The sequence below is a fragment of the Schistocerca serialis genome, chromosome 2 (assembly GCF_023864345.2).
Source record: "Schistocerca serialis cubense isolate TAMUIC-IGC-003099 chromosome 2, iqSchSeri2.2, whole genome shotgun sequence".
NCBI classification, from domain to species: Eukaryota; Metazoa; Arthropoda; class Insecta; order Orthoptera; family Acrididae; genus Schistocerca; species Schistocerca serialis.
This window is the reverse complement of record NC_064639.1, coordinates 679,106,460-679,167,407: the sequence shown is the minus strand read 5'-3', so window position 1 is coordinate 679,167,407 and position 60,948 is coordinate 679,106,460. Positions and strand designations below refer to the sequence as shown.

Below are 60,948 nucleotides of genomic sequence, written 5' to 3'. Positions count from 1 at the left end.
TGAACATATGACATGTTCTGTTATACACTATACTTGATTTCTGCGCTGTGCATAATGCTCCGGTTTCGTATTTCACCATATCCGAGACCTGTTAAAAGTTTTATCAGTGCTTCTTTGTTTTGTGCATGTGTTAAATGCACTTTTGCATGTATTAGAGAGTAAAACAGCGTAATTTTTTAATGTGCAGTGATACCTGAGACATCCATTCTGCGAGTCCGGCCCCCTTATTTGACAGCTGCATGGTGTTGTTATATTGATTGCTCCGGCTTGTGCGGTGTAGGCTATGATTTGTAGAATATTTTCATGTCCCGTTTCGTTCCGTAACGTCCAGTTTGGCTCGACTTTAAGTACGCAATACAATAGGGATTGAAAAAGCAGTGACTTGACCATGGAATGACGATTTTAGATCGATATTATTTATATTCTCAGTTGTAGGATCAAATTTATATTAAAAAGAGAAAAAGAAGCAATATCTCTGAACTCCGTAGTAGCTATAGATAAACATAAACATAGGATGTCCCATCTTTGCTGAATATTTGCATCAGAGATTTTAATGTCATGCCATGTTGGTTAAAAATGGCTTCTGTCAGAGGCTTCACGAAAAATATTCCCTTTATACGTCAGCAATTTGTCGCTCTCTTGGGAAATACGAGTCTGTCTGTTAAGTTTATATGTGTGGTGGTTTTGTGTTGTTACTTTTTCTCTTTTTCGGAAGAAGCTGTTCGTGTACTAAGTGTGACACCAGGCTACCTCCTGCCACCTGTGTTCTGGATATGGACAGCATTTACGTATTGTTTCCTTGAACTTCATTTCTGGGAAGTGTGTGTTGATATTATCACAGTAGGGTTGTGTGGAAAACTAATTGAACCGTTATGGGGTGCGTTTGAGATGATGACATTTTTTGCAATTACAAATATTGGTGTTGCCTTGTTAAGTGCTCTGTTTTATTTAATACTTTATATGTGTACATTTAATCCAGACCTGTTGTTTACCGTCCATATACATGGTTTGGCTGGTTATATTGCTGGTGTGTCAGTAGCCGTAAAGCAAATAATGCCTGATCACATTATTCTTAAGACACCTCTAGGAAAACTAACGAACAGGAACGTTCCTCTCAGTGTTTTATTCATGTCACTAGTGTTGTGGTTAATTGGACTACTGGAAGGCACATATCCGACTATGTTTATGTCTGGTTTGCTAGTAAGCTGGACATACCTAAGGTTTTACCAGTATCACACTAATGGAACGAGAGGAGATATTGCTGACAATTTCACCTTTGCAAGGTAAGCATCTGTGGCGTATCTATTATTTTGATTCTGCAGATACTGTAATGACTTGTTTAACTTGATGGAAAACATAAAAAAGTTAACATAACTAGGTGGCTATAGTTGTAGCCTGAATATCGTTAACATGCAGTGAGCTTATTTGTAAACAAACTGATTTAACTGAGACATCTAGATAGAAGTCTTGGCACCACTCACTTCATGCCAGAGACTAGCACTGATGTGGTTTTTTCCTGAACTAGATGTACACAAATTTTTATTTCTTCCATGAGAAGTGTCATTCTACAAATTGTGAGATAGGGCATTTTGGTCTTTATTTGGGCCATGCATCCAGTCAGTGAATAATTTGCCTGTTGTTAAGTGGAAATTTTAAAACTCTGTTAAAAAATATAACTGGTGGTGGGAAATTTTTCTTGTGGATCATATGTGGAAATTTGTGTGTGGTTCTACGTGACACCATGTATGATGCTATTAAGTGTTCGATATCACTTTGCCAAGTTATAAGCAAACTGTCACTTTTCATCCAACCTTTACCTTGGAATAAACCATAGATCAATCTGTCACACCCACCTTCATTCCAAAAATTAATACAGAGAAGCAAAAGAAATGTAGCTAGTACTCTGTTCTCTTACTGTCTTTGCACGTATGATGTCAAAAACCATACCATCATTATGTACACGACAAAGATGCCCAATATCAGTAGGGTCAGTTGATCTGTGATTGGGCCTTTTGCTTGAAAAGTAAATTGCATTGAGGAGACACATTCCATGTCAAGTCAACCAAGCCATCTCACCTATCATCTTAGAGTTGAATGTAACTTTAAATATTTGTTCTTCCTACAGAGACAAGTAAACAAGTCATATTCTAACATTTCATCTCTCTTGATTTTCATTTTATGTGATTAAATGCATTAGGGCTTGTACTTGGATACATGAAAGAGATATTCTTTTACAATAAAAAAATTCAAGAACATATGAAATGAGAAGTGAAGAATTAAAACTGTAGGTTAAAGAATTGTATTTGAGAGATGATACAAGTTGGAAAGCACCTGGGAATTAAGGGACCAAAGACGCAACTCGCACACACTCAGGCAGCTGAAGCCAGACTGTGAGCAGCAGTGCATGATGGGAAAGGCAAGTGGGTGTTGGGGGGTAAGGAGGTGGCTGGGGCAGGGAGGGGGAGAGATAGCAGGGTCGAGGTTGGGGTCCATAAAGTGCCGCTTGAGGGAGCATACAGGGATGAGGTGGAGAGAGGGTAGAGCAGCTAGTTGCAGTTGGGAGGTCACAGTGGGAAGGGGGAGGGAAGGTGGGGCGGGGGGGGGGGGGGGAGGAATGTGTGGTAGCAGAATAGGAGAGATGTAAAAAGACTGAAGGTGTGTTGGTGGAATAGCGGGCTGTGTAGTGCTGGAATAGAACTGGGAAGGGGTAGATGGTTAATGACAGTGAATAATGAAGGTTAAGGCCAGAAGGGTTATGCAAGAGGAAAGAAAAGTCATTATTTTTGTGAGATGCTCTCCCTCTCCTCCCCCCCCCCCCCTCCCCACCACCTACTCGTCATTTATTATCAGGAACTTCTTATGACACCATCTTGCTCCTTATTCCTGGAATTCACAGGTGTGGTTTTTTTCTCAAGTTTGAGTAGCCACCCTGGAACTGGACCCTAGAACTTTTTCACTGGCCTATTTTCCTCTCTGTTTTCCTATGTCCTTGATTTTGTTCTTCCATTGATTACTAACATTCTGAGGTGTACAAGGCCTCTGGTATGACTAGTGTATTAATTTGGCATTGATGGAGATGTTTCTTTTGTTGCTGTGGTTCCATGTGAGTCTGTATGCTTTCTTCATTGGATGATAAGTTCAGTCCTGTTTTCTATGTAATCTCTCTCGGGTATTTAAAACTTTCTGCTTGTAGAATTGGAGACAAGCGCAACGAAAAGACTGTTACACATCGAGCTTTCAGCCAGAACCTTCTTCAGAAAAGAAAACACACATGCATTCACACAAGGAGGCATGCCTAACTTGCACATGACTTCTATTTCCGGGTACTGTGGCAAGAATGCAACTCTCATGTTGAATGAAAGCAGCAATCCCGGGTGGCAAAGCGAAAGGGGGTATGGGTGGAGGCAGAGAAGAGTGCTGTCTGGTGGAGTGTGCAGGGCTAGATGACAGCCAGGTGTAGTGTTGGGAATCTGTGAGGGATGGGAACCGAAAAGGAGAGGAGCAAAGAAGGCGAAAAAATCAGTGGGTGCATTGGCAGAGAGTGGCACACAATGAGGATGAGGGACATGAATTGGGAGGAGATGGCAGGACATAGGGGACAGGAAGTGGTGGGTGGAGGGTGTGGGCACAGTAGGTTACTATAGGTTGAGGCCAGGATAGTTTTAGGGGTGGAAGGTGTGATTTACAACTCCCATCAGCACATTTCAGAAAAGCTGGTGGTGGAGGGGAGGATCCAGATGGCCTGGGTTGTGAAGCAGCTATTGGAAGCTAGCATGATATGTTCAGCGGCATGTTGTGCCACAGGGTACTCCACTTTGCTCTTGGTAACAGTTTGTCAGTGGCTAGTTATGATGGTGGACTGCTTGTTGGCAGGCATAACAGTGTAAAAGGATGAGCAGTGATTGCAGCAGAGCTGGTATAGTATAAGGCTGCTTTCACAGGTGCCCTGTCTCTGCTGGATAGGATATGTCTGTTACAGGACTAGAACAGGAAGATCTTGGTGGATTGGGCAGGTCTGCACCTGAATCATCCATAAGGATATGCTCCTTGTTGCAAGAGGTTGGGATTGGAAGTGGCATAGGGCTGGACCAGGATATTGTGGACCTTGTGTGGGTGATGTAGCGCCTCGTAGACAACTGCCATTCCTTCCACACCAAAAAATTGGTTCCACATAGCCTGGCCACCAGGGGACGGTGTGTCTGAAGTGACGAGAACTCTCTTGTCCAGTATGCTGAGGGTCTCACAAAGGTCTTGACAGATTGGTACTATCCCACAGACACAGTTCACAAACAGATTTCCTGTGCCATATCCTTGCATGACCCCCAAGAACCAGCTACGTGGGACTACTCCCTTTATGACCCACTGCTGCCTCAGGCAGGATCAGTTTAACCACATCCTTTGTGAGGGCTTTGCCTATCATCCTACTCAGATAAAATGGACATCCTACCCAAGATTCTTCCTACCCTCTTAAAATGATGTTCTGTCACCCACCCAACCTCCACAACATCCTTGCACATCCCTACACCACTCCCAGTTCCAACCCCCTTGCAAAAGGGATCATGTCCCTGTGGAAGACCCAGATGCAGGACCTACCCAATCTACCCATCCGGCACTTCCTATTCCAGTCCTGCCACATGCTTGGTCAACCCCATCAGAGGCAGCCATGTCAAACACCAGCTCGATTGCAATCATTGCATAACCTTTTATATTGGTGTGGATACCAAACAACTAAGTGTTGATATTTTTTCTGATTTTAAGGTGAAATGTGTTACAGAGTCCAGTATTGATCTGTATAGTACATGTTCAGTTTCGAAGAGTTTGAGATATTTTTCTGGAATTATTATAGCTGGTTTGCTCTTGTACATTATATAGTTTTCCAATTAACAGTTGTTCTCGTTATTATGTTTCCTGAATTGCTAGTATTTTGATATTGTATTTATCCCTGGTATTTATCAGTTGTTTAAATTTACCTAGTTTCTGTAATGTGTTCCTGTTGAGCATTCCCATGTAAAATATACTCTTAGTCTTGAGAGTTTTTGAGAAGCTCTGATTTTTCTCTTCATGACATTTTGGATCCCCCTAAATCTGATGATCAGGTGAGTTACCCAGTCTTATTGACTGGGGCCCAGAGTAGTGGATTTTTTTCCATTTTTCTGTATTGTAACTTAGTGCAATGCCTTGTGATTATTCAGTGTCACAGAAAACTGAAGTTCATGTCAACTACTAACAAAGTAAGATCCATTTTTGTCACACCTCTAATAAAGAGATGTAATCTGATTATCTCTGTAGCCATCATACATTTGAGCTTGCTGTGTTGTGTTTGGAAATACCTATTCATTGTTCATCTCTCTTGAGTACTAATAAATGTACCAGTACATAAGATTTCCTACTCTAACTACCTCATTGCAAATCTATCCACATGTCACAACCTGAAGTAGGGGAATGTACCCATGGATATTAAGGGGATTTGTTGGATCATCATGTAACACCTTTCATACAGAACATAGAAGAGAATCAAATTTTAATGTGATAATATCCAGTATAAGATGGCATAATTGGAAGAATTTCCAGGAACAAACTGTTTTTCTCAACATCAGGGTGTTAATAAAGCTAAAGGAAGGTACTCCTGGTGACTGACAGGCAGGCCTTGACTGCACTGATACCGTACATAAACACTTTTACAATAAAAAAATACAAAATAATATATTGATCAACATTAATTTAGCACAGATAATATGCAGCTTTAACAAAAGAGGTCGAGACAAAAAGGAAAGAAGAAAAGATATAACCACAAACAAAACAGAATAAAATACTATAACTTAAAAATCAATTCAAAAATTACATAAAAACAAAAAACAAAAAAAGAAACAAAAAATGAAACCCTATCCAACAAAGTTTGACACTGTGCACAGAAATAAAATTAGGCCCTACCACACCTGTCAACACAATTTTAAAAAAATCCTTAAACCCAACATCACAACCAATGTTATCCTCCAATCCAAAAGCCAATGAATCCATTTCCTGTCAACAAAGCAAACGGAAAACAAAATCTTAAAGGAAAAAAAACACACAATAAAATTAAAATAAAAAACTTAATATAATGCTTTGAGAGATGAAATAGTGAAGGCAGCAGAGGATCAAGTAGGTAAAAAGACGAGGGCTGGTAGAAGTCCTTGGGTAACAGAAGAGATATTGAATGTAATTGATCAAAGGAGAAAATATAAAAATGCAGTAAATGAAGCAGGCAAAAAGGAATACAAACGTCTCAAAAATGAGATTGACAGGAGGAGCAAACTGGCTAAGGAGGGATGGCTAGAGGACAAATGTAAGGATGTAGAGGCATACATCTACATCTACATTTATACTCCGCAAGCCACCCAACAGTGTGTGGCAGAGGGCACTTTACGTGCCACGGTCATTACCTCCCTTTCCTGTTCCAGTCGCGTATGGTTCGCGGGAAGAACGACTGAACCGCGATGCAGAGCGCCTCTCTTGCAGAGTCTGCCACTTGAGTTTGTTAAACATCTCCGTAATGCTATCACGGTTACCAAATAACCCTGTGACGAAACATGCCTCTCTTCTTTGGATCTTCTCTATCTCCTCCGTCAACCCGATCTGGTACGGATCCCACACTGATGAGCAATACTCAAGTATAGGTCGAACGAGTGTTTTGTATAAGCCACCTCCTTTGTTGATGGACTACATTTTCTAAGGACTCTCCCAATGAATCTCAACCTGGTACCCGCCTTACCAACAATTAATTTTATATGATCATTCCACTTCAAATCGTTCCGCATGCATACTCCCAGGTATTTTACAGAAGTAACTGCTACCAGTGTTTGTTCCGCTATCATATAATCATACAATAAAGGATCCTTCTTTCTATGTATTCGCAATACATTACATTTGTCTATGTTAAGGGTCAGTTGCCACTCCCTGCACCAAGTGCCTATCCGCTGCAGATTTTCCTGCATTTCGCTACAATTTTCTAATGCTGCAACTTCTCTGTATACTACAGCATCATCCGCGAAAAGCCGCATGGAACTTCCGACACTATCTACTAGGTGATTTATATATATTGTGAAAAGCAATGATCCCATAACACTCCCCTGTGGCACGCCAGAGGTTACTTTAACATCTGTAGATATCTCTCCATTGATAACAACGTGCTGTGTTCTGTTTGCTAAAAACTCTTCAATCCAGCCACACAGCTGGTCTGATATTCCGTAGGCTCTTACTTTGTTTATCAGGCGACAGCGCGGAACTGTATCGAACGCCTTCCGGAAGTCAAGAAAAATAGCATCTACCTGGGAGCCTGTATCTAATATTTTCTGGGTCTCATGAACAAATAAAGCGAGTTGGGTCTCACACGATCGCTGTTTCTGGAATCCATGTTGATTCCTACATAGTAGATTCTGGGTTTCCAAAAACGACATGATACTCGAGCAAAAAACATGTTCCAAAATTCTACAACAGATCGACGTCAGAGATATAGGTCTATAGTTTTGCGCATCTGCTCGATGACCCTTCTTGAAGACTGGGACTACCTGTGCTCTTTTCCAATCATTTGGAACCTTCCGTTCCTCTAGAGACTTGCGGTACATGGCTGTTAGAAGGGGGGCAAGTTCTTTCGCGTACTCTGTGTAGAATCGAATTGGTATCCTGTCAGGTCCAGTGGACTTTCATCTGTTGAGTGATTCCAGTTGCTTTTCTATTCCTTGGACACTTATTTCGATGTCAGCCATTTTTTCGTTTGTGCGAGGATTTAGAGAAGGAACTGCAGTGCGGTCTTCCTCTGTGAAACAGCTTTGGAAAAAGGTGTTTAGTATTTCAGCTTTACATACATCACTAGGGGTGAGATAGATACTGCCTACAGGAAAATTAAGAGAACTACTTGTATGAAGATTGAGAGCTCAGATGGAAAACCAGTTATAAGCAAAGAAGGGGAAGCAGAAAGGTGGAAGGAGTACATAGAGGGTCTATACAAGGGCATGTACTGGAAAGCAATATTATGGAAATGAAAGAGGACATAGATGAAGATGAAATAGGGGATATGATACGGCGTGACGAGTTTGACAGAGCACTGAAAGACCTGAATCGAAACAAGGCCCCGGGAGTAGACAACATTCCATTACAACTACTGAGAGCCTTGGGATAGCCAGCCCTGACAAAACTCTACCATCAGGTGAGCAAGATGTATGAGACAGACAAAATACCCTCAGCCTTCGAGAAGAATATAATAATTCCAAACCCAAAGCAAGCAGGTGTTGACAGGTGTGAAAATTACCGAACTACCAATTCAATAAGTTGCAACTGCAAAATACTAACACGAATTCTTTACAGATGAATGGAAAAGCTGGTACAAGCTGACCTTGGGGAAGATCAGTTTGGATTCCATAGAAATGTTGGAACATGAGAGGCAATACTGACCCTACGTCTTATCTTAGAAGATAGATTAAGGAAAGGCAAACCTACCTTTCTAGCATTTGTAGAGTTAGAGAAAGCTTTTGTCAATGTTGACTGGAATACTCTCCTTCAAATTCCGAAGCTGGCCGGCGTAAAATACAGGGAGCGAAAGTCTATTTACAATTTGTACAGAAACCAGATGGCAGTTATAAGAGTCGAGGGGCATGAAAGGGAAGCATTGGTTGGGAAGGGAGTGAGGCAGGGTTGTAGCCTATACCCGGTGTTATTCAAGCAGTTAAGGAAACAAAAGAAAAATTAATTAAAATCCATGGAGAAGAAATTAAAACTTTGAAGTTTGCCGATGAAGTTGTAATTCTGTCAGAAATGGCAAAGAACCTGGAAGAACAGTTAAACAGAATGGACAGTCTCTTGAGACTAGGATATGAGATCAGCATCAACAAAAGCAAAATGAGGATAATGTAATATAGTCTAATTAAATCAGGTGATGCTGAGGGAATTAGATTAGGAAATGACACACTTAAAGTAGTAGATGTGTTTTTCTGTGTGGGGAGCAAAATAACTGATGCTGGTTGAAGTAGAGAGGATATAAAATGTAGCCTGGCAATGGTGAGGAAAGAATTTCTGAAGAAGAGAAATTTGTTAACATCGAGTACAGATTTAAGTGCCAGGAAGTCTTTTCTGAAAGTATTTGTATGGAGTGTAGCCATGTATGGAAGTGAAACATGGATGATAAATAGTTGAAACAAGAAGAGAATAGAAGCTTTTGAAATGTGGTGCTACAGAAGAATGCTGAAGATTAGGTGGATAGATCATGTAACTAATGAGGAGGTACTGAACTGGGGAGAAGAGGGAATTTATGGCACAACTTGACTAGAAGAAGGGATCGATTGATAGGACATGTTCTGAGGCATCAAGGGATCACCTATTTAGTATTGGAGGGCAGCGTAGAGGGTAAAAATTGTAGAGGGAGACCAAGAGCTAAATACACTAAGCAGATTCAGAAGGATGTAGGTTGTAGTAGGTACTTCGAGATGAAGAAGCTTGCACAGCGTAGGGTAGCATGGAAAGCTGCAACAAACCAGTTTCTGGACTGAAGACCACAATAACAACAGCAATATAAAAATTACAGAAATAAGGCAAACTAATAATCTAAACCACCCCCTACCATTCAACTAATACCCTCAGCCTATGCGTTGTCCCTATTAATTTAAATACATAACCTTTTGGATGAATGAGTAACAAATAGGGACACACTTCCACCAGCAATACTCATAAAGAAGTGTTGGGAGAATGTGAGTGTGCCCCCCCCCCCCCCCCCCCCAAAAAAAAAAAACCACAGTGTTCGCGGCTCTCCCAGTACATTTCCATCATATTCTTGCAAGCCCTCTTCTCATAATTCTTGAACTCAACCCTATGATTAGCAGCTAAATGATAAAATGACTGTAATCTCTCCTTCCCAACCTCTCAAATGAAACAAGCCCATCTGACACTAGTGTACACCCCCCCCCCCCTCCCCACTCACCCCTTCTCCTCAGAGATGTGTTGGTTAACACACTGGATTCACATTCAGGAGAGTGACAGTTGAAATCCTTGTCCAACCATCCAGATTTAGATTTTGTGTGACTTCCTTAGTCTCTTAAGTCACATAGTGTTTGGTCTGGACTTTTTGCTGGCCACTCATGAGGTCTGTATCTTTCCAACCATTATCTTATCCAATCACACATGAATATTATTTTCAAAGTGACGTGGTGTGCCATCTTGCATAAAAGTAATGTCTTCGATGTTATTCAATGCAGGTACTGTGGGCCACATATAATTTTCAAGCAGCTGTGTTTAGCACTCTGCCTTCATTGTGTCACACAGGATAAATGGCATGATAACATTTGTGGCAGTCATTCCACACCACCCAGTCACTTTTGTGTGTGATGGCATCTTCTCCACCGTAATACCAGGATCCTGTTCTGCTCAATAATGGCAACTCTGTCAATTGATGAAACATCCCATGTGGGATATGGTCTTGTCACTCCAGATGATTTAGTTAAACAGGTGAGGCCAATCTTCATGACAACTCAGTATTAAATCAATGAGGTTTTCATGTTTGATAATTCAATTCTGTATGCAAGATCTGACATACCACATACTTTGTGAGTCCACTTTCACTTGCTGCCTGACGTGTTAATTTTGAAGAGCTGTGGATACAAATACTTCCTGCACATTTGCCACTTTATCATCAGACTGAGACATGGATGGATGACCAGTTTTTATTGCACCTTTTACTGAGCCTACGGTCATTACGTTTCTGTGACAATTCTTTGTTATATCTGGATAAATTGTAGCATTGACGCCATTCACAGTACACCACCATCTCTGCACCACGACAACAGAATTGCACACTTCATAATATGCAGCAGTCTATGCCCTCTGTTGAACAGTCAGGCGAACAAGGAACATTTTTAATTGCTATGTGCAGCTCCTTTCATGGCCACCAGCTGATGTATGCCTGCACAGTGACTGCAGAAATCCAAACCTTATGTAATAACCTTTATGTACACACTATTTCCATGTACACACTATTTCAGTTACAATATCAAAACTCTACAGGTGTTTTATAATTTGTAATTATGCCCCAAACACCAAGTGTGTAAAGCAGCTTGTGTGTGTGTGTGTGTGTGTGTGTGTGTGTGTGTGTGTGTGTGTGTGTGTGGACGCCCAGCATTTTCTCCAAAAGTCTTTGATCAATTTAACTGAAATTGTGTACAAACAGCACACCCAATGAGTATCATCGCTGTGGGGAATAGAAGCTCCTAGCTCTAACGGGAGCAGAGATATAGGCAAAAAATTGATTTTCGTGCCCTGATGTGGAGGCCCTGCTGTGCAGGAATAGTATTGGCTTACCTTATCGACCTGTTTACCTGGGCAGCCTACACATTAGAGGCAGAAAACTGTTTTCAAGTACCTGATGCATAGACTGCTCTGAATGACATGCATATTGAGAGAATAGTATCAACGTGGTTTATTGACCTTTTGCAGGGCACAGCTGGTAGAAGTTTGAGATGGAGAGAGTAGGGGATGGGCAGAGAGAGGTACAGGAGGAAATGGATAGGGAGAAAGGACAGTGGGGGGGGGGGGGGGGGGAGAACACATATAGGGAAGGACAGGAGGGTCAGAGGGAGGGGGAAGAGGAGATGAATAAAGAGAGGTGGGAGGATGAAGGAGGGGGGGGGGAGAGAGAGAGAGAGAGAGAGAGAGAGAGAAAGAGAGAGAGAGATGAAGAGGTGGACACAGAGAGGGGACTGGAGCAACTCTGAAAACTACCTCTGAACATCCCCCATTACAAAACAGCTGCCTGGGCAACTATACTTAACAGACTCCCCACAAACAGTCTGCTCACTCCATCCTGTTTCATGCACTACAAAAGAAATGGATGATTTGTAACAAAAATGAAAAGTTAATGTAATAATGGATGGAATTGAAAGTCTCGACTTCTCATATCACGTGTCACTTTGAAGAGACCATCACACACAATCTCTTTGACACATCCACTTGTATTCTCCAAATGGCATTTTTGGCAAGACTTTTGTCAGCTGAATAACTCAACCACCTATATGGTATTTATAGTACCCTCCAGGGTAGCCAAGAGCGCTAACGCGCTGCTTCCTGGACTCGGGTAGGCGCGCCGGCCCAAGATCAAATCCGCCCGGTGGATTAACGACGAGGGCCGATGTGCCGGCCAGCCTGGGTGTGGTTTTTATGCGGTTTTCCACATCCCACTAGGTGAATACCGGGCTGTTCCTATGTTCCTCCTCCGTTACACGGCTGGCAGACATCTGCACACTTCCGCACTTTTCCATGGATTACACTCGATGCAGACAGTTGGGGTACACTAATTCCGTTCCAGGGGCCACAGGGTGGCGGCAGGAAGGGCATCCAACCACCCCTTGAACATTAACATGCCAAATCCGAATAACGATGGCTGACCCTGCGTAATTGCGGGACAAGGCTCAAGTGATAGAATAGATATATAGTATTTACAGTACTCAGGTATTACACCACATTTTTGCAGGAAGTCAATGGTCGTAGCCATATTTGTTGTCCTCTCCCACTATGTGCAGCTATTGATCTTCACATTCAAGCCCATAACCAAAATAACACAGTGTTCCAACATGAGTGTAATCACCATGGTACTCATAACAAGACTAAGTTCTAATGTAACACACCCATAGGCCACAAATCAAAGTGCCTTCTGCTAAGAGAGCACAAACTAACACAAGTGCCCCATACAAACCATGCAAAAGCTAGCACTACAAGTGCTACCCAACAAGACAAACATTTGAATGCAACATACAAGCTTGTCGTCATCAAACACTATCACATTATACATAGAAGAGCCAAAGAAACTATTACACTTGCCTAATATCATGTAGGATCCCCCATGAGCACGCAGAAGTGCCGCAACACAACATGGCATCTGATGTAGTGCTGGAGAGAACTGACACAATGAATCCTGCAGGGCTGTCCGTAAATCCATAAGAGTACGAGGGGGGTTGGGGGGGAACTCTTCTGAACATTGCAAGGCATCCCAGATATGCTCAATAATGTTCATGTTTGGAGAGTTTGGTGGCCATTGGAAGTGTTTAAGAAGTCAGAAGAGTGTTCCTGGAGCCACTCAGTAGCAATTCTGGACGTATGGGGTGTCATATTGTCCTGCTGGAATTGCCCAAGTCCGTCGGAATGCACAAAGCACATGAATGGATGCAGGTGATCAAATAGGATGCTTACATACATGTCACCTATCAGTGCCGTGTCTAGACGCATCAGGGGTCCCATATCACCCCATCTGCACACACTCTACACCATTACAGAGCCTCCACCAGCTTGAACAATTCCCTGCTGACATGCAGGGTCCATGGATTCATGAGGTTGTCTCCATTCCCGTACACATCCATCCACTTGATACAATTTGAAAAGAGACTTGTTCAACCAGGCAACATATTTCCAGTCATCAACGGTCCGATGTCAGTGTTGACAGGCCCTGGCAGGCATAATGCTTTGTGTCGTACAGTCATCAAGGGTACACAAGTGGGCCTTCAGCTCCGAAAGCCCATAGCAATGATGTTTCATTGAGTCGGTCATATAGGAAAATCCCCACTTCATTGCTACATTGGAGATGCTGTGTTCCATTGCTTGTCCGCTGACTATAACACCACATTCAGACTCACTTAAATCTTGATAACCTGCCATTTTAGCAGCAGTAATCGATCTAACAACTGCTCCAGATACTTGTTGTCTTCTGTAGGCATTGCCGACTGCAGCACCATATTCTGCCTGTTTACATATCTCTGTATTTGAATATGCATGCCTGTACCAGTTTTCTTGGTGCTTAAGTGTATTATGACTCAAAGCTGACAGGTGGTATCGAATGCTAGAATTCATACGAATCTTCTAAAATTTTAATTTTATATTTTTTAAATTTTGCTCATTGATGTGAGGAAAAGCAAGGTCGAGTGTTACACCTACAACATACTTCAATTTCCTTAAGCAGCAGTACATTTTGTCACTAAGCATGCAAGGGATGGGGATCATGTGGTCCTTGCATTCGTGGCTTTATGGACAATGAAAGCTGACACTTTATCATGCTTGACACCATTCCAACTAACGAGCAGAATGGAGTCAATACAGTGATCAGATATGAATGGTTTATGATGGTCATATTGTCAAAATGACAGATGTACCATGCCATGATTACTTTACTCAATTCGATAATTGCTTGTGGCTTCATTTGTTTATCTTCAAGCGATTGGTTTTGCAAACCTATCACTGTTGCAGCAGCTTGTTCAGTACTAGCTGAAATGCCACACCATGACATCTGTTTTCATGAGAGTAATCATTCTGCTCCTTTGAATTCGTTTGTATGCTGATAGAGTGTCTGTTGACCTCAAAGTATAGGCTATACTGTCACTGACTTTCACATTTTCACTTCCTTTGACAGTTTATTGCTGAATGAGTTTGATATGACACTGACCTTTTCTGTCACACGCGAAAGCGTACTGCTAGGCATACATCTAGACTGCCTCCCCTGCAACCTGAATTGCTAATTATAGATACACTGTTCTAAGCAACCTTCTTTGTGAATGTAGCTAGCAATTTTCACATACTCTGATGTATAGACATCCCTTGAAACCCAATGCACAAGGACTAATAGGTGTTGAGGTCAAAAGTCTGCAGGCTTTGTGTCATGGTTGCTTTACAACTGAATCAAGGTTACTGAGGCAATTGGTGCTCTGCTTAAGTGAACTGTCATGTCATTAGTATATAATCCAGTGACTGGCTGAAATAAGATATGTTGTCTGAGGTCATAGTGACTGCTTTGTATACTGTATAATGAAGAAAGAGAGACCATGTCTTTGTCAATTTTTATGTTTATTCGAACTATTGATTTTCACATTCATTACAGGTCATTAGTATCTAATTACTGCAAATCACAGTTCATCAATATAGCAAATATACACATAAAACACTAAACTGTAAGTGTGTACTGATACCGAGCGAGCTGAGAGAGTTGATGTGCAAGTTCTCGCTATTGGCCTTTAAAAAAATTGAAATGGAGAATTGCAGCATCATTTGATTGTGCCAAAACCAGTACAATGTTACAAAAAGAGAAGTGAGAGGGTCTTGTTATGGCTTACAAGATACTGAATGCAGTGATAAAGCTGTATTTGGGCAATCTTAAAGACTGCCTCATACTAACAAATAGCAACATTGTTTAGAACAGATATGAATACATGTAGCCTAATGTCTGTGGCCTCAGCTTAAGTAGATGTGTTATAGACTTTCATCAGCTAAAGCCATCAAAGAATTGTGGGCATAATGGATGGATACTACTGTCACAGAAGTAGAAAATATCATGAAATAGTAAATAGTCTATCAGAAAAAGTTAGAGCATCCGTGCATTTGTTAGATGAGCCTTTAATGACTGGATACATCTGACTTACGACTGCCCTTTTTATACCAAACTCTGTGAGTTGTGCCAAACACCAGGTGTCAGTGCTTTTTTTGTATGTAAAGATGAGTACACCTACTGTAGATATTGGTCACCAGCTTACTAAGCAGTAACAATGTATATCCATACCAACAAAGACAAGAAAAAGATCTAGCCTGTTTGTGAAACTGAGTTTTATTCTGTCATAACATATGAATTTATTTTTCAACACTGAACTTTGTTCATTATTTTCAAGTAAATCCCTACCCTGTTGTGCAATTCTGGGAAGTCTATATGAAATATTGGTACCCATCTATTACTGTCATAACTTCTTATTTGATCAGAATGTTTTGTAGCCACAAATTCACTTTTCAAATCCTGTAGCTTGTAGCTTTACCATTGCTAAAAGACCTTTGTGGATATCATATGAGACATCCAGAGATTTGAGTGGTCTGCCCTCCTCCCCAGTCTGTTGAAAACTATTCTTCACCCTCCCTCACAAAGGAAACAGCAGTTCCAAGAACTAGGAATTGGATCTTGAAATTTTCGCTATGTAATGCCTATTTGATGATGGTTCTGGAGTACAGCCAGTCATTGTTCTCAACCACACACAGTATTTTGTTTGGCTACCTGCAAGATATCTTCAGCTGAGCCATTGAAGATTGATATCAGTAATCCACATTTATTAGTGCCACGTACACATTTAGCACATGCGCTATGATCTCAATGATTAAACCAACCTCACTTCCAGCAGACAGCGCTCTTGATGTTGCAGCTACGAACCTCCCATGTCTGACAGGGTGCTGCTTACTGAGAGCAAATTGTGGAATTAATTCAGTTTACTGCAAGCTTGCTCACAGAGATTTATGTGTGTAGTCTTTAAAATTTCAGCATCCATCGCAAACCGCGAGTGTACTTAAGACACTTGTATGTGGAGCATACACATTTACCGATTCTGAGTATGTGTCTGAGCAGCTCTCCTATTAAAAAGCAGTCTTCAGGAAAATAGATATTCCATTCAACAGGTCAACAGAACCTTATCAGTTAAAGCAAAAAAATCATCCCTTGTACATTCCAGAATACTGTGGTCATAACCTCCCTGCAAAATGAATCAAGTTTCATCATTTTTGTGCAAGGCTAGCAGCTTTCATGAACTGCTTTGATCACTGTTTCATTTCTGACATGGCATGGTTTACTCATATCACAAATACAGTAATAAAATCTGTTAGGTTCTTACCATAATGGTGCAGCCATTGTTGGGAATCTTTTTCTACATTTCCTTTGGATTAGCATTCAACACATGTGACACATGTCTTGCAGAAACCTTTCTAGTTAATTGTATGTGTAAAATGTACCATACTCTCTGATGTGCCTATCGATTAGTATGCCACAGTAAATTTCTTTGTTTTGGATAGTCTACCACGAGCTTCGAATTAGTTGCTGTTGGTGGTAGACTATCTGCAACAAAGAAATTTATTGTGGTATACTAATCCGTTTTTATAAAAAAACGCACAATGCAACTACTTTGGAAATATATATAACATTAACACATTGCTTATGTTGTTTACAATGTAAAAACAAAATTTCATTGATGTCATTGCAATCTTTATGCTGAGAACTTTGACCTAATTATTAGGCAGTTAAATTGCTTAGATAATTAATGTAAATCTCTCTGGTTTCCAGCTGAATGAGTTCGTCATAAAGATGCGACATGTCAGTGCTTATCAGTCCCATGAACTTCAGGTGAAGTGTCGAAACAACACCTTTGTTGAACTCATATAGGCACTATAGCACCACAGGCTGCGCCCTCCCCCCCTCCCCCCCCCCCCCCCCCCTCCCCCACCTGCCATCATCTCAGGGCGCTATTGATATTAAGGGAACATTAATTTGTAACCTTGTTTCATTTGTGTCACCTACTTCTTTTCACTATAACTTTCATTTTAATTATGTGGTAGGCGGTCCTCTTGCAGTTGTCATTTTACTTCATAGGAGTGTACAACCATCTAATAGATTCTAAATTAAACACATTTGATAATCAGAAGGGCAACATTTGAAGCCTTCAGTGACTACCATATCAAATCTTATCAAAAACCTCTCACAAAAATCAAAGAAATTCCAGTCATACGTAAAGAAAGTGAGTGTCTTCATAATTAGTGTCCAGACACTCTTGGACAGTGAGGAGCTGAAATTGAGGGTAGTTATGCAGAAGCAGAAGTGCTGAATTTTGCTTTCAAGTGTTCTCTTATGAAGGAAGATACAGGATCTTGTCCCTGTTTAATTCTTGCTCTGTTCCAAAGATGAGTGTTACTGCACCAGCAATGTTGATAAACAGCTCGTCACAAAAATTGAACAACGCCCTAGGACCCAATGGAATGTGTCAGATTCTATATCTTGTGACTGAGTTAGGCCCCTTATCAACCATAAAGTACTAAGATACTTAAGCAAAAAGAAAGAAAGCAAGCTTACATCACACCCTTTTACAAGAAAGATAGAAGTGATCGACAAAATTTTTAAAAGATTTCATGATGCCTTCAGCTGCCATTTTTTTTTTTTTAATTTCAAGTACGATTGTACAATTTCAGCCTTAGACCATTTTCAGTTATCTGAAACGGAAGCATTATACATTAGTGACACTTTTTGATTTTGATATAGGAACAAGTAATATCTGTAGATGTACTTGCACATTTAACTTAGGATGATTTTTTAGTAGTAAATTATGCCATGTATGTCGTTGCTCTGATGACTCCATGTTATGCTCATAAAATAAATTAGAGATGTTTTACACTATTTTAGGAGCATATTACTTTCGAGCAGTTGTTGCAAAGCTCTTATATGTAAGGCTTCTGTTTTAAATACTTGAAAATGGCCTAAGGCTGAAATTGTACAATCGTATATGAAATAAAGAGAATGGCAGCTGAAGGCATCATGAAATCTTTTTAAAAATTCATCGCAGCTGCAGACACTGATGCTTTGAAAATTGTTGTAGACTCTTAGAACATATTCTAAACTCAAATGTGATAGGGTATCTCAAAAGAGTGATCTCCTCCATGACAACCAGCATGAATTCTGAAAACATGGATTGTGTGAAACCCAACTTGCATTTTTATCACAAGACGTCCTGAAAGCCATGGATCGAGACAGTCAGGGAGATGCAGTATTACTCAGTTGTTGAAAAGCATTTGACTCAGCAGTACACCTAAGCTTATTATCAAAAGTACGGTCGTATGAGGTATCAAACGAAATTTGTGACTGGATTGAGGATTTCTTGTTTGGAAGACACAGTGTGTTATCTTGGATGGAGATGCATTGGTAGGTGTAGCAGTAACTTCAGGCACATCACAGGGAAGTGTGTTGAGGCCCTTGCTGCTCATGTTGTATAGTAACGAGGTGGGAGGCAATACTAATAGTAACCTCAGATTTTTTTTTTACAAATTATGTAGTGCTATTTGAAATAAGCTCCACAAATACCATGGCAAGATTTGAGAGTAGTATCCTGTGACTACAGTGTTACCCATGAGCTGTGGCGCATGTAATGCAGCGAAGAGATTAACATCGTTGGCTGCCACACTGTGGAGTGCCAGTTAAACCCAACCAGTAGCAGTTATTTTTTGTTTAGTATTTATCATTTGTGGAAGGTTCTTGAAATACCTCATGTTTGAGATGTTTGTGTATTTTGCAGCATTGAGTATTTGAATAAATACCAGCACTCTGCAATATTTGATGTTTGTATAGATAGCAGCACACTCCGTTTGGGAGTTCTGTTCTCTCTGTATATTGGTGTTTGTAATATACATGCTTTCAGTGTTAAATGCTATACTTTACTAGTGACCCTGCTTTTGGATTTGGACTTGATTGTGATTATGACATGACATTATTTGGTGGAGATGCTGGATAGTTCAAAACAGCACTGTGACTCCAATTAGACAATGTAAAAGCTGTCACCTAAATGGACAGCAACCAGAATATGAGCTGTACATTGTTCCCAGAGTCTGTATATTCAAGGCACCAATGAATTCCAAGCCGGCACCAATGAATTCCAAGCCAGCAGTAAATCAGCTGCACATGAGGAATCCATCATTTTTTTACAGGGACACTGACCACGACCCAACAAAATGGCTGAAAGGATTCAACCAAGATGCCAGATATAACAGGTGGGATGATATGATGTGTTTGGCAAATGTTTACTTTTACTTGGACAGCACAGCTCAGCATTGATTCGACAGAAACGAAAGAAGCTCAATAGTGGGGATAAATTACAGGGAGAGCTGAAGAAAATATTTGCAACAAGCAGCAGCAATTCTGCTCGTGGAAGAACAGTTATACAACAGGGCCTTAGCCCTATGCCACATTGTGAATCCAAATATGACAGTAGCTGACAGAGTCTCACATTTTATGAAAGGAGGTGCAGAAGACAAGTACGGGGCTTTTCTGGTAAAAGATGTCACGACAGCTGAGGAAATCGTTAAGTGGTGCCAGTGCATCGAGGAGAAGTAATAGAAAGAATTGGATGAAACGAGTAGTATGTTTCCTTTGGCAGTTGTGGGATATCAGTATGGCCTCGCCTTTCGTATATGGCAGGCAGTGCGAGAAGAGATACAACATTTTATGGCAACCAGAGCTGTTGGACCAGGTAACCAAGAGATAGCGGCCATGAATATCAACCCTGTACATCGGAGGTAATTTCACATTGCAACATCACCCACAAGACGACAACTGGCTACCATCCACAGAAGAATGGCCTCACAGAGTGCTTAATAAGATAGTGGCAGATATACTCTTGATGTACGTTAATGTTGAACGGAGAGACTGGGATACAGTATTGCCTGTAGTGACATTCGCACACTCCATGACGAAGCAAGACGCTACAGGCTGTACACCATTCTTTCTGCTCCACAATTATGAGACTGAATTGTCAATGGATACAGTGTTCTCATTTTAAGCAGATGATACTCAGGATGACTACAGAAGCTCATCACCACCAGGACTGAAGAAGCGAGACAGATGCCTTGCATATGGCACTGAACACCCAGGAGGAAGTGCGAGAGCACTATAACACCAAGCACATACACCCTAGAAGACTAGGTATGGATTTTTACGCCTGTGTAAAAAGTGGGACTATCAGAAAAGTTACTAGTGAGTGCTACTTTGGGCTGGATTGAAGCCTTTGTTGCTTGTTAGACATCACATATGAAGTCAAGGATTATGATCCGTCATCAAGAAGATAAAAGCACAGAGATGTCACTGTGTCCTTCTTACGAAGCTGTGTTACAACCAGAGGTGCAGATCGGCCGTTGGAGATTCAAGGAAGCTTAAGACCCCCACCTCCTCTCATTGCTCATGAAGCATCGACATTAGGGGCTACCATAGTGAAGAGGATGTAACACTACACCAGAATATGAGGACCTGCCAGTGCTTTCTGAAGATCTCAATCCAGGGTGGTGTTTTGGCTACAGTGAGAACTTCTGAAAGAGTGGGTCACAGTTTCACTAGTATGTGGGGGGCAGTGCTAGAACCAGAATGAAATTTTCACTTGGCAGTGGAGTGTGCGCTGATATGAAACTTCCTGGCAGATTAAAACTCTGTGCCAGACCGAGACTCGAACTCAGGACCTTTGCCTTTCGCGGGCACGTGGTAGAGCACTTGCCCGCGAAAGGCAAAGGTCCCGAGTTCGAGGCTTGGTCTGGCACACAGTTTTAATCTTCCAGGAAGTTTCTGTGCTGGAACCACTTCAAACCCAACTGCTAGCAATTATTTGTTATTTAGTATTTATCATTTCTGGAAGGTTCTTAAAATATCTTACATTTGTAATGTTTGTGTATACTAGAATAGGCCAATTAACTGGTATGCTTGTGCAAACTGGCTTGCTAATGATAGTTCTATGGAGATGTATCACTTCACGGTGACTAATTAATACCTACATAAACTAGTATTTCGTGATTATTTTATTCACATGTTGAACATAAATACTCTCAATGTCAGTTAACACTATTTATTTTGCTTTTCACTGAAACACCAATGTCTGGTAGCACCTTCTAAGCACTCTTAATTCACAGGTGAGCTTTTAAGTTACAGTTTGTGAATGAGCTTCTGTGGATATATTTTGTTCTCTCCACTGCGGAAAAATGTTGCCCACACAAGTATGTAGGTCCAGACATTGACGTAATCGTAGCAGCAAACCTGTTATGTCATTGAAATTTTTGCTAAGTGAAATTTCATTATGAACTTTATCATGCAACTGCCTGTACCACTGCAGGTCTGACTGTAGCTAGGTATCCTGCACTGAAATCGTGTAAACTGATATTGGTGTGTTTGACCTTCACATCGCACTTTCTAACACGGCCATAATCTTGCTTTTCATTGATTTAAAAAGAGCTACTTACCACTTTAAGCACTGTGCCAGTAAGTATATGTGCCTCGTCTAAGGGTGTATTTATGCTGCCACCTTGCTGCTTGCTGGCATGGCCTGATGATGATGAATCAAACCCACTGCAGCTTATCAGTTCATTTAATGTGCACCACCGCTGCTCACTGTGATCCGTGCCGGGAGATGATATCAAGTTGGTTTGTGTTTCACATTGTGGTGGTCACCAAATGTCCAGAAACTTGATTGGCTGCTTCAAGGTCACTTCAGCAGTGCCATGTTCGACTCTGCTTGATAAATGAATAGCTACAGAGTAATTGCTCCCGACGAGCAGCGAGGCTGCAGTGTAAAAGCAACAAGGCACCAGACTGGCAGTGAGGTGCTATGTGTTAGCAGTGAGGATGCAGCATAAATACAAACTAAGGCTATGGTGACCTTAACTCACAGTTATTCCTCTGAAGAGAGTGTACAATTTGCACTGCCCCTGTGATGCATTATGACGTCTGACTGTGACATTCTACCACAAACTCTCACTACACGGGCAGTGAGTGAGTGTGAGCAGTCGTGGTCACCTAGCCGCCTCCTGAACAGGCCTGTTCTAGAATTTCTGATGTTTGTATAAATCCCAGCATTTGGAACATATGGTGTTAACATAAATAACTTCAGTCTCCATCCAGGCGGTCAGTTCCATAAATGTGCTCTCCGTGCCAAGTATTGTATTTCATTGATCACCCTGCTTTCAGGTTTGGGCTTGAGTGTGGGTATGTCTTGACAATATCAGTGAGTCACAGTTGGAATCAGTCAATTCTTACAAACACTTGGGTGTATGAATTTGTATGCCCAGGAAATGGAACAATCACATAATCTGAATCATAGGTAAAGCGGGTGGACTCCTTCAGTTCATTGGTAGGATACTGGGAAAATAGTCACTCTGTTAAGGAGATTTCTGACAACACACTAGTGTGAACCATACCGAATAGGTTTAACTGTGAATATTCAGTATACACAAAGAAGCGCAGCATGAATGTTTGTTTGGCCCATGGGAGAATGCCATGGAATTGCCAAAAAACTGAACTGGCAGACACTTGAAGATAGACACCATCTATCCCATGGAAACCTACTTACAAAGTTTCATGAACCAGTATTAAGTGAGGGATATGGGAATATACTGTAACCTCTTCATACGAATTGTCGCAAAGATATGAATAGACTAGTTACAGCACTTACAGAAGCATTTAAGCACACATTCTTCTAGAGCTTCGGTTGCAAATGGAATGGGAAAAAATTGTAATGTGTGGTACATTGGGAAATAACCTCTGCATTTCACTTCACAGCAATTTGCAGAGGATGAATGTAGATGTAAATCAGTAACCCAAAGCATTATGGCATAGAAATAAGACTAGTTTGGTTTCAGTTTCTACAATGTAAGGAAAACGTAGCTGATACTTACCATTAAGATTACAAGTTAAGCTGCAGACAGGCACAATTAAAAACTTACACGTTAGCTTTTAGCTACAGTCTTCATTAGAAAAAGAAACATACACACATTCACTCACAGAAGTAAGCACACCTTATGCACACATGACTGCCATCTCTGGCAACTCGGACCAGAATGCAACTGTCCCGTGGAATGGAAGCAGCAGTCTGGAGAGGGCAGAGAGGGGGAAAGGATAGCAGTGTACTGGTGGGGGAAGAGAGGAGCACTGTCTGGCAGAGTGTCCAGGCACTAGACAGCCAACAGGTGCAGTGTCGGGAGGCTGTGGGGCTGGGAGATGGGGAGAGGGGGCAAAAGAAGCAGAAAAGGAGAAGAGCCGGGAAGAATGGGCAGGTGTATTGACAGAGGGTGGGAGACGAGGATAGGGAGAATGCGGTAGGACAGAGGGGGTGGAAACTGTTGGGTGGAGATCGGGTGGAGACTGGGATAATTTCAGGAGGATAATTTCAGGAGTGAAGAGTGTTTTTGAAGGATAACTTCCATCTACAAAGTTCAGAAAACTGGTGGTTGAGTTGAGGCTCCAAATGGCATGGGTAGTGAAGCAGCCATAGAAATCCAGCATGTTGTGCCACAGACTGAGCGATAAGCAAAGAATCATGACAGAGGTAGATAGCTGAATTAGATTCAGTGTCATAACCAAAGAGTAGTCTCAGCAGTCTTTGTTGATCAGATTGAAATTCTGGCGACTAGAGTCCTTTCTTTCAGTTACTAAAAAGTTTTGATGATACCCTCAGTTGTGCAACCAACACCCGGAACCATCTGTTTTACACAAAATAATTTTAAGTAGACGCTCTTCTGCTAGAGGGGCTTGAAGCAAAGCTATCTAGTAAGCAAAACAAATCAATTTATTCTGCTTATTGCTGCAGAAGTTTTCATTTTGCTATTGAAAATTTGACATTATGCTGTTGTGAAGCACCTACAAACATATAAGACATGTGTATAAGGAAAAGATAATGGGGAGACTACAATAGTGCAGACAGTTACTATGTACTCTGATTTACTTACAAATAATTGGTGCCATGTTCAAGGCATGTAATGTGCATGAACAGTAACACAGGTGAAGCCATTATGTTACTTCTGTCAGTGTTATCTCCATTGTAAGTATTACCTCTGCCATTCCAATTACAACTTCCATGCTTGCATGCATTTTGAATTTGGCATTATGTGTAGTATAAATACCTGTGATTCCTTAACAAGTTGTAAAAAGGGGTACAGTCCTACAAGGGCACCATTGCTTGTAACTCATGTCTGTGCCATGTCATGACTCCAGTTATTTGTAAGTATGTATGTGTTAGCAGATTCCCAAGTTTGCAGCTGAAGCTACTGTTCTCATCTCATTATGTTTTCCTGATAAGTTTATAGATGATTGTTAATGGTATTACATTGAAATTGTTGTACAAAACAGACTGTGGACCTAAGTTACAAGAAGTTAATTCTGACTTTACTGCCAGCTTGACAACTAAGTTGAGAACAAATTTCTCCGTGTATATTTGGACTCAAAAGTGACTAGTTTCATTGTTATATTTCATAAAGGACAGGCTACCACTTACCTATAGGTGAAGGTACAAATGTACTTTTCTAGGTACTACACACATCCGCATACAGCTGTTTCCAGACATTATGGCAAATGCATATTATGTTGTGATTTTTGGTAGCTGCCACCAGCAATTATTACTTTAATGAACATGCTGTGTTTTCAAAACGCGTATGCGTGGATGTGTGTCTAGTACTTGATGGTGTTCATTTATACGATCGTAAATGAGCGAGTGGCAGCCATTTCTCCAATTTGAGTTAATTCCATTGTGGATTTCAATTATTGTAATTTCTTGAATATGTTCAGATATAGATACAAAAATGTTGGCAAATATACTAAATTTCAGCACTTAATAATAACACAAATTTATTAAACATTAAATATAGTAACAGTTAACAAATGTTTGACAACTGTTTTAAACTCATCTTTTAAACCTTATTCAGAGGATATCCTGTAAAAACTAAGCCAATTCTAGTACAAAACCACCTGCTCTTTCAAATGAAATAAGAATAAAGAAAATAGGATGTGATAATATGTAGCAATACATCATCAGGGTATTACACAAATGTGGTTCAAAAATTTTGATATGTTTACATAATAATTACTTCCAAAATACTCACAGATAACTGTTGTAGCTCAGTAGAATGGCTAACAAGTAACTGTGAAGGTACTAAAGAGCACTTTGTATACTTCATCAATTCAAAAATTGTCATAGGCAAAACATGACTGAAAAATTTCTGTGATTTACATTTTCTGCAACTCCGACATCATGTTGTACGAAAATGGTTAATTACAAAGCCTTAAATTTTAAATATGTTGTTATGGTATTCAGTCTGAAGACTAGTTTGATGGAGCTCTCCATGCTACTCTATCCTGTGTGAGCCTCATCATCTGTTAATAATTATTGCAACTTACAATCTTCTGTTTCTGCATACTCTATTCATCTCTTGGACTCCCTCTCTGATTCCCCCCCTCCCCCCCCCCCCCCCCCCCCACACACACACACACGTATGCACACAAACTGACAAATTGGTGATCCCTTGATGTCCCAGAATGTGTCCTACCAACTGATCCTGTCTTCTAATCAGGTTATGTCACAAGTTTCTTTTCTCTACCCAATTGTGTTCAGTACCTCTTCATTACTTAGATGATCTACCCATCTAATCCTCAGCATTCTTCTGTAGCACCATATTTCAAAAGTTTCTATCTCTTCTTATCGAAACTGTTTATCATCCATGTTTCACTTCCATATATGGCTACATTCCATTCAAATACTTTCGGAAAAGACTTCCTAAAACTTAAATTTAATTTCGTTGTTAACAAATTTCTCTTCTTCAGGAATGCTTTCCTTGTCATTGCCAGTCTATATTTTTTGTCCTCCCTACTTTGGCCATCATCAGTTATTTTGCCACGCAAATAGCAAACCTCATATACTACTTTAAGTGTCTCATTTCCTAATCTAATTCTCTCAGCACCACCTGAGTTAACTAGACTACATTCCATTATCTTTGTTTTGCATTTGTTGATGTTTGTCCTGTATTCTGCCTTCAAGACAGTGCCCATTCTGTTCAGCTGCTCCACCATGTCATTTGCTGTCTCTGACAGAATTACAATGTCATTGACAAACCTCAAAGTTTTTATTTCATCTCCCTGCACTTAAATCCCTACTCCAAATTTTTCATTGGTTTTCTTTACTGCTTGCTCAGTGCACAAATTGAATAACATCGGGGATAGTCTACAAACTTGTCCCAACCCCCGTCTCAATCACTGCTTCCCTTTCATGCCCCTTGATTCTTACAGTGGCTGTCTGGTTTCTGTACAGGTTTTAAATGGCCTTTTGCTCCCTGTATTTTACCCCTACTACCTTCAGAATTTTAAAGAGAGTATCCCAGTCAACATCGCCAAAAGCTTGCTGTAAGTTTACGAATGCTATAAACATAGGTTTGCCTTTCCTTGACCTATCTTCTAAGATAAGTCATAGGGTCAGTTGCCTCTGGTATTCCAACATTTCTATAGAATCCATACTGATCTTCACCGAGATTGTCTTCCAACAGTTTTTCCATTCGTCTGTAAAGAATTCATTTTAGTATTTTGCAACCATAAATATTAAACTGATAGCTCGGTAATTTTAACACCTGTCAACAGCTGCTTTCTTTGGGATTGAAATTATTATATTATTCTTGAAGTCTGAGGTTATTTCACCTGTCTCATACATCTTGCTCGTTAGATGAAAGAGTTTTGTCGTGGCTTGCTATCCCAAGACTATCAGTATTCTGACAGAATGTTGTCTAATACAGGGGCTTTGTTTCAACTTTGGTCTTTCAGTGCTGTGTCAAATTCTTCTCGCAGTATATCTCCCATCTCATTTTCATTTGTGTCTTCTTTCATTCTATAATATTGCCTTTAAGTTCATCTCTCTTGTATAGATACACTATATACTCCTTTCAGTTTTCCCTTCTTTGTGTAGGTCTAGTTTTCCAACTGACCTCTTGATATTCAGACAGCTGCTTCTCTTTTCTCTAGGCCTCTGTAATTTTCCTGTAGGCGATATATAACTTTCCCTAGTGATATATGCCTTTAAATCCTTACATTTGTCCTCTAGCCATCCGTGCTTAGCCATTTTGCAGTTCCTGTCACACTCATTTTTTAGGTGTTTGTATTCCCTTTTGCCTTCTTCATTTGCTACATTTTTATATTTTATCCTTTCACAATTAAATTCAGTGTCTCCTGTGTTAGCCAAGGCTTTCTAACTAGACTTTGTATTTTTATCTATTTGATCCTCTGCTGCCTTCATTATTTGTCTTTGAGAGCCATCCATTTGTCTTTTACTGTATTCTTTCCTTACATTCCAGTCAGTCATTGCCTAACACTCCCCCCCCCCCTGAAGTTCTCAACAGTCTTTGGTTGTTTTAACTAATCCATGTCCTGTCTCCTTAATTTTCTACCTTTTAGCAATTTCTTCAATTTTAATTTGCTGTTCATAACCAATAATTTGTGGTCAGAGTCCCTGTCAGCCCCTGGTAATGTCTTAAAATAGGGTCAATCCAAATGAAGTGGTCCAATACAAATTAAGTTGGTTGCTTGACCATTTTTAAATATTTTAATTTTTTTATATGTGATTACCCTATAATTGAGAAGTTCAAAACAGATTTTTTTAAAAAAACTTACCTTTCACCTGTACTGAATGGCGGCCATTTTCGTTTGTAAGTGCACGACAATGTAGACGTTAGCAAAAATAAGAACATCTCTGCACTGGGTTAAATTACAACATTGCAATTGACATGATTGTTTTTAGAAAAATGTCCTCTCCAACATTGTCTCTTACACAAAATATCCTAAATTCAAAAATAACCAGTCAAAATGACCTCCAAAGTTTGGTATCCAAATTTTCAAAAATCCACTTTTTAGGCCCAAAAATAATAAACAAGGAGTGATTTATGAGAGTGTTTTTTTTCCTTATAGTTAGATATCATACACTACTAGCCTCATATAGAGCAAGAACACTTACAAATGTTTCCTTAATTTTTCATGAATTTTTGAAATTTGAAAATTTTCATTTTTTGTAAATCTTGGGGTTAGTTATCTCAAGTGAGACTGAATATAAAAATATTATTTTTGCTGTTGACTATTCATGTGTGGTATCGATGGGATATAATCAATTATTATTGAAGTAAGGTACTGAATTATATACAAAAGTGGAAACATCACTGAAATTAACATTTATATTTTGACATACTTAAAATAGATATTCTCAATTAACATCCTTCAAGATGCGACTGTTCCTAAACCTGTTGGTGAATGTTAAGAACATTTATTTCTTCAAACAGCTTCTGTGTTATGGAATAAGACCCCCCCCCCCCCCCCTCCAGTTGCTGTGGTAAGTTCAAGCACTGAAAGTTTCTTTAAAACATTTTTCATTGGTATCCAAACTTTGTCACTAGTCGAGTGCTTGGATTAAGTTCCTGGGCCAGCAGGGTGGTAAAAATGCACAAAAACATCATTGTTTTCCAAACTTATTCTTTCAGCCTCTGCAGGCCACCACTGTTCATCATAAACACACACACACCACTATACCATTCATTGTTAAAGACAGAGATGTAATTTTACTGACACAATGATCCTCATAAATTTCGATTTCTGATGTTTCATAGCATCGAACTAAGTTTTCTGCAATGCCCAGGAATTTGTGGAAATGCCTTGTTCCTTCTATTGCTATACAGTTTTCAAATGTGGTTTGAAGTGTTGTTCCTTGCAAAAGACATACATGTCCTGTACTGTTAGAATTTGGTCTGTGGTTGGTCTTTATAGGCTGGCTTAACTTACTTCACGTTTTGTTGTACCTCCTACCCCATCACATGCATTTTTACCATGGCAAGATGCAAAAAAGTGCCATTCAGCCTCCAACCCAAAGTCTACTTTGTGCTTGCATAGATTTGAAAAATTATTTTTGTTCTTATACTGACTACCACTTCCATCTGAAAAGTATATCAGCATCTCAACTGTGGGAAAATGTTTGTTTATGTAATTTATTATATATTTTTGAAACACATGTACAGCCAAAGTGTTGTGCTCCAAGTAGTCACTTAGAATGCAAATTGAAGAACTGCAAACTTCATCTTTCTCATTTTTAAAGTGATAATAAATGGATGCACTGTTGCATGGTTGTTGACCCAGTGGTATCCTTGTGTTGCATCCTGAATTACAAACGTAAAATTTTCTGCAAAATCAGCTAGCACTATGCATTCAGTTTCATGAAGTTGTGCTATTTTGCCCTTCAAAAACTTACTTTGGATTTTAGGAACATAGTGGTGACTTCTGAGCTTTTGTAAGTTATCAATTAAAGATTCCAAGTACTCTTCCTGAGATTCAACCACTGTTGTCTGGCATTTCCTCACCATATTCGTGAAACAGTTCGATAATGGTTTTCTTACCAGGGCATTTATTACACAAACTCATTATGCAGTCATAACTGTTAGTGTCACAGACCCATTGACTCTAGTAACTCTTTGTAGTTAAGATCATTGAGTTTTGCACCCACAGTCATCATTATGACATTTTGATGATATAAACAAACACACACGGAGTGTGTCCATGAGGATCCAGCCAAAATACATCACTTAGGGCAGAGGTCACAAAATTATGACCTTCCTATTTTGCATTCAGGATGAGAATTTTTGAAAGCTACATGAAGTTCATTTAAGCTTTACAGCACTAGTCATTTCTGCTTTGTTACTTTATTTATAACAACTCTTTTGCTATCTTTGCAACCTGGGCACATTCTACTGTTTTCATCATCTTTAAAAAAACTGCTGGAGCTTTTTAATTGTTTCTTCACTTATACCTACTCATTTCTTCTTTCCTAAAACTGGAAGAATGCCTTGCTCTTCCACTAATTTTCGGGTTAGTTTAACCAAATGATGAGAAAAGTTGAATTCATGAACTATTTTTTTTTCTCTTGACCATGGGTCAGGGAGGAAACTTAAAATTTTAACTTTTTCCTCTTTAGATGTCACTGAACATTTAATTTTTAATTTCTCTATTAAGCTCAAGTATTCAGTGTCAGATGATGCTTGTGGTAGGTTTTCTTCTTCTTTAGAAATAATGTTGGTATCTGTATTATTAAAGCATGACTCCACATCTTTTGTAATTTTGGCTGAAATTTGTTGTACCTTATTTTCAATAGGTGCTTTTCTTTTTCTGTTACTTAATTTTATTATTTTTGAAGTAGGAGATACATCTAACTTAGAACAAGCAAAATTCAGTATGCTAACTGCTTCCACATTAGGAACAAGGTTACATGATTCTGGTTCTGGATCCACAACAAATATTTTTGAGTAACAATTTGGGCACAGGGAATTTCCAGGAATCACATTACATTTCACTTGGGAAGTAGTTTCACATAACAAGGACAGATGTTCAAGTTTTATTTCCCTCAATTCTTTAGTAATAGGTTTTTTATGAACTTGGGAAAGTGGATCACAGCACTTTCTTCCAAAAATGTGATTGTACTTCAGAATATATTTTTTCTCACCATACTCACACACTGATATTACAAAAGAACTTGCTTGAAATTTAAACAAAGTTTGTCTAACTTCTTCAAAGTCATTGAAATTTTTCAACTTTTTTGAAACTGAACCATAAACTGTTTTATGATACACTTCACTCACTATCTGTCCATCAGAGCACTGTTCATCCATGTTATTGCATTCCATTTAATCTCTCAAAATTAATTACAAATTATACACAGAACAAAGCACATAACACATTCTACACTCTCGATGAAGTATGTACATCCACTCTAACAGACTCAGAACAGACTGACTACATCAATGCCACACCCAGCAATAATGTACTTCTTTATTGACAATAAACCTAAACACAAATGGGCATTTTTATTAACATAGAACAAAAGCGAAAGTCCCTATTGTTTAATATTGCATTATTAAAAATAAGTAAACTAAATGAAAATTGGGTGATAGTGTTAACTAAATATATGTCACAATTAAATTTTATTACAATGAAATAATACACCATTTAGATAGGCAACAGCCATAAGATCAGTTGTAGAGTAATGTGAATTATCTCCTCATTTTTCAAAAATTCAGATCTTTGTTCACACTCATATATCAATGTTGAAATATTTACAGTTTGCTCCCATCATATAGGTGTACAAACTGTGCAAAAATAATATTTTTATATTCAGTCCCACTTGAGATAACTAACCCCAAGCTTTACAAAAAATGAAAATTTTCAAATTTCAAAAATTCGTAAAAAATTAAGGAAACATTTGTAAGTGTTCTTGCTCTATATGAGACTAGTAGTGCATGATATCTAACTATATGAAAAAAAATAGACTCTCATATCGCTCCTTGTTTGTTATTTTTGGGCCGGAAAAGTGGATTTTTGAAAATGTGGATACCAATCTTTGGAGGTCATTTTGACTGGTTATTTTTGAATTTAGGGTATTTTGTGTAAAAGACAATGTTGTAGAGGACATTTTTCTAAAAACAATCATGTCAATTGCAATGTTTTTACTTAACCCAATGCAGAGATATTCCAATTTTTGCTGATGTCTCCAGACTGAAAAATCGCCACGTGCCTACAAATAAAAATGGCCACCATCCAGTAAAGGTTCAAGATAAATTATTTTTAAAAACTGTTTTGAACTTCTCAAATATAGGGCCATCACATATAAAAAAAATTAAAATATTTAAAAATGGTCAAACAACCATCACTGAACCACTTCATATGGATTGACCCAATATGAAATTTGGTTACTATTATATAATCAGTCTGAGACCTTCCAGTGTCTCCAGGTCACTCTTTAAGAGCGTCAAGAGCATAAAAAGTTGTGTTTGTGATCCAAATATTTCCACTGTGTTAGTAGTATTAGTTTCAATTTTAAGCCTTCTTAAATTTGGCCAAAAGTGTTGTAGAGCTAGCATGACATTATACATCCATCAACTGAAAGCCTCCTGGAACCTTGAAACTTTCATATCTTGACCTCAGATTTTGTGGGGCTTAATTTTTTTCAACTGGGAACATTTTTGCAAAATTTATTTAAAATTGGAGATGTTCAGGTAGGGATGATTCCTAAAACTCATCCACTTGATATCGAATGACACTATACCTAAAGTGCTTTGTTGTTGATAAACCATGATGCAAATATTGAACAGGGCCCCATAAGTTGTTACACTAGCAGGTAATGTAATATTTGGAAGATCTACAGTGGGTGTCAGAGTAAGTGTTAAAAGGTAGTTAAATTAAAAAACAAATGGATGATTGTATACCAGTGGTTTCCAACCTGGAGCTAATTATTCCTTGAGGGGTACAATGCTTCATTGCCATTTTCAGAGGAGTAAAAACAAAAGGGTTCAGTTGTATTTCAGTCAAGAAACTAAAGATCTTTACTATATCACTGTTGTGTAATGCATAATTTACCAATAATTACATTTATCATAAAGAAGACATGTTAAATTGCAGATAGGCACAATAGACACTTACACAAAGCTTTTGGCCACAGCCTTCGTCAGCAAACGATGTGAGGGGGGGGGGGGGGGGGGGGGGCAAAAACCACACACACACGACCACCAACAGTTGGCAGTCAGTTGTGTGTGTGAGGTGTGTGTACATGTGTGTATGAATGGTGTGTGTGTGTGTGTGTGTGTGTGTGTGTGTGTGTGTGTGTGTGTGTGTCTTTTGCTGATGAAAGCAGTGGCCGAAAGCTTGGTGTAAGTCTCTTTTAATTGTGCTGTCTGCAGCTGAACATGTCTTATTTACAGTAAGTAGCAATCTACTTTTTCCTGCATTGTTGATATTCCTGCATGGATTTTCTGTTGTTCAGTGATTACATTTTTTATTTGAACACTACTGTTAATGTGTGGCACAATGTGATAGAGGCTACAGCTTGTGATGTGAATTCATGATAATCATCTTGCTCACATAGTCCACCCACTACATACATACTTTGTACCATGCCTCTATGACAGAAAAGTTGAGACATATACATTACATATGATGTATGCTTAAATATCTCATAAAAATGACCTCCAGGTTATAGGTAGTTCCCGCAGTAGATCAGAAATTCCTTCATTATTCACTTTGGAACAATAAAAGAACTAATTGACAGCACACCACAACAGTAACTATATAATGGCTGCTCACTGCTGTAGTTCCTACACTCTTCCTCTTAGTGTTTATCCAATGTTAGCAGAGTCTACTTGTTGACACATTTGGCTCCATTTGGGTCTGTCAATGGCATCTTCATAGGTGTCATTGATTAATCCTGTATCCTTCTTGATGTGGTCCACACATCATGTTTTGGGTCTGCCACGAGGTCGTCGGCCATTTGTGTCCAGGTGCATAGCTGTTATTGCCATCAAGTCTGTTTTACTATGCTTGATGTGTCCATGCCATCTTAACCTGCTTTCCTGTAGTTTGTGTGAGATGGGTGCAAGTCCAAGTCACCATCGAGCATCGACGTTTGTTGCATGGACAAAACTGTTAAGCATAAAGGACCATTGAAGCATGCACATTTCCATCATGTGGAGAGCCTGCTCGTGCTTTGTCATCATTGGCCAACACTCCGACCCATAAAGTGCAACTAGGCATACTACAGTCCTATAAACCTTAGACTTAAGACATAAGGGCATGTGGTGATCACACAAGACACTGGTCACCTGGCATCATATCTTCCACCCTGTGTTAACATGGCCATGGACATCCAGTAGACTTTCGCCATCACTGCATATGAGTAAGCCAAGATATTTGAATTGCTCTACGTTCTTCAGATCTCCTCCCCCAACTTTGATGGTCCCCAGTGGTTTGAATACCACACTCCATGTGTTCTGCCTTCTTGGTATTCAGTTGCAGGACAAATTTACCTACTCATTGATTCTATTACTGTGAGTTCCTGGAGGTCTTCACTGTGTTTGCTTGCCAGTAAAACATCGTCAGCATATAGAAGTGACCAAGGGTGGGATGACTGTAGGTCGTATGTCACAGTGTCCATATGGAGGATGAACAGTAGATGAGGCAGTGGTGAACCTGGATGTACTCTGACATTGATAGTAAAAGGGGATGATGTTCCCACAGCACATTGGACATTGCTGGAGACATTTCGATATAGCAGTTGTACCCATCGGATGTAAGCTTGTGAGATCGTAATGCATGCCAAATAAGCTGATGTGGAACATTTCAGAGGCCTTTTCCAGATCTAGGAATGACATATGAATATCCTTGTTCTTTTCAAAGCGTTTCTCAATAAATAACTGAGCAGCATGAATGGCACCATTGGTTCTACTTCCTTTGATAAACCCACATTGATTCGGGGTGATAGAAACAGTTGCGCGGAGCCTGGTGTCTATAAGCCACTCAAAGATCTTCATGGTTTGACAGAGTAGTCAAATTGGTTGATACTGTGAGCATTCTGTCATATCACCTTTTCCCTGTAGGACTATTGATAGCCTGAAGTCTTCCAGTTTTTGCCAGTCCGAAGTAAGTAGTCCAGCAATCTAGTAATTAACAAACAATAGGCCTAAGTTTCCTTTTTAATTTGGTTGATTTTAAATGGAGTTGCAGACTGTGGGTTGCTGGGGAGAGGAGTGATGCAGAGGAAACATGCTGTGTAACAACTGGCTACCCTCAATATGGATAGCTAATTTCCTTTTTCTGAGAAGAATATGTTAAAAACAAACAGAACCAGTTGTCTCATTGATTCATTAGTTCATGATTTAATGAAACATCTGAATGAAATATCATATATCTTTCGTCATTTAAAAAATAAGCATTCAAAGAAAATTCTTTTTCATTTTAAAGTTTAGTTAGGCGATGGAAGAAGGGGGGGGGGATAGCTAATTTCCTTTTTCTGAGAAGAATATGTTAAAAACAAACAGAACCAGTTGTCTCATTGATTCATTAGTTCATGATTTAATGAAACATCTGAATGAAATATCATATATCTTTCGTCATTTAAAAAATAAGCATTCAAAGAAAATTCTTTTTCATTTTAAAGTTTAGTTAGGCGATGGAAGAAGGGGGGGGGGGGGGCAGGGAGATTGCTATCTGAAATCTGATTGCACTAAGGGTGTTCTCAGAAAGATTGGAAACCACTGTTATGTACCAACCAGTACTGAATCAAATGAATATAGTTGTGATGTTGAAGTATAAACTTATTTACATGTGCTAACCTGCCTCCATTGGCTTTGCCTCAGTCAAATCTGGCTGAAAATTGCCAGAAGTAAGCTATTTCAAATGGTATGGTTTACCTCAGGTTTACGGTTCACACACTTTAACTGCACTCTGATGTTGAATAACCTATGGTTTGTCAGTAATTATTATGATGCACAGATAATTGGTTAGCCACATACCACACTCAGTTGGTGTCCTATAATGTGATTGTTCGAGTGCAGTAACCGAACACTGAAGTGACACAAAAGTTCATGTGTGGCAAACAAATTTTTAACCCAGTCATTGAATAAAGTTCTCAAATGGCTGTCCTTAAAATCTAGCGGTCAAATTAATACAATGAACAATGCAAACAGTAAGCAACTATTTGAGATAACACTGTTCATATTCTGATCTTGTTATCAGGTGGAGCATTGTTGAAGTCTAGCACAGTCCATAATAATAATTACATGCTCCCTGTCCAGTAATTCATTGAAAACAATCACTAAATTGCAGAATGATCTGGATGTGAAATTTAGATAAAACTTAATACACAGTAGTCTTTGCAGTTTGTGCTAACTTGTCTGCAATACATTTTCCCTTAAAGGTAGACGTAGGTCTTGCAAATTTCATGACCTTCTGCATACTGACTAAAAAGGCCTCCAACAGCCTCTCTTTTATAAAATCATAATAATTAGAACTACATTTATCTATTGTTGTTCACTGGCTTTTTACATATTTTAATTAAATATTTATGTTCTCGAATTGAACAGTGGAGAAAGATTCTTCTGAATGTGAACCTTTAGATAAAACACTAATTGATGAAGTCTTCTTGGATTATCAGCCAAGTCAAGGCGTTGTTCTGCGGCAATGTTTCAACGAGTTTCCCATTTGTCGTCTTCAGGCAAAGTGACTTCACCTGAAGATAACAAGTATGAAACTTGTTCAAACGTTGCTGCAGAACATGCCTTGACCCGGCTGATAATCTGTGAAGACTTCACTTGAAGATAAGAAGTAGGAAACTTCTTGAAATGTTGCTGCTGAATGATGCCTTGACTTGACTGATAACCTGAGAAGACATCATCATCGAGATTCACAGAGAAAGTCTAAATTCGCCCAAAACAGTATTTACTATTGAATTATGCTGCCTAGTTTGCCAAAATACAATGTTCTATTTCAGCAACAATGTTTTAGGTATGAATGCTAATTACTCTGAAACTAAATAAGACTAGAAGTTGCTAACATATTTTCAACATTAGCTGTATAAATGCTGCTGTCCTTTACATGGCTTTTTCATCTAAATTATCAGAAAGTTGGCTATCAGGTACATGTTTACATGTGAAAATGATAACAAATTTTTATATTACTGATATTTGTAATTAGCACAGGTTCTAGGGAAATTGATTACACTTGTTAGTTCCAGTTAACAAAAGTAAGGGCATGGATAATAAAGCCTTGAGTTAATTTCCAAGATTTTTGTTCTGTGCACGTCATAAAAGGGGGGGAGGGGGTTGGTGGAGTGAAACATTCACCTGCCTTGTTCCAAGGTGTCTGGAGAAATTACACCAATGAATGTTACTGCAACAAGACAAACATTATCGTTAAAACCAGCATATCATTCAGAAAGAGAAGATATTCTAACCAGCAGAGGGAGACAAGGAAGGCGAGAGAGGTTTCAGTTACCTTCACCAGCTTTATGTGCCATTCAGAAAAGACAGGACGGAGTTGGAGGTTCGTATTGTCTTGAATGCAACTGTAAGACTATAAAAGAAATGTTTTACACCAGTCTGAAGGACAAACATCACTTGTGGAGAGAAACATCAAACTTTACACTGCTGATAGTTTGTAGGTGACGTAATGCTAAAACGTTTAAAAATGTGTGTAGAGACAGGATGTCATAGACAACTTGGAAACAACAAATAGTATGTTTCTCTTTGTGAGCTAGAAGCATAAATTGCAGTTTTGTATGCCGGAGGCTTTCTTGGCCCATGGGAATTGGTCAGAAAACTTGGGATCACATTTCTTTTGCAAAACATCAAGAGACAGATTTAAAGAGAATATGAAATTTTTTGACTTTAGTATCAGACAATTTTCTTGTATCAGAAGTTTGTAATCGGTTTGTTGAAGATTGTTCCCCACTTTACCAGGTGGGTCAAAACATCACACTTTATGAACAGTTCTTTTCCAACAACATGAGATAAATTTGACATTTAAATTCTGTTAGCGGTGAATGCGCACATTTAATATACATGCAGCTGGGAAAGAATGAACATCAGTCAGAGAAAAAAGCCCTTTTTGAATAACGTGTCACAGAACTTATGGTGCATTAGATTCGGAAGGAATGTAACCACAAATAATATTTTTCCAAATCATTACATCTGATGACCAGAATATTTAAGAGCAGGGGTTAAGCCAACTGGGTACAGTGAACAATCCAAGAAAAGAGAATAATATCAAAAGCACCATTGTATGAAACTAGTATTATGACACATGGAAATACAGCCTTGTCTGGTTATTAAGGCAAGAAATATAAAAATGTTCTTGTTCTCAGTGTTTTCCAAAAGCCTTTAAATATTACAATAAAATGAAATATGGAATGGATACACTGGACTAGATAGCTAGAGAATATATGGTAAAGCAGCTTTGTTGGATTGGTCAGTAGATCTACAAATGTTGTACCATGCATTTAATTTTTCCATAATAAATGCACAAATTCTGTAAGGGTCAGCTAAAGGAACATTATCTGCCTTAAGCAGTTTCTGCAGCATCTGAACAGCGAGTAAAAACATTGACAGCAGAGCAATGTGCCAAAATTCAGGAACAAGACAACTGACAGACGTGACTCCTTATACCATAAAGAATCCAGTCACAAATAAAAATGATAATTAGTAATGAAAAATGTTGAGTTTCAGTTTGTGTGTTATTTTCACAAACAGTTTTTTTGTTGCAATTAATAATTTCTTAAAATATCTCTGACACTGATCAGTTTGGCCACTGTCACAGTTTCAAGTATGTAAAATGTCCTTCAGTTCTAGTTAAAATGTTTTATGCCAGCTTATGTATTGTTTTTTTGTTAGTCACTAGTAGCAATATATTACCACGTGTTCTCACAGAACACTTCATGCAGGCTTAAATTTTTCAGTAAGTAGGACTAATTGCAGTAAGTTGAGATTGTGACATGCTGAACTGACATCTGCAACGTATACAGACCTTACTTATTGCTCGTAGTGTCTGACATCCCTACTCTCATGCTCTTACCAGATCTTGCATTTACTTCCTACTGTTGTGATGAGTAGGGGTTTATCAGATGAGTGCTATACAGGGTGTCTCATGAGAAATGGTCGTATTGAGGGATATGACTGGAACAATCATTTGAAGCAAAAAACTTCATGTGGACATACACTCTATTCTGAGTGGTTTAAGTGATAGAACACATTTACATACACCCTATTTTGAGTGGTTTCTGAGATAGAACACATTTAATGTACATTTTTATTTATTTTCTGTATTATTGAATGTAAGTTCACACATGTACAACAATTAATAAACTTTACAACATGTATTATGCAAAGTGACATTTGAAAAATATGAATTTTAAAGGCATTCACCTCTAAGGATCATCATATATTTCACATTACAGTTGTTGTACAGCTCACAATCTGACTTCATCCAACCCCATAAACAAAAATCTAATGGCATAAGGTATGGCAATCTTTGTGAGCAGTTAATTGTACTACCACTACAATTCCAGCAATAATTGTAAGTGCGGTTGAGATGTTCCCTCACACGTCAGGTAAAATTTGGAGGGGCTTCGTCATGCTGGACGTACATTGCAGTTCGTGTGGCCAAAGACATGGTCTCAAGACGTCCAACAAACAAATTTAGGATGGGCTAGAAGGAAAGATCATAGAGGCTGAGTGCGTGAGACATACATGTGCATAACACTAGCCAAAAACAAATGTACGGAATATGTGGGCTCTTTCTTGAAAACCATTCAGAGTAGGGCATATATCCGTATGAAGTTTTGAAGTTTTTTGCTTCAAATAAGCATTCTTGATATATCACTGAATATTGACCATTCCTTGTGGGACACCATGTATATTAGTTGAATTCCATTCCTCCTGGGACGCCCTGTACATTAGCTGAATTGTATCTACTCATTGCTTTGTCTATTCAGTTCATGTTATAATTTCTAACTTGTTTTGTTTTTTTGTGATTCCTAAAACACCAGTGTTGTGTGCCAGTGGCATTTATTGTACTGCAGTGGAATATTGAACTTAATGCATATCTCTTTGTATCTAAATTCCCCAGATTTTACTAACAGTGGCCTCCATGTGATTCCAGTTTGCCATAGATGTGCAATTAAAACTTTATTTCTCCAAAAAGTTACTAACTTATGACAGTACTGGTACTATTTATTGTTACCCATGTAGTGGAAATACATACAGGGTGTTTCACAAAGATATGCAAATAATTTAATATGTGATTCTACAAGCAAAACTAAAGAGAAAAGTTCATATAAACACAGATCTGCAAATGTTTAGTTACGGAGTTATGGTTAATAAAAGATTTTGCATGATATTTAGCAACTTCGCTAATATGAAGCCATCACAAAACTATAAGAGATTAAAGTAAAGCATGATTTCCATTTATTTTGTTGTTATTGATGTGGTGAATCTAATAAAACATGTCCCAGATGTGAATCCCGGATGTGTATCTGCAGTAGCTTTCCAGAACATCCAGAGAAGCAAAGATGTAATTTCATAAAATTTTTAGTTTATTAACTACTTGGCCCAATTTTTTCTAAATTCCAAACAATTGCATAAAGTTTTCAACAGAAGTTGTAGAGAATTTAATTTTGGAAAAATGATGCTAATAATGTTAACAGAAACTGTTTGAATGTGTCAGATAATCTGCTTTTATTAATACCATAGCACACGTGAATTTATGTTAAACCGGAAAAAACAAAGCTCAGTATTAAGGAAGTTGTACAGTGTATGTACAATTTCACAATATGTTCACAATAAATCTTCAAAAATGTCTCCACCAAGTTCAATGCATTTACCTGCACGTGTATGAACAGATTATGTTGCTCTTTTCTGTTTCACAGGGGTGTTCTTAATTTTGTCTATTGCATTCATAATGCGAGCAGGTAATGCCTCATGTGTATTAACTTTGCCCTCGTAAACAAAACTAACTCGTTTCAAGGTTAGGAAATGACTGAAACAACTCACTAACAGTTGCCAACAATGACATAAATGTTTCTCCATTCTTAATGGAAAATACACAAATTTATTTGTATAATAATCTTTGCTTCTCTGGATGTTCTGGAAAACTACTGCAGATACACATTTGGGATATGTTTTTTTTAGATTCAGCAGACCAATAACAACAAAATAAATGGAAATTGTACTTTACTTTAACCTTGTACAGTTTTGCAATGGCTTCATATTAGCGAAGTTGCTAAATTTCAGGCAAAATCTTTTATTAGCAGTAACTCTGTAATGAAACATTTGCAGACCAATGTTTATATCAACTATTTTCTTTAGTTTTTCTTGTGGAATAACATATTAAAATATTTGCATACTTTCGTGAATCACCCTGTATATCTAATGATTGTGTTTAATGCTTTGTATCTGTTTTTGCAGTTTCTTCCCAAATGTACTGCAACCACCCATTGCAGTTCTGAGCAACACTGTGCATGGATTTCTTGTGCGTATGGGAATATGCAGGCGAATGGTACGGCGGTATGATATGTCTGCTCCTGCAGGTATTACTATTAGCTTGCCTGGCATTGACCCACAGGATATGGAAAGACGCAGGTAAATGTTATAAATTATGAAAGTCCTACCCCCTAGAAATTCACTAAATCCAAGGATAGAACTGTTGTGTATTATCTCAGTCAGTAATAAACAGCACAGTTGCAGTAACAAGAAATATAAGGAAAAATGGTTGAATCCTAAGCAGGCATGGAAATTTGTTTGTGAAGGAAGGGAATTTTTGAATAATATTAGTTTCTCCCCCCCCCCCCCCCCCCCCCTCCCCCCCCAAAGAATGATGTCAATGTGTACATCAGTTGTTGTATGTACATGTTACGATCTTCTTCGATACCTCCAAAATAGTGAATTGAGTTAAACAATGTGCGCTGGTGGAGATTTACTTCCCACCCCCCTTCAGTCTCCCTCCCCCTCCTCATTAACTGTACATTATTTATTTTCATTTGTTTGCATATAGATTTGTTCAGGATTGTAATTATTTATGTTTAATCCTATTTATTTCATGGTGATGAAGATTTATTTTCTTTCTTGGCCTTCCTGTGGTTTTCTGTCCCACGTATTTTCTTAATCCAATATGTCTGGTAAAATCTTATTAGGTTGTACGCATAAAACTGAGAATATACTTCATACTTGGAATTTCGGAGAATGTTATCTGGTTCACATGATTATAGCAAGTTGGAGAATATACTTAATCCAAGAATATTCGCAGTATGAATAAAAGGGTGGGGGATGTTGCTCAAAACAAAGATCTTTTTCCGATATTGTGTGAATAAAACCAGAGACGTTTCTCACAAGATGGGAACATTCTCAGTTTTTTTGAAGAGAGCTTTGTAGCATACTTTGAGTGGAGTATGTTCTGTTGTGGTTAAGTTTTACCAAGTGCTTTTAGTGAAAATGGCGGAATGTATGATGCTTGAAAGTAAAAAAAAAAGATTCACATAGCATGGAAAAACACAGAAGAAAGAAACAGTAGAAGTTTATATAAATTTAACAGTGAAAACCTTATTTGGCTGGCAAATAATTTTCTTACTGAAAATCAAGAAAGAAGAGGCAGCGCCCTTTCCCAAATATGTAAAATGGAAACATTTTTGCACTATTTACTGGTGCAGAAGAAGATTTAGGAATGTACCAGGCAGTCGTGTCACTGACATTTTCATGTGTTTTTTCTACAGGTTACCAGAAAAAGCACTGTTGTGGATCTGTTTTCTGAGAAACGTAAATGAACTAGAAACAGCAAAAGTTTGTGGCTGTCAGGATATCGGTTTCGTTGTGCATTGGGATTCCTCGATTGTACCTGCTGCACATGGAGACATATATATTAATCAAAAGGGCTTTTCTTCTGTAAATGTGCAAACAACATGTGATTAAAATAAAATTTCACTAGTTTTGATGCTTCATGGCCTGTGTCTGTACATGATGCTAAGATATGGAGAAACTCAGATGCATGCTCTATATTATAAGAGAACCAGTGCAGTGCTTTAATTTTTGGAGATCAAGGAAATAGCATTGCACCATGGTTAATGACAACGTTCCGAAATCCTGTAATACCTGATGAGAGGACATACAGCTGACTTTGCTGTAAGGAAAGGTTGATAATCGAACGTGCTTGGGATAGGTGAAAAGATATTTCCGAATTCTGCAAGACAAAGTAAGGCTTGCCCAGACGAAAACCCTAGTGTGATCATAGCCTGTTTTATTTTGTACAATCTAGCAAAGCAAATAGGATATGAGGATTTTGAGGCACCTAGTGATAACGACTATAATCTTCCAGCATTGGGAGAAGAGGAACCAGCAGACATATTGTATACCTAGTACAAACAGGAGATGGGAAATTGTTAAAATGTAATATATCAGCTGTAATGTGTGGGTTTGTTCCTAATATTTTATAAATAAACTAACTTGCATTTTTTTGTAATTTTACAATTTTTACTTCTTCAGTTATAATGAAATACCATTTTGATGAAAATAAAAAGTAGTGTTCTGCTGTCACATCACAAAATGAAATTTAGTGGTTTTCTTCCTCCGCTCTAATCTATTTTACTTTTACCTAATAACTGTTTCATGGCTGTAGTGAAGGTATTTGTCAGATACTACAGTAAATGATTGCACACATTTTTTAACCTTTAACTTTTCAGATTGGGACGTGTTACTCTTATTATTTCACTGAAAGGAAATTTATACTGAATCATTTCTTTAAGAGGATATGACATTAGGAAAATGAAGATTGTAAATGAACATTCAATTTAAAAAAAATATTGTTGATTAAGAAAAGACAGTGTTATACTGTGACATCACAAAATTCAGTCTATCTTTATCTTACCAATTTCTGCTGCTTCCTCTTCAGGACATTCGGCATTAAAAAAATTCATAGTCTCATCTGTCTCCATGCTTAATCTTTGTCATTTTGGCACTCTCTCAGGCCCCAGACTGGGTGAGTATGAGGTATTGTTATTTCTGGACCCAGTAGATATGGGGAGTTTCTATTACAATTTGTATTTGTTGTAAAATTGCTTGTGCTCAAGGTAATACAGTTGGAATCGGTGAACTCTGAACTAGCCCCCGAGGAAGAGACACTAGCACAGGTGGAACCTCCTATGGCAGAAGCTTCTAAAACAAATTAAAAAGCAGTAATCCTGGAGTGTGTCACGACTCACTTTTTTGAAGTGAGTATATGTAGCAAGACAGTTTATACGAAAATGTGTGAGAGGTTTGTCCAATTTTATGCATGCCACACTGTGATAATTTTACAGAAAAGTGGTCTAATATCAGACAGATTTTTCCAAAAATTGTTTCAGTTTCACAGAATAAAAAAACAGATGTTTTACTAATTCACAATTTCAAAATGTTAAGAACATAAAAAATAGAGAGAATGGTATTTACCAGGTATTTTGGCGATCATAGGTTGCATTTATCCCCATCTAAAAATTTCAAAGACATATGTTCTCACCTTTTTAGAATGATCTCGATGTTCCTCATCTTATTTACATGTCTTACACTTTGTTAAATCATATTGTGAAGTTTTTTCATTATCTGCTCATCTGAAATTCCTTTCTGAAAATTTGCCCTGTAATGGTGTCGAATTTCCTTTATACTATCTGCATTTTCCTTCCTTGAGGCTGGAGTTTGTGATTTGTTAATAATAGAAGAATAATCTTTTACAGTATTCACAAAGGCTAATTATAAATCTTCCATTTCGGTACAGAAATAATGCAATAAACATTTCTCAGCATCTCTCTCTCTCTCTCTCTCTCTCTCTCTCTCTCTCTCTCTGTGGAACACAAACAAAAACAAACTGAGAACCAGAGACGTCAGATTTTAACCTCTTTCCTGAGAACTTAATCAAGGAGGAGGGGAGGTAGTGTGATAGTACTCTGTGATCAGAGAATATGCTTCATAGTTTTTATTCCTATGAAACTGAGAACTTTGTTTCAGAATGCTCTTTTGCACTGAGAATCTTCTCCAGAGAATGTTCTTGTTTTTATTCTTATGATCCGTTATGTCTAAATAAATGTCTAAAAACGTTTTTATCTTTTGGGATAGCTGCAATAATAATAAAGATAATATCATTAATTTATCATGTTATTGCCACATTTTGTTTTAAATATGTAGACTGTCCCAGTTATGCTAGCCCGTATCTCCTCCTATACAACCTTCCACTGCCTTGCAATACCTGAGTGTATGGTCTGTCTAAAACAAAAGGAACAAATCTGTTCTTAAACTTTAATTAGGCAGTGTTTAACTGAGAAATTATATTTTGAACATTTTGCCATCATGGTTGTTTCCTGTAAATGACAGATCTTAGGGCAAATATGTTAAGAAATATCCAAGTTACATTTTCACATAACCAATAAATGTTATAGTGTGGGATGGTGCAAACAAAGTCATTTCAGAGGCCTTTTGCATTATGCATTTAATACAGCCTTGTATTTTTATTTCTTTATTTAAATTTCTGTACATCCCTTAAAATCCAGTCAATTGGACACCCATTAGCAGTCATGAAACATCGATACTGTTTCCCTTTTTCAAACTGTGCCAAACTGGTACAAAATCAGGCTGTTTTTCACTGTCTAATAGAAATGAAACTGCTTGCCATCAGCTATATAAGGTGAAAATTGATCAACTGTGTCATCTATTCCATATTATTTCTACTTTTCCTCAATAGTACCAAAATTCAGGCAACTGAAATGATTAGCCAAATTTCAAAATATTCCCATTGGTAATAATTTTTATATGTAAGTTCATATGTACCTTTTGTCAAAACAAATATAAATTATTTTGTGATTTCCTTTTTTGAACTCTCGTGTTTTCTCACAAAGAATTTTTGTATACTATGTGTTAATAAATTTTGTTGTACTGAAAACTTATCAGAAAGTTTTAAAAATACTAGTCGGCAGTATTAGGTGATAATTTTTTTTCCTTTTTATTTAATTTTTGTGAAGAAGCATATTTAAAAATGTGTGAAACTTTCCACCCCCCCCCCCCTGCCAATTAGAAAAATTATTTATGATAGTATCGCTAGTAAAAAATGTGTATCTTGGGGTGAAGTTGTGTGTGTGTGTGTGTGTGTGTGTGTGTGTGTGTGTGTGTGTGTGTGTGAGAGAGAGAGAGAGAGAGAGAGAGAGAGAGAGAGAGAGACTTTTTTGGAGGGGAGGGGGGTCCTAAGAAACTAAATTCGTGATGTTTTATGTTTTGCAGGCAAATAGCACTAAAGGCTCTTAGTGAGCGTTTAAGTAAAGTGGAGCCTCTGCCTGCACCTGCCTCTGCTGCGTGGGAGCAGCAGCAGCAGCAGCAGCAGCAGCAACAACAACAACAACAACAACAACAGAAACAGCAGCAGAAGCAACAAGACCAACAGAAGCAGCAACAACCGGTGGTGTCAGATAGCGCCAGTGTGTCTATCAACATAAGTGACAGTAAAACGACAGAACCACCACAAACTACTTTACTCCCACAGACGTGACCTGTGCCTCCTTGAGGCAAAAGTATTCGCTCTTCATTTTCTTATCTGAATACTGTCCATAGAAGTGGTTACATACAAAACACTTCTGTACGTGGGATTCCAGATTTTTTAAAATTAAACTTTTAAGTGGTATGGCACATCTGTGGAATATTCTGTCAATATTTTTGCAGAAGTAATAACTCTAGTTCATATAATGTTGATCTGCAGAGTTGTGGCTTTGTAAAGTGCAGTTGTGTTATTGCACTTTGCAGCAGTGATCAAAAATTGTGAACTCATAGTATTTATTATTTCTTCTTGTTTGAACTGACAGTAGCTATAGGCCACTGGTTTTGTGTCACTGCTATTCACTTTGGGAAGGCTGCATGCAACCCATTGTGGGCACCAGGAAGATGACAAAATCCTGCTCATAGTGAAAAAAATCTTTATTTTTCTAAAAGTTTTCATTTATTCAGTGTGTGAAGTGTCACAAAGCCTCACGTGATGATTTTTGGTACTGCATAGATAAATGTTTTTGAATGTAAATATTCAAACATAAAAATAAGATATCAGAAGAAGAGATATTATAAGTAAACTTTTTAGAAGTCTTCTAAAAATCGTGTTTATGTGTACTGACTCTTTAAAATAGCAGTGTCAACTGAGAGACTGATTGTTATTGGTTATTACTGTTAAGAGTTGAATGGCAATTATTCTGCACCTTGTGCTGTGCTAGTCCTTATAACTGTTATGTCACAAAGAATGGAACCTTAGAGGTGAATGAGAGTTGCCAAAAGTGAATAACTTTATTTTTGTTTGTGCAAAGTCACACTGTTTATTATGTACATGCATACTTATGAAGTGAATGTATATAAAGAGAGAGACTATGTTGATTTTGTGTAACAAAATATTTTTCATATTTTTTCTATAAAATTTTCTAATTACTGAAGCTTTCCCAGATAACCTTTTTCCATTGGTTTCATTTTTGTAATCTCTTTCTTCCATGGAAAATGAATGAACCTAGGTTTATATCTTGGAATGCAAGGCTTTTGGACTCAAATCCACTATATTCATAAAAAGAACAAGAAGCAGAAGGAGGGGAAGGGAAAAAATAAAATAAGATTAAGAAAAATTTGCGTTTTTGGCAGTTATGGAGTTCAAATTTCTGCCCAGTCATTTTTGTTTAATTAGCCTGTGGCTTCTCTAAGTCAATTTAGATAAAACTTTGGTGGTGCCATTAAAACGGCCATGACTAGTTCTGCTTATAATTTTCGTTTAATGGAATAATTGTTTATTCTCTCTATTTCATAATTAATTCCAAACAGCTGTATTTGATGATGATAATTTATTATGACCGACCTTAAAGCTCTGATGGCTTCATCATTTGGACCATTCTGTCACGTATAGCTTCATGTTACCTGGCAACATTAATCAAACCGCTAAGTTGAACACAGATTACCATGGGTAGTGATAAGCCAAATTTATGCGTAACCCCAATTTAACTGACAACATTAACCAAAATTTGTTCAAGGTAAATTTATAGCATTGCTTGAGTACGAAAATATGTACTTTGCTGATGTGCTGCAATGTGACTGTCACATGCAACTGATGCTGAAGCCATAAGAGTTTCAGAATTGATAGTAATAAATAGTCATTATCAACTACAGGTGTTCGAAATTAATTTCAAAATAGAGTAAATAGTTATTCTACGAAACAGTATTATGTAAAGGGTAGTTCCTGCTCACCAAATAGCGGAGATGCTGAGTCGCAGATAGGCACAACAGAAAGACTATCAGAAAGTGAGCTTTTGGCCAACAAGGCCTTTGTTAAAAAATAGACAAAAAAAAACACACACACACACACACACACACACACACACACACACACACACACACACACACACACACACACACACACACACACACACACAGAAACACACACACGACCACAGTCTCTGGCAGCTGGAGCTAGACTGTGAGAGCAGTGTGTGATGGGAGAGGCAACTGGGTGGGGTAAAGAGGCAGCTGAGGAGGGATAGCTGGTTAGGGGTGGGGGATAGTAAAGTGCTGCCAGGAGTGTGCAGGGATGAGGTGGAGAGTAGGGCAGCTAGGTGCAGTTGGTGTTAGATGGAGGCAGAGGAGAGAAAGGGGGCGTGGGGTAGCGGAAAAGAAGAGTGTGAAAAGACTGTGTGCATTGGTGGAATAGAGGGCCGTGTAGTGCTGGAATGGAAACAGGGAAGGTGTTAGATGGGTAAGGACAATGACTAACGGAGATTGAGGCCAAGATGGTTACAAGAATGTAGGATATATTTCAGGGAGAGTTCCCAGCTGTGCAGTTCAGAAAAGCTGGTGTTGTTGGGAAGGACCCAGATGGCATAGGCCGTGAAGCAGCCATTGAAATGAAGAACGTCGGGTTGGGCGACTTGCTCAGCAACAGGTGGTCCGGTTGTTTGTTGGCCACAGTTTGTTGCTGACCATTCCTGCAGACAGACAGCTTGTTGATTGTCATGCCGAAGTAGCATGCATCACAGTGTTTGCAGCTTAACTTGTCGATCATGTATGTGGTTTCACAGCTAGCCCTGCGTTTGATGGGATAGGTGATGTTTGTGACCAGACTGTAGTAGGTGGTGGTGGGAGGATGTATGGGACAGGTCTTGCACCTAGATCTATTACAGGGATATGAGGCAAGAGGTTAAGAGGTTGGAAACGGGCTGTGTAGGGATGGATCAGGATATTGTGTATGTTATGTGGGAGATGGAATACCACTGTGGGAGGGGTGAGGAGGATAGTAGGTGGGACATTTCTCATTTCAGTTCATGACAAGATGTAGTTGAAACTCTGGGGGAGAATGTAATTCAGTTGCTCCAGTCGTGGATGGTACTGAGACACAAAGGAAGTGCTCTTCTGTGTCCGGATGGTAGGACTTTGGGAGGTGGTGGGTGGCTTGAAAGGTAAGGCACGGGAGACCTAATTTTTGTACGAGGTTGGGAGGGTAATTACGATTGGTAAAGGCCTCAGTCAGACCCTCTCTGTATTTCAAGAGGGACTGCTTGTCACTACAGATGCCACGGCTATGGGTGGTTGGGCTGCATGGCAGGGACTTCTTGGTATGGAATGGGTGGCAGCTGTCGAAGTGGAGATATTACTGTTGGTTGATAGGTTTGATGTCAACAGAGGTATTGATGTAGCCATCTTTAAGGTGGTCAACATAGAGGAAGGTGGCTTATTGGGTTGAGTAGGACCAGGTGAAGCTAATGGAGAAGAGGGTGTTGAGGTTGTGGAAGAATGTGGATAGTGTGTCCTTGCCCTTGATCCAGATCACAAAGATATCATCAGTGAATCTGAAACAGTTGAGGGGTTTGGGATTCTGGGTATTTAGGAAGGATTTCTTTAGATGGCCAATGAAGAGGTTGGCATAGGTTGATGCCATGCAGATTCCCATAGCCATACTCTGGATTTGTTTGTAGGTAGTAATTGTTAGTAAGGACATAGATGGTCATGGCAATTAGGAAGGAGGATGTTGGTATGGAATCTGTCAGGCATTGGGGAAGGTAGTGTTCAATAGCAGTAAGGCCATGGGCGTTATGGAAGTTAGTGTAAAGGGAGGTAGCATTGATAGTGGTGAGCATGGCACTGTGTGGTGAAGGAACAGGAACTGTGGAGTCAGTGGAGTGAATGGTCGTATCTTTTATATAGGAGGGTAGGTTGTGAATAATAGGTTAAAGGTTTCGGTCTATGAGAGCAGAGATACACTCAGTGGGGGCGCAGTAACCACCTGAAATGGTGCGCCTGGGTGGTTGGGTTTATGGACATTAGGAAGTGTATAGAAGTTAGGAGTATAGGGAATGGAAGGGATGAGGAGAGAGATGGATTTTGGGGAGAGGTTCTTGGATGGGCCTTAAGGATATGAGGAGAAACTGGAGGTCCGATCCTGCTTCTGGAATGGGGTCACTGTGGCAGCTTTATTTTTATTTTATTTATTTATGGGTGGATGAATCTAACAGCAGTTGGAGTCCTGTCAGGTAATGCATGCGGTTCAAAACAACAATGGTGGAACCTTTGTCAGCAGGTAGGATTGCAAGGTTGGCATCAGTTTTTAGGTTGTGGATTGCGGTTATTTGTGTGTATGTAGGGTTAGTTTGTATGTTGAGGGATTTGAGGAATGATGGTGAGGCAAGGTTCGAGGTTAAAAAATTCTGGAAAGTTAACAGGATGTGATTTGGGGACAGTGGGGGTGGATCACAGTTGGATGGTGGAGTGAACTGAGCAAGAAAGGATTCAACATTGGTCTTTGTTTGAGTCTGATTGGTAGAGTTAGTGGTGAATAAGTGTTTCCACTGAAGGTCTTCTTTAACAAGTCCTGCATGACTGAATTTGGGAGTGGGGAAAAAGGTGAGACCTTTGTAAAGGACTGATACTTTTGTGGGGCTAAGACTTTTGGAGGAAAGGTTCATGACTGTGTTTTAGGTCTGTTTAGGTTCTAGATTTAGTTTGGTGGTGGGAAGGAGTTTTGGAGGGTGGGGTAAATGTAGTAGGTCTGCGAGACAGGGTTTGTCATCTATGAGGGACGTTGGGGAGGTTTGGAGATTGTTGTACAGGTGGTGGATGGTGGTAGTCCAAGGTGGGAGCTGGAAGTGAGTAGGGTGGACGGTTTTTTTGAGGTGACATTTATGCTGTAGTTCCTGGAGGGCAAGATTTTCTTTGTGTGTTATGGATACAGGAATTAGGGATTGCATAGCAGGAGGATTTTGCAGCTCATATACCTGTAATAGACCTAGATGCAAGTCCTGTTCCATACATCCTCCCACCACCATCTAAACCAGTCTGGTCACAGCCCCCATCAAATGCAGGGATATCTTTGAAATAAGCTGTGTGATCTACAAGCTAAGTTGCAACCACTGTGCTGCATTCTACATGGGCATGACAACCAACAAGAGCCTGTCTGCATGAATGGCCACCGACAAACTGTGGCCAAGAATCAACTGGACCACCCTGTTGCTGAGCATGCCACCCAACATGATGTTTCTCTTTTCAATGACTGCTTCACAGTCGGTGCCATCTGGATCCTTACCAGCAACACCAGCTTTTCTGAATTGCACAGGTGGGAACTCTCCCCCGCAATATAGCCTACATTCTTGTAACTGTCTTGGCCTGAAGCTCCATTAGTCATTGTCCTTACCCATCTAACCCCTTCCCTGTTTCCATTCCAGCACTATACAGCCCTCTATTCCACCACCGAACCCAGTATTCTTAGTTCTCTCCTTTTCCGCTAGCCCCCCTTCTCTGCCTCACCCTCCGTCTAGCCTCCTGACTGCACCTAGCTGCCCTGCTCTCCACCTTGTCCCTGCATGCTCCCAGCAGCACCTTACTGTCCTCTGCATTCCTGCCCCAGGCTCCTCCTCACCCCCATTCAGTTGCCTCTCCCTTCATGCGCTGCTGCTTGAAGTCTGGCCCCAGCTTCCAGAGACTGGTCATTTGTGTGTGAGTTGCATTTGCGTGAGTATGCGGTATGTTTATGTTGTCTATTTTCAACAAAGGCCTTTCCAAAGTCTTTTTGTTGTGCCTAGATAGGTGACTCAGCAAAATGGGGCATGAAATATTTTCTTATCATTGTATAATTATTATTCTCTTGACAGGACTTTACATCATAGTGTTCTGTCCTTTGCTGTATTTGGTTAGTGTCTGTATTATTGACATGTGGTGTGCTAACTCAAGTGAAAGATTCACAGATTTGCTGTTTCATATTTAGAGGAGCTCGTCATCATTCTTATCTTCGGCTGAAATTTTGATATGTTTAATTTTGGGAATAATGTCAGCCATTTAGTGTTTGGCACAATATTTTGTTGATGTTTGTTTCGTTTAATAAGTGGCAGGAATTTTTGGGAATGCTGACTGTATTTTTAACCTTTTCTGTGTACCAATACATATCATTTATTTGTTGAAGTGATAATGAAAGATAATCGGCCCTCATTGATGTCAGCCACAACTTCAGTATTGTATCCTTAAAACACAGTTCAGGCACCTGATATGCATTTAATCACAACTGTGAATTACAATAGAAATTGTATTTTAGTTCTCTGCCATTTCGTTTCAGTGATCTGTATTGTATTGTGTTAGCCATAATCAGAGTCTGGAGAGTTTATTTATTTTTTAGTTATGAAGGATAATAAGGCACCCTAGCCTCTGTATGCTTGAGCTTCACCTCTTGACTTTGATCTTATCACTAATAGTCCTAAAAGATTTCTCAGTATATAATTTAAGGACTAAAGGAACTATTTATTGAAAGTAGAGGCACTGAGCCATCAAAAGGCACAAAATAAGACTAAGGATTTTGTTAGATTTTGGGTGAATCCTTTTTCTAACTATTAGGTAACTCCCCCACCTACACTGTTAATGTGTCCAGCAGAAATCTGTGTGTGTTACTGTGCCACTGAACAGTATTTGGGGAGGTGCTGGCCCATGATCAGATTCACATGAGAGATTAATGATGAGGGTCACTGTGCCAGTCAGCCTGGATGTGGTTTTTAGGCAGATTCTTATATCCAACTAGGTAAGTACTGGGCTAGAACCTACATCCCACCTCAGTTACATGATATGTGAACATTTGCAAAATGCTCACACCCTTTCACCTGCGATAACACTAGATTCAGAGAGTTGGGCTACACAGTTCTGTCGAGGTGGGGGGGGAGGTTAGTGACACGAAGGGTATCTAGCCACCCTCTACTACTAATATTGCTACATCCAAAAATTAATATGCCTATACTGTGAAAATGCAGCATAAAGGCCAGAAGAGAGAAGAAGAAGAAGAATGCCTGTGCTGTTAGGTGAGTTGTTATGTCTACTCCTTAAATTATGTAGGGCACAGCAGGAGTTTCTGTTACGAGATTTTTCAGCATCATTCTTTTACTTCTGTGCCAGTCTTATTATATTGTGTCTTATTTGCTTGAGACTACTTCTTTTCTTGACGTGATAAACATACTTTTATTTTGATCAGGTACTAACGGAAGTTTCTTCTGTTGTAATTTCTTCCTTCTTTCATATGGAGATGACCATATAATCAGTTTGGAGTTCTCCAACAAATAGTGTTCTTAATTCTCTTTGAGTAAACATTGTGATATTTTCTTAAACTCTTACTTTTTGCTTGACCGAGCGAGTTGGCACAGTGGGTAGCACTGTGGACTCACGTTGGGAGGATGAAGGTTCAAACCCATCTCAGGCCATTTTGATTTAGGTTCTCAATGAATTCCTTAAATCACCTCGGGAAAATGCCGGGATGGTTCCTTTGAAAGAGCACAACTGACTTCATCTCCCAGCCTTCCCTACTCCAATGGGACTGATGACCTTGCTGTTTGGTCCACTCCCCTGAATCAACCAACTTTTTGCCTTCATCCTCTTCCATATGAACTAGTACTGTACTGCTTGTGAAATCACTGTCTATAGGACATTAATTTCTAATATTCCTTCCGGCCATCATTCCTTCCTTTTACAGATTGTATTGAAAGAGCTCCACATCTTCTGTTATCTTGATAACAAAATGTGGAGAGCAAAATTTATGTGCTGTTGAGTAAACCTCTTCTGTCATTATTTTTGCATTTGTATGCTGGATATTTGAATTTGCTTCCTCTCCTTACCTGTATGTTACAGTTACATTGGGAACTTCATGTTATTATCAAGACTTTTGAAAACCCAGATGTCCAACTATTCCCAAAACACTTTCACAATACTTGGCTTCTTGTGATGCCTTGATTAATCAATTAATATGGGTTAAAGTGTGTCTTTTCATACCCTAAAAAAAGGGAATCTTTCTGAATTTCTTGCAAATCTTCGACAAGAACACATTTATCTGTAATTACAATGAATACTGTATGGAGTAGTAGGAGTGACTCTCCCTTACATGCCACGTATTTCCAAAACGAATCTTATATCCTCACTTCCATGCAATGCAACGGGATCCTCTGCTCCATTCTGTCTTCTGTATTTGTTAACTTTTTTTTGTATTTTCCAACCTTTAAGAAGAGAAACCTATTGTTATTTGTTCCTAGGGGTGATCATATTGTCTTATACTTGGGCGCTCAGGGGTCTACTAGCATTGTAGTGTTGCCTTTCAAGAACTCATAGACCAGCTTGTGCTATTAGCCATGATGGGAGATTTCCATTAGAGTTAGTGTGGACATTGAATATTGTCATATATAATCTGTTAATTCGCTGTCTCAATTAATAATGCATCACAAAATTAGAACTAGCTTTTTAAACCCCAAAGCTTTAAAGCTTTTGATAAACTTGGCACAGAGCTTTATAAACTGCCATTACCAAGAGCATATATATCATTCTTCTCCTCCTCCTCCTCATCCTAAACCAACCAACCCCCCCCCCCCCCTCTCTCTCTCTCTCTCTCTCTCTCTCTCTCTCTCTCTCTCACTCACTCACTCACTCTCACACACACACACACACACACACACACCTTTAAAAGAGTGTTTCTCCTTTTAATTCCTCCATCATGATTTACACATCGAAACACTGAGCATCCAGTTGCCAGTATTAAACAATACCGATGTTTTCTAATGTGTTTGGTAGATCAATAATGTTGTTCTTTATAGGTAATGCTTGCAACTGAACTCTATATAGGCATGACTCATGAACCATACTCAGAACTTCTATTCTGCAAATACCTTACTTCCATTTTTCTAACTGCACAGGAGCTCTTCTATGTATGTGTAGGAACACAAAGCAAGCTTGTAGTGATACATCTCATTCCTTGAATGAGATTTATCGTATCCTTAAATACATGTCAGAGAAAAGATGTTTGTGACTGAGAGTAGTCGATAAGTGGTGAGCACTTCACAGTTGGGAGGTATTTTAAATTGTAAGTACTGATACCAAAGCTAACGATCCAGTGACCATACAGAAGTGGGTAGCAGGCAGATGACCCTACCTGCTGAGGTGAAGGTAGTTCCATGGAGAGGGCGGTGCGGAAGAAAGAGCTCCATGTAATCCAAGAATGCGAAATGTCAAAGATAATAAATGTATTGTTATAGTTAATTATCAAGTTGAATATCAGATCTGTTATGTATGCAGTACAGAGAGGCATTATACGAGTTGGTAGCTGTCCTCATTTATCATACATTGAGTTGTAGTGTTGAAGATAATATAAGAAGGTGAACTGAATCTCACTTCTTATTTATGTGGTGGAGTGAATGAGAAATTAATTTTCAGCAGCTTTATCTGCAGCCTGTAAGGAGGCAAAGTCTGAGCCAAGTTGGCAGAAGAAGGCACACACATTCAGGGCACAGACTAGGTGGACCCTGATTATTAATATTAAATGGCAACTGAATATTCAGTAAGCAACATTCGTTGCATATAAAAGGAGTGTTCAGGTGGCAACTGATTTAAGTGTTTGTTGCATGAGGTGAAACGTAACAAACCACCATGCAGCTCAAGCCAATCTGCAACACTTCAAGCTGGCAGTCAGTGTGCTGACTGACAGCACTGTCCAGTGCACTTATATGCACCTAAAGGTGCACACTGAGAATGCTGGTTGACCCACCAGTCGGTGCAGCAGTATTATAACACCAGCAGTGTCTCTCATATATGCCAGCTGCTGTGCATTCTTTCTTGAAACATTTTGCAGAAAGTATTAAAAAAAATTGGATTCTTTCATTACTGATGGCCTTATATGTCATCTTCATGGTGAACTGCTCATCTTGTTAATGGTCATAGTTATTGTGATGCTTCCAAATTAATTAACCCACAGCATGAAATTTGAATAGTTTGCAATGAAACATAAGGGTCACTAAGAATTTGCATTTGCTGCATGTTAGGTCACACATTGCACCATGTGAAATGTAACTATCATATTGAATTTTTCTTTAGATTTAGGAGGACATCTGTATCTGTCCTAGTCTCAAGAAAATATGTTTTACATATCACATTCACTCCATCCAATAGTACAAACAATACAGCTGTAGTTAATTATTCATAACATCCGCCATATTTCATAAATGATATAAGATTTTGAAACAGATATGTGGCAAATGATAGCACCCTTGTAGGATACCATTTCGCTGGGTTAATATGCAAAATGTTAGTGTATATAGGTAGAAGTAACTACAAATTTTTCCATCCGAATAATGTAATATTTTGAGGGTCACTTATAGCTGCTGAAAGGAGAATTTGTATGAGTGTGCAACCATACAAGCGAAGAAATTTGATTTTTTAAAAAATGTTTTTAACTGACATTGAGCTATGAGCGTTTTATAAGCAAAGGTTAGTGCAGATAAGAAAAATGCTATCCACATCCACAAGACCATTATTTACATCTGCAAGTTCCTTTCCTGCATCCGCAGACATTAAAGTTTTGTAGAGCAATTTAACCCATCACTGTTCTGATGAAAGGCTTGTGCCTGGCTGGAATTCTAGCGTGCTGAAATCTGCATTTGTCTTTGATGCGAATTAAGGCTGGACATTTTCAGTGACAGTCAGATCAAATTTAAATTCATTTTTGCATATAAGAGTGGCACAAAATGTATTTGTTCCTTATTTATGTAGAAAGTCATTTGATGAGCAGAATTTTCATACCTGATTTTTAACATTTTATGCACAAGCTTTGTGATTATTCAGGCATTGTGATACTACATGGCCTCCCATATTCTCTGTAAGGTTGACAAAAAATATACTGTGATAATTACTGTACTAGATTTTGTGAATTTTTCTGTGGATTGTTTTCACTGCAATGGGAAGCCAAATGAAGTCGTGGCACAAATTGTCACATGTTGCTTATTATTAAATGATAGTCCCATAGTATATCATATGTACATCAATTACCATGATGCTCAATTTTATCAAATTGTTACTCATAATGTACCAATAACAGAGCATTGCATCATGTACTTGTTAAGTATACTTAACATAAACATAGATAGATTCACCAATTTTATACCAAACATTATGTATGGCATACAGTATGTGATTAACGAACATAAGTTAAATTTATTAAATGAAAATTCCAAAGAATGGCTTGTCTTAGGAGAGCGTATTTAGCTTCTTGTGGTTGCTTTTCAATATTGCGTAATTGAGCTCGGTGACTGCAAAAGAAACAGGAATTACTCAGATGTAAGGCAGCTGCTAATAGGATGGGAACAGAACACATACTTAAAAGTGTGGAAAACAAGGAAGAAGAAAATGTCATATTCTTTAGTCTTTGACATATTGTTATCCAGGGCACTGCACATTCAAACCTTTACATTGGTACTCGTTCTGAATGTGTAATAGTAATAAAGTAGTGCTTAAAATTATATTATAATATATGTGGTGTCTGTTCCTTCAGACATGTCTGAAAGAACACACATTTTGATCCTGCAGACATTATGAATCAATACACAAAGAAATGACTGACCTTAGCTACTAGTAGGCATTGATTTAAATCAGTGGGGAAAGTTGAGAATTTGTGCTGGACCAGTATTCAAACACAGGTCTCCTGCTTACAAGGCAGATGGACTGAACACTGCGCCATCCAGACACAGTGGTCATTGTTATTGCACAGAGTACCCTAGCAAACATACTGTCAGACACAAATTCTCAATTTATCCACACACTAATGGGAGGCACACTAGGGAAGTCCGTGCAGTTGTGATGACCACTGTGTCTGGATGATGCAGTGGTCAGCACATCTATCTAGTAAGCAGGCTACCTGGGTTCAAATCCTGGTCCAGCACAAATTTTCAATTTTCCCCATTGACTTAAACCAATACCCACTAGCAGCTAGTGCCAGTCATTTCTTTGTGTCTTGATTCATAATGGTTGGAGGATCTGAATGTGTCTGTTCTTTCAGACATGCCCAAAGGAACAGGCACCACATGTATAATTATGGTGAGGACGACCAATTGATCACTTTAGTAGAGAAGCACATCATGCTCGAACTCCTGTGGGATCGGCAAGATACCGTGAGTAATCAGGATATCGGGTGAGGGGCACAACATCAGTAGTGTGTGAACAAGTTGAGAGGTTGGCCCTGATGAAAGATGTGTTAAGGGTAGTCTGGGGATTTTTGATGACCACTGTCTCTGGATGTCACAGTGTCAGCGCCTGTGCCTTCTAAGCAGGAGACCTGAGTTTGAATCCTGGTCCAGCACAAATTTTCAACTTTCCCATTGATTTAAATCTGTGCCCACTACTGGCTAATGCGTATCTCTTATTTGTGTCTTGATAATTATAATAGGTATGAAAATGTCATTCCTGCAGCGATTTTTGTCATTTGGCACATTAAATTATGCAAACTGACGGGCTATTCCAATGGTGTCCTTGCCATGGAGAAGGAACGTTCAGTGCAGTGGCTTGGAGCCTGTGTGGTATGGGATCGTGTAAGATGTGACAGACAGATCACGAGGGTCCAATGTGCGGGCACATTTGATTGTTTGCAGCAAGCGATAATGTTCCGCAGTATGCCTGCCCTTTGCTTACTCGTAGAGAGCTCCATGAGCTGGAACAGCATGTTCTAGATTAATATTACTGTTATGTATGTTAAAGTTTTGATAGGCACTTAAAATTTCACTGTTATTTAATTTCATAATGCTTCACAATTCTGATTTTCAAGTTAAATGTTGTAGTTGGGAATAGGAAACACAAAAATATCTTGAGGGAGGTCTTTAATATAAAAATTAAAAGAAAAACTTAAAAATTTCAGATTAAATGGTTCCTTCTTCTGTCTAGTGTGCTTCAAACTCTGTTGAAAAAAAAAAAGGGGGGGGAGGGTTAAAAATAATTCTGGCAAATTGGAGAGAGACTGTAGAATAAGAGAAGCTGCACAGATACCTGTTTAGTTTGTGAGATAACTATTCAGAAACATAATATCGTCAATCACCTGTGGCTTTAGAGATTTGCATCAGTCCTGCATTATTCGACCCACAGTAGAGAAGCTGCTCTTGCAAAGTGTGCTGGATGCAGTGTATAAAGTGTGCCAATTTGGAAAGATACATGCTTTTACATACATGCCACAAGGCCATCAGGTCGCTGGTTTCAGAAACTTTGATTTTACTGTTGATATGTTTCGAAATTTCATTTGTGGCAATTCTGATGCCTCTTGCAGATTTATCTTCAGGCGAATCTTCAAATTCATTGGAAACTCAATCGGGTTTCTGTTTCTATGCAGGAACCTCAGGTGTGACCTCATTACCTTTTAAGTGTGTATACTTCCTTGCAAAGAAATTTTAAACTCTTATAATTGGGATGTGAAAAGGTTGCGAGTTTGTTTTTATTTTGCACTTACTGAGTAAAAGAGAGTTTGCTTTAGTCTTTAAATCTATTAAAATGGAGATTTGCCCTTGTTCTCTCTCTCTCTCTCTCTCTCTCTCTCTCTCTCTCTCTCTGTCTCTCTCTCCCTCTCTCTCTCCCCCCCCCCCTCCCTCCCTCCCTCCCTCCCTCCCTCCCTCCCTCCCCCCCCCCTTTTGAGATAAGAGCAGTTTCAACCCCGACAATACATAGTGTGTTGGTGTTCTGGTAGCTTTGAGGTCACAGGAAGCATTTTAAATGGTGTCAGATAACTTGTTACGTCTTCCAACATTTTTTTTTTTTGTCAACAAAGTCAATTAAATTGTCTAGGTTTTTCTTGGACAAAATTGCAAGAACTTTGGACCATTGTGAGTTAATTGACTCAATCATGTCTTTGCCTTTCCATTGTGTGTCCACATCCCTTTTCCGTAACTTCTCCAGATGGTTCAGAAAGCCAGATCTCTCTCTCTCTCTCTCTCTCTCTCTCTCTCTCTATCTATCTCTGATTTTTTTTTTTTTAAATGTTGTGACAGCTTGACAAGAATTTATTAATTGCCGTATATTACTTTTTATTCTCATGGATATCTCTTCGAGTCATGTACTCCAGCGCAGTATTGACGATGTGCACTGAGCATGAGTGGCTCTTGCATTGGCGAAGTGCTGGTGTAGTGTTTGCTCTTCTGTCGGTAACACACACATATTGCTCAGTGCTGAGGAAACTGAATGGCTGTAATATTTTTATCAATTCATGTTTAATATTTTCTGCAGCTATTTTAATCTCTCACTCAAATTATGTGGTGTACAACTCTCAATTGCTAAGTTTTCCTTCTTCACTGTATTTTGCACTCACAGCCATGTAGTTTATCTTGCAATGTGAATTACACTATAGATTGATCATTAGTGCCTCCCCTACATCACTTAAAGCATTCTTTGCCCCTGTAGAAGTAGATTTATGCAGACGATCAGTGGCTTCTGTAAATTTCTTGAAATAGTTCGATGTGATAGCACTTACTTGGTAATCAATGCCCCGTATTCTGCCCCCACATCAACAAGGGACTGTGCTGTCTCGAGAAATTCATTTCTCTGTGTACCTTTGAAAGATAAAGTGTGTTGCTTGGCAAGATTAATCAAGATTAACGTGGGTGCCCCCTGCCCCCGCGGACGCCTCCAAATTTGATGAGACTTAAAAAATTTTTGCATCTCTCATACTAACTAAAAAAGTAATTATACTACTTTGCCCAGCCTCATTCGCCTGTTCTAACAAATTTGAAGCCCCAGTTTTGAGTCTGGGTGTGAGTACACTTCTTTACATGTAAAGCAAGCCACTATATCTCTGATTTTTCTCCTTGCCATCAAATACATAACCAAATTTCTTTCATATTGACGACTTCAATTTGGTTTTTCACAGTAATGTGAAATCAGCTTGTTTCACCATACCAGTACACGAAATATATCCACAGTGTTAATATTTCTTTAAAGCACACCAATGTTTACATCAACTCACTCATTACACGG

At 38.9% G+C, this 60,948-nt stretch overlaps 1 protein-coding gene across 1 annotated transcript; it reads left to right on the top strand.

Annotated features, from left to right (window-relative positions):
* The first annotated feature begins 477 nt into the window (after window positions 1-477).
* LOC126457785 (transmembrane protein 115) lies at window positions 478-47,092 on the top strand. Its single transcript, XM_050094369.1, has 3 exons — window positions 478-1,283; window positions 41,110-41,283; window positions 45,934-47,092. Exons 1-3 carry the CDS (start codon window positions 559-561, stop codon window positions 46,196-46,198), a joined length of 1,164 nt encoding a protein of 387 aa, XP_049950326.1. The 5' UTR covers window positions 478-558; the 3' UTR covers window positions 46,199-47,092.
* Window positions 47,093-60,948: the final 13,856 nt, after the last annotated feature.

Excerpts from the sequence above, each read along its gene's own strand:
- LOC126457785 (XM_050094369.1), top strand. The coding sequence starts at position 559 with ATGCCATGTTGGTTAAAAATGGCTTCTGTCAGAGGCTTCACGAAAAAT. Across the intron at positions 1,284-41,109 it reads GACAATTTCACCTTTGCAAG|TTTCTTCCCAAATGTACTGC; the intron begins GTAAGCATCTGT and ends CTGTTTTTGCAG. Across the intron at positions 41,284-45,933 it reads CAGGATATGGAAAGACGCAG|GCAAATAGCACTAAAGGCTC; the intron begins GTAAATGTTATA and ends TATGTTTTGCAG.